Source organism: Podarcis melisellensis (assembly GCF_964234715.1).
Source record: "Podarcis melisellensis genome assembly, chromosome: 8".
Lineage (NCBI taxonomy): Eukaryota > Metazoa > Chordata > Lepidosauria > Squamata > Lacertidae > Podarcis > Podarcis melisellensis.
In genome coordinates, this window is record NC_138540.1 from 11,242,829 (window position 1) to 11,312,731 (window position 69,903).

The window sequence follows — 69,903 nt, forward strand, 5'->3', positions numbered from 1 at the left end:
AACGAGTATATTTTGCAAAATTGACAGAGAACACGTCTGTTTGCATTTGATTTCCTTCTCAAATTCCTCCTTTTTCTTCCAGTGCAGTTTTTCCTGTGCACATTCAGCAAGCGTAGCCCATTGAGACACTCCCCCATCATTCTTGACCAGGTCTTTACTCTCCACAAGTACTGAAGGACCGCTCTACTGTTGCTGTATGGCTGAGCAAGAGAAATGAGAGGAGCCTTTTTGTTGGTATGGTAAAATATTTTTTCTCTCTTTTACTAGGTCTGCTGCGTTCAGCTCCTTCAACTGCTCTTTGTGAGCATTTCAGTTTTAAATATTCTGATTATTTCTACTTTTAGTTAAGTATTTTTATTTACTGGTATTTCTTGATTGCTAGGGGGGTGGACAGCAGCTGACCCCCTGGCTACACCCATGCCTCTCGCCCTGCTCCCTTTTTCATGGAGGGCAAAGCTACCAATGGGTCTCTGTCTCTCTCTCCTCTGTCAGACGCCTCATGCCTCCTAGAATCACAGGAGCGGGCAAAGTGTTGTGACACCTGTGTTTATCTGAGTGCTGGGCCAGGTGGGCTACTGGCCTAATCCAGCTGCAGGCTGTCCTTATGCATCCCTACTTCCTCTCTGTGCAAGGGGTGCCTCCTCAGCCAGGGCCAGCTCAAGGTATTCTTCTGCCTGAAGCACTTGAGAGGCAGGATTCCCACCCCATTCCCTGTACAGGATCTGGCTCAGCTGGTTGTTGAATCTCAGGCAATAGGACAAGGTGGCGGCAGCAGCAGCTTAGGAGACTCCTGGCAGATGCCTCGCTCTCTGCCTAATGATAGGGCAGTCCTTTCTGAGGCTTCCTCCAGGAAGGAATAATGGAGAAGGGATGTTTCTGAGCATGTGCAGAGTACTCCAGCCTCTATGTTACTGGAGAATGTAGTTAGGGTGGAAACCACTAAGCTTGAGCTTCTAACACCCTTCTTCCGAATTTTCCCCCAAAACATGTTCTGGGATCACACTGCACACACACTGCTTTTCTGCCTGCCATTTCCTGGGGCTTCGTGCCATGTGCAGTCTCTCCCCTATATCCTCGTAGTCACCACTTGCTCTGTCTTGCTTTGCAGAAATATCAAGAAAGTGAATATGATTGTCCCCCCAGGATCTGTCGTCGTCACAGATTGGCACAAGACTCCAGAGGGCAAGGAATACTTCGCCACTCTCTTGCGCCAGAAAAAGCGCAGGCTGTTTGGTGAGTAGGGGAGTGACAAGAGCCTTTTGGCACGCAAACAGGAGTGCAGACTTCTCTGGCAAGGAGAAGGCGCTCTGCACGTGCTCAGAGGCACTGTCGGTTTACTGCCATAACTCTGACACGTTTCCACATTTTGTGAGCTGGGAACGTGTGCTTTCACTTTGGGTTGCTTGAGGCTGCAGCGGCCAACTCACAGGGCTTGCTGTTCCTTTGCAGGGCTGACTGAAAGGCCAGTGCTGCCCCCACAAGTGGGTGCTGATATTGCAAGCTACAAGGTCTTCGTGTCGGGGAAGAGCGGCGTGGGCAAGACTGCACTGGTGGCCAAGCTGGCTGGTCTGGAGGTGCCGTTGGTCCACCACGAGACAACAGGTGATGCTGGCAAGGGAAGGAGGCAGTCGCGGTTTTCTCCCTCTCCAAGGAAATATTTCTCCTTTTGCAAAACTGAGCTCATTGCCTCCATCTTAAACCCCACGACAGGGTGAGCTCCCGTTGCTTGGTCCCTGCTCCTGCCAACCTAGCAGTTCAAAAGCACGCAGTGCAAGTAGATAAATAGGTACCACTCTGGCGGGAAGGTAAACGGTGTTTCCGTGCGCTGCTCTGGTTTGCCAGAAGCGGCTTAGTCATGCTGGCCACATGACCTGGAAGCTGTACGCCGGCTCCCTCGGCCAATAAAGCAAGATAAGCGCTGCAACCCAAGAGTCGGCCACGACTGGACCTAATGGTCAGGGGTCCCTTTACCTTTATAGGCCTCATGCTGCCAGAGTTATATTTGTAATCATGAAGTTCAACAGGCAGAAGTTGCTTTGTGGGTCCCAATGGACAAAGGAGATAAAAGCAGTCTTGTTGGAATGACTTCAATGAGTGCAGGACTGTGCAACTTTCTGAATTTCATGACATATTTGCTTAGGAAAAAGTGTCTGATGAAGAGTTCTGTGAAATCCAGAAGCCTGGTGATGTGGCCCAAATTACCGTATCACTTTGCCTAAAATAGCATTTCTCTGAAATGCTGTCAGGCTCTGGGGACTTGGCTTCCTCCCCCCGCTTTGGCTGTAGATAAGCAGGACAAAGTGAAAAGAGTCTCTTACCATTTAAGTGTTTAATGATCACAGCAAAAGAACAAAGCATTCTCAGAATAAAAGGTAAAGGACCCCTGACAGTTAAGTTCAGTCGTGAACGACTCTGGGGTTGCGACGCTCATCTCGCTTTACTGGCAGAGGGAGCCGGCATTTGTCCGCAGACAATTTCCAGGTCATGTGGCCAGCATGACTAAGCTGCTTCTGGTAGCACACGGAAACATCGTTTACCTTCCCGCAAGTGCTTTCGAACTGCTAGGTTGGCAGGAGCAGGGACCAAGCAACGGGAGCTCACCCCGTCGTGAGGATTCAAACTGCCGACTTTCTGATTGGCAAGCCCAAGAGGCTCAGTAGTTTACACCACAGCGCCACCCGTATCTCAGAATAAAGGTGTTCCCAATTAAGGATTCCCCCCACTTCCCCCCTAGTCACTTCTGTCTTGCAACCTGATCTTGCAACCACTGTGCTTTTTGTATAGCCACCTTATCCACTCTACGCGACCTTGGACTGATATGCTGAATACCTTCCAGCAAGACAGAGTCTGTTAGCTCTCTCTCTTCCTGGTCTTCATTTCGCTGTTCACCCCCTGGTTCGTCCCAACTTTTGTCTTCAGAACTATGCCCCTCTGCAAACCACTGTTCCAAATCTATACTGCTCCACTGCTCCTGGGCAGCTTCAGGATCCTGATCATGAGCAGGGGGACATGGTTCTGGACAGCCAAGAGTTAACACTCCAGGAGCGTTCTGATTCACTGGGTGCATTGCCCACATGACCCAGGCATTTTCCTTTGATCTGTGCTCTGTGGGGACTGAGCTCTCTCTGGAGAGCAGTCTGTCTGAGAATGTGAGCAAGCTAGTTTTGTTTTTGTTAGAGACAGAACTGTGCGAACATGCAGCTAGATTCTGTAGGTTTTCTTTTCTGTTTGTTATGCTTCTAAATACAAGAGTGTTAGATTAGAAGCACTGGTGTCGAGCTGAGTTATTGAAGACACCACGTCGACACAGACAAGCCATTTTACGCTGCGTGTGAACTCTGCTAACGTCCGACAACTGAGAAGAGTGGCAGTGCGCGAGTGGAAGCGTGTGGGCACCATTGAAGTTTGTCAGCAAGTCCTAGGCTCTGTGGTTTAACCCACAGCGCCACCCACATCCCTAGGGTTGCTGTTTTTTTAAGTTGAAAGCCGAGACACCCGTGATTCTGTTCTAGCTGAAGCTGTTGTGTTGCAGGGATCCAGACCACAACTGTGTATTGGCCAGCCAAGCTCAGAGAGAGTGGGAAAGCCATCTTCTTCAAGTTCTCCTTCTGGGACTGTGGCGAAGCCGTCCTTAAGAAGTTTGATCACGTCTTGCCGGTGAGTGTGCTTGCAGAAGGAGGTTCAGGCCTCTTCACAGAGGTGAGCTGCATCCTGACTTTCAGAGAAACACCTGCTGTTGGGATCAGGTCAGGCGCACCATTGCGAATTCCCTTCCAAGAGAGATCAGGCAGGTCCCACATCTCTATATGTTGTACAGCAGGCCCTGTTCTTTGCTGCTTTTTCAGAACGGTATGTATTTGTTTGTTTCCTTAATTCAAAAAAAATTAAATAAAATTTTCAGTTTTTACAAATTGTAAGTAATATAGCTTCTCTATAAGGGAGTAAAAGAAGACTCTGAAAAGGTGGATGGGAAGTGAACGGATATGAGAGATTTGTTTTGACTGTATTTTAAAAGAATATGTAAAATTTCAGAACGGTTTTAATTGGGCTCCTAACATTTGCATTGCTTTTATAAAAAAAAAACCCTCTCATCATATTGTGATTTTAAGTTTTGCTGATCATTCTTTCAACGTACAATTTCATTAATTGCTTTTAAATTTTGCTTAACATATTGCTGGCTGTATGTTTGCTTATTTGTCCTTGTTTCCTTGTGGGAAAATGCTTCTGAAAAACAGGATATACCATTTGTTAAATAAATGATGAAACAAGGGAAGACAAAAGTGGGCTGATTTCTGCTTCTCCTCTCCCCATGCCCCAACAGGCTTGCACAGAGAAAGTGGACGGTCTCCTGCTCCTCTTTTCGTTCACAGATCGGGCATCCTTTGACGACTTGCCAAACCAAATCTCTCGGGTGGCTGATGGGGCCAATAATGCCATCAAAATGGTGGTTGGCACCAAGTATCCTTCCAGCTCTTTGGTGTGTGTGTGCACACTCTGTCATTAAAACTCACAACTTGTTGCAAGGTGCTTGAAGGGGAAGGCAACTCTGCACGTGCTCAGGTGCATTTTACCCTTAGGATCTCTTTCTTTAAGTGAAAAGTTTGCACAGGAGGAAGACACTGCACATGCTCAGAGGTACTCATGACTGCTTGTTTGTTTTCACCTTCTTTATCCTGCCTTTCCAAGATAAAAGTCACACCAAAGGAGACTTGCAGGTAAAAATGTAGTGTAGCAGTGCTATTTTTCTAGAAAAAGAGGTGCTGGATCTCACCATAGACACCTCCCTCGTTCTCTTAGAATGGCAATGGCACCCACCTGAGAGGTGCTGGAACTGAGTTGTCCCCAGAAAAAAAGCCCTGGGTGTAGGTTTTAAAAAAACAAAAACCATCATGTTAAAAAGCCAGCTTAGCAAATTCAGATGAAAAACATTGTCACCAGATGCTCTGTGTAATAAAATATACCAGTCTAAAGAGCCCATTTAAAAGCAAGTAAAGAGGGTGACAGATGGAGAAAATGGATCTCTGAACAAATTTTTGTCTTTTGGAAATGGAAGGTGTCAAGAAAATAAAATAGACACATTGTTGTTTCATTTTATTTTCTGGGTCTTCTAGGGTGTGTGTGGGGGGGGGGTCCCCATCACCATGATTTTGAGCTGCTTTGATTATAGTTGTAGAAAAGTTAGGAAAGAATAAAACATTGAAAGCAAAATAATTAAGTAGTAGAACTTTGTGTGATGATAAATGCACTGAATTAAAAGCAGGCTAAAGCTGGCCACTTTTCTGTTGAGGAAAAGGCTGCTGCAGGGGCCTGATCCAGACTTTTGTAGGAGCAAGTCCTGGACTGGGCAGTTTTTGCTTCAGAATAAAAGCGGCCAGTTTAACCACACTGTTAAAAAAGGTATGTTCCTCCCCAAAGGGAGCTCATCCCTCAGGCCGGGGTCTTCAGAGAGGAGCTGCTACACCTTTGTTGTGGTCTGTGTGGAGATTTGCCAGGCCCACATTGACCTTGATGGGGGGGGGGGCTGAGTGTCTGGCTATCCACTTCCTTGACCGGCTCTCTCCAGGTTTGACCAGTTCGCCCACACCGACGTCACGGACCGGGACGTGACTGCCTTCCGCCATACTTGGGGCTTGCCGGTCTTGCGGGCCAAGAGCGTCAACGCGCCACGGTTGGCCGATGGACAGACCCTGGACGGCCGTGCTGGACTCTCGGATGTGGCCCACCTCCTGAACGGGCTGGCAGAGCATCTCTGGCGGCAGGACCAACTGGTGGCCGGCCTCATTGCTCCCTCCATGACTCCTGGGCCCCTGGAAGAGCAAAATCCCTAGTAAAAGTATCCTGGGGTGGCCCATCTTTTTTCATAACTTTTTTTCCCCCGCAGAAGAGCCATTGGGTGGCACTCAAGACCTGTGAGTAAAAAGGCTTCTGCCAAGCCTGGGCCTGGAGGACCGCTAGGCCGAAGCCATCGCTGCCATGGCAACCATGGTGGCAGGAACACATTATAGCCATGCTTAGGAAAGAACAGGTTTGGCTGATGGAGAAGACAGCCTCCTCAAGGCCAGGTGGCCCTCTGAGAGTCTCTTCCCCCGCTACCTCCACAAAGCCCACAGCACCCTTATTGTTTGCGCAGATTAATCCGGAGTCTGTTAACACTGAATTTCGGCTCTGGGCTTCGACTTGGTAGGAAGAAGAGTGAGGAATACTTCTGCCTTCTCCTTAGCCACGAGCAGAAGGTGTCCCAAAAGGAAATCAACCTCTCTGTGGTGGAGTCGAATCGTGCCCACAGGGAGTGGGAAAAGTGTACCCAGCCCCCTCCTCTGTAATTTGGTGTTGCTTTCACGCCAATAAATCTAGTAAATGGCTTTCATTTATCAGGGAGCTTGTGTGGCATGTGCTTCATTCTGCTAAAGGCTCAGTAGCAGCATCCCAACCACCGCTCCCCCCCAGTCCAGTTTGGGCTCCTGCTGAGGTCAAAACAGCAGCACCCCCTGCTTCTTTCCCCATGGATCTCCCCTCACCCGGCAAATTCTGGGTCTAGAAAGACTCGGCAGGTCTGGAGATGCTGTTCGGCTGGAAGACCCAACTGCTTAGCAGTGAACATTGCCCAAACGGCAGGCAGCAGATGGTCCAAAGTGTCTTGGGACTTGCCATACGTGATATCTGCCAGGCTTACTTGGGGGCAGGAGGGAGACGCAGGCGCTGTCTCCACAGAACGTTTCCATGGATCCCTTCCACGGCTTTTGCGGCTGCTGGCTGCTTTCCCCTCAGCTCAGTGCAAACTGGTCCTTTCTTTCCCTTCCGATGATAAACTTTGGTTAGAGGTTTCCTGACACAACCCCACTGGAAGGTTCTGGGGGGTGGGCAGGAAACTGCAGGACCCCCAGGCAGAAAACAGGAATATAGAAAAATGGTTGCACTTTTCAGATCCTTGCCCACCACTGCCTCCCTGCTGAACCTGCCAGCGTGGTGTAGTGGTTAAGAGCAGCGGACTCGTAATCTGGTGAACCGGGTTCGATTCCCTGCTCCTCCACATGCAGCTGCTGGGTGACCTTGGGCTAGTCACACTTCTCTGAAGTCTCTCAGCCCCACTCGCCTCACAGAGTGTTTGTTGTGGGGGAGGAAGGGAAAGGAGATTGTTAGCCGCTTTGAGACTCCTTAGGGTAGTGATAAAGCGGGATATCAAATCCAAACTCTTCTTCTTCTGATATCTGAACCTTAAAAGGCTCCTTCCTACGAGGGGAGCCTGATTCAGTGGCTGCAACCCAGGGCTGGCTTCACCTGTGCTTTCATCCCTCCTGCTGACATCACTCTCATGGCATCGGGGAACTCGGTAGAGCATGGGATGCTTAATCTCAGGGTGATGATTGCAGCGGGTTGGACTAGATGACCCTTGTGGTCCCTTCCAACTCTGCAATTCTGTGATGAACGTTAACCCAGTATGCAGAGTTTTAGCATTTGCCTTCACAATCATCCTGCAAGATGGGCCAATGGAGGGTGGAATTGTAACTGGCTGCCTTCCCCAAACTCTGTGCTGTGAGAAATCGTGACTGGAAGGAAAGTCTCTCAGCCAGGGCCTGACTGCGCCCTATGTCCACTTAATCTCTGGCCCCACAGGCGCTGCTTTGCTTTGTGCACCTTAGAGAGGAGGCTAATGGGCCTGGGAGTTTTTCCTACCTCTCCAGAGAAGCGGAGGCAACTTCTCATATGTGATTACCCCAGTATCTTCTTTTTTTAAACGAGGCTTTTTCATAATACAATACAATAAAAAAACTAATCTAAATGAAAACACAAAGAGGAAAACCAAAAAACCCAACAGAAGCAAGAGCAAAGCAAGGAAAGAAGAAGAAAAAGAAGCGGGAAGATAAAAATAATAAAAGAATGAAAAAACACCGAATTGTAGAGTTGGAAGGGACCACAAGGGTCATCTAGTTCAACCCCCTGCAATGTGGGTTTGACTCAAACCCACAACCTTAAGTCTCATGGTCTACCAACAGAGCTATCCTAAAGTATTCGCTCCATCTGCTCGGTGAGATTTTCTCAGACTCAGACATTTCAAGTTCATTCATTTTTCCTTCCACGCAAAAAGTCTAAAAGGGGTTCTCCAATTACTGTATTTTTCTGTGTATAAGACTAGGTTTCCCCCCGTAAAAATAATGTAAAAAATTAGGGGTCTTATACTCTGGGCCATCTCCCCCCATTTTCTTAAATCTGAGTCCCCCAAAATAGGGGGCGTCTTATACATGAGGACATCTTATAGACGGAAAAATATGGCATTATTATCAAAAAATTTCAGCAAAAGTCTCCCTCCAGACCAGCATTACAACTTTACCTCAAATGTTGAGAAGCAATGAATCCTTCATCTTTATTCACAGAGTTTCTTCACTGTAATCACATTAAAACAGTAATCTATAGTTATTCACTTAGTGTATATTCATTAATTCACACCCAGTTCCATATGTTCCATTCCTGATTCTTGCTGGCCATGGTTTTCCAACCTGATTTAGAAAAATAAAATCCGCCTATTTCCTCGTCCTCCAGTCTTCTTCCAGGAGTGTTGCCAGAAGCTTGGTAGCTTTCCCCTCGAAATTCACTCCGAATTGTATACAGAATCCTTTCTTTCTCAGTTCTGTCTCTACCACCTCATAATATTTCTTAATTTCTCCATCCATTGTTTCATCCCACTACCCTAGCATCATAACTCCACAACATGACAGTTTCACTCCTCCAGGCACCTGTGTGAAGGTCTTTTCCATTTCGTCATCTACTGCCTCAATCTTTACCATTCCAATCTTCTGTTCTGACAGTCCTCCATCAATAGTATTCTCCAAAGGTTCTGGGTCTTCTTTAGCCTCATCTTTCTCTGGTTCATTTTCATTCACCACTTTATCCATCTCAGTTCTGATCTCTTTTGGTTGCTCATCCAATAATTGTTGCATGATGCCAACAATGGCATCATGGGGTGTCCAACAGTGTTTTTACCGTTACTGAGTGCTCTTGGGCCTTTCTTGAAGATCTTACAGTCTCTGCTTTGAGTCTGAGTCCCCTTGATTTTTATCAAACCACATTTTCCGCATTTCTTTCCTCACAGTAGCATAATTATGCTAGTTAGTTTCATTTTGCAACCAGCACTTTATCCAGAAGGATAGAGTGTTAAAAATAAAAGACAGCAAAGATTTCTAATAGTTGGAACACCTCTTAGCGGTTTAAAATATTTTGGGGCTACAATTAAAGCATGCTTTTCATTTTGCTTTCAACCTTTTGATTTTCGTCTCTCTTTTTAAGCCAGCAATTGGGTTGCATTCTAGATTTATATTTCAACTGGCAGACAGAAAACCTCAGTCATAATTTATAATAGTCTCACAAATAAATAAAGGGAGGTTTAGCTGACTTTATGTCCCTTGGGACTATTACGTGGTGTTTGGGCAGAGCAGTGGAAAACAGCCTTTCAGAGCCTCGGAGCTTAATCTCGGTTCTCTCGTTTTCCCAGGGATTATGTGATAACCGAGATTTATAGCTCGGCTATCATTAACCATCACATAATTATCTCCATGGACAGGGTGTCTGTCAACAAGAGCTATGTAGTCCACCATCTTTCCTTCCTGGACGTTGCCCCATAAGAGCAGTCAATTTGTGTTTGTTCCTGACACTGAAGATCCTGACCCAGGCTCCATTTTGCCAAGGCCACCACTTCCTGAAAACATTACTGAAGAGTTCAAACAGCTCTTTTCTTGCCTGCCTGCCTGGAGCCAGAGTAAATATTTAATGCAGCTCGAGGGAGCTGAAGGAAGGATGTTTCTGGAATTGGAGACTGCGGTGATTCTCCTAATAGCGTGGGCTCCTCAAATTCATCTCACGCCGGGCTGGGCTAGGCTGGAAGGAAGCTGAAGAGCTGAAGATTCGTTGCAACCTTGTAGGCAGCAGCTTCAGTTTCATCAAAGGTTTCCCTACAGTCATAGAACCGTAGAATTTAAAGGGACCCACGGGTCATCTAGCTCAACACCCTGCATTGCCAGGCCTGCAGGTACTTTAAAACCAGCGGGTCTTACAAAGGAAGAACATTTATAAAGTTCTTCCTGAGGACCAAAAATGATGCCCACCCCAGAAGCTCATCAATGGCAGCTCCCAGAAACCAGCCTTGGGTTCTCCATGGGCCGGTCTAGTTTGCCTCTTCCCCTGAACTCTTTGGAGGCTGAGAGGGCAACCCGGCTCCTGCTACCTGCTAAAATCACACCCCTCTTTCCTCTTTCTCCAGCGCTGTTTATCCCCAATCTCTGGCTTCCCTCTTGGAAACTGCAGTGGTAGTCAGTGCTCCCTTGCTGACAATTCCCTTCCATAGCACCGTAATAGGAATTTTGAGGTCTTAGATATATGGTAATGTTCATAAGCGTACCATCCAAGCAGGTACATAGATCAGCACAGGAAGACCAACCTGGAACCATTTTGATTCCTAAACTGAGCAAATGTTTTCTCTGCAGGGTCAAAGTGGGAAACCTCCCCATTGTCTCTTTCCTCACAAATCCTGTCTTAAGGGCACATTTAAGATATGAATAGGGGGTGAGCCTGTGACATGGCCTAGTATTTATCATTACAAAAGACTGGCCAGGCTCCCCAGGCAATCCAGTAAACATTAGCAGGTGACTTGCCAGACAGGAGGGAAACAACCCACTCAGATTTCTGCTTTAGCCCACCCTTTCTGTGATGTAGGTGTGAGGTTTCTGGGGGTGGTCTTGGACTCCAAGGCGGGCAATTTAAAATGTCTATATAAGGGCGGACACACCTTGGTTCTGGGTCGTCCTCCTTCTCCTTTGTGTGAAGGGGGCACCCTGTTGCAACAGTTCAATAAAGATCAAGCTGCTTTGCTTCTCAATATTCTCTGGTTAGCCTCTGTTTTTTCCTCCGACCGATGGAGAACCTACAAAGGACTCTATAAAGGCTCTTGTGTCCCCCATAAGGGGATAAGGGCAGATTTTTTGTTTATTACAATAGATAATTTATTACGGTCAAAGACCAGCTCACGTAACATAACACAATAAAAACAGTGTTCATAAAGATAAAATATACAACCGGAACAGATTGCAGCAATAGCTCATGAGTTAAAATTGAGATATATACATACACCCGTACAACTGAGATTTGGGCTACCATAAAAAATTGACCCTGAGGCACCCCAAAGGGCAACTTCAGCATTTCCCTAATAAGCTATTTTATTCTAGAGGATGATCTGTGCCTACAAATCTGGGCGCAGAATCTGGCTACCAGCCAGGTAGTTCAGTGGTAGAACAGCTGCTTGGCATGCAGAAGACCCCAGGTTCAATCCATGATGGCAGCATCGCCTGGTAGGAACAGACCCTCTGCCTGAACGCCCCCCCCCCAGAGAGCCACTGCTGCCAGCCAGTGCAGACAATGTTGGGGCTGGTTGAAAGAACGTTGACAGCCCAGGGTTAGTTAGAATTGCAAGGTGGCAGCCTCTTCTTGTGGCCACTACGGAAGTACTATCCCCCCTCCCAAATCTACAGAGCAGATGTGTTTTGGATAAGGAAAGGGGGAGTGGGGGGGCAGGACTGGTGGATTGTGCCCCTCCTTAATTTGAGGACCCTCTTCCAGGCAGGAGGCTGTTGCAAGGAGAGAGACACCATCTGCCTGCTGGAATGTCAGCCTGCCTCCGACTCTGTTTCTCTTTCACAAAGACAGGATGCTCAAATGGCAGGTGAAGATGATGGACTATATGGAACTTGCCAAACTGACTGGGAGACTCCCGAAACCAGAGAGAAGAGACGGTGGAAAAAGACTGGAAGAAGTTTAAAGAATATTTGAAAAAATATGTTAATATATAAATCTTAGAATAGTTTTGGAAGTGGATATAGGCTGCAGGGTTAGAAGTAGAAGGTAAAGGTAAAGGGACCCCTGACCATTAGGTCCAGTCATGGCCGACTCTGGGGTTGCGGTGCTCATCTCACTTTATTGGCCGAGGGAGCCGGCGTACAGCTTCCGGGTCATGTGGCCAGCATGACTAAGCCGCTTCTGGCAAACCAGAACAGCGCACGGAAATGCTGTTTACCTTCCCACCAAAGTGGTACCTATTTATCTACGTGCACTTTGTGTTGCGGGGATTCGAACCACCGAGCTTCTGATCAGCAAGTCCTAGGCTCTGTGGTTTAACCCACAGCACCACCCGTAGAAGATAGTGTATTTTAAAATAGTATTCTTTGTAAGTGATAAAGTGTGAAGATCTTTATGGTAAATGTAGGTGCGATAAAGAAATGGTTAAAAATTATGATATATGAAACTGCTAAAGATGAGGTAAAATGAAAATCAGGCTTGGGGAAGCTCACCTAACAATGTTTAGAAATAATAAGGATAAGACAAGAATTTGTTTGCATTTCTGTTTGTATTGTTTATTTGCGTTATAAAATGAATAATTAAAAAAAAAAACACAAAGAGAGGATGCTCTGATGTCTCCCTGACCACCCACCTCTTTCCCCTCCTCCCACCTTTGCACAATCCCTTTTTGCCACCCACCCACCCCTCCGTGCCCCCACCACCAGGCTGACAGGCAACAAGAGATTGTGCCGGGAAGCCTCCTCTGCTTCTGCTGCTCCTCCTCCTCCTCCATCCCATAGCTGCTCAGCAACAGCAGAGCAGGGGCCTGCCAGTGCGTGGGGGTGGGGGGGGGCAGCGGGCTGGCATGGCTCCCAGCGCCCCTCCTTTCCCAAGCTATAAGCACTGCCTCTCCTCCTGCTGCTGCTGCTCTGACATCACTGCTCCATCTCCTTTGCAGGACCAGAAGATGTTGCCCAGCCCAGCAGGAGGATGGAGGTCCCCAGGCCACGGATGAGGAGCTAGGGGAGGGCAGGGAGACTCTCTGGCTTTGAAGCGGCCCCCACCCACCCAAATGAGCTTCTCTCCTGCATCCCACCTCCCTCTGGAAGGACTGAAGCGGTGATGGAAGCTGCAGCCTGAGTCTCCTTCCCCGACAACGCCCCCCACCAAGCCCACCATGATCCGCAAGAAGGTCTCTGGGTCGGATGCCCAGGACACCGGCCTGCTCATCGGCCTGGGGAAGAGCCCGTCGGGCCTCTATGAGGATTCCAGTATTCTCCCCAACGGGGGCGCTGGAAGGGACACCTTCGTAAGTACACAGGAAAAGCAGGGCAAGGAATCCCAGTAGGGTTTTTTTTCCAGAACCAGAGGGTGTTGGGATCAACGCCTTTCGTGCCTCCCGCACGGGGAGGTTTTTCCTTGGGCCCCTGAGGGTGTTTGGAGCCTAGTTGCGATTGCTGAGTGGCAAGGGGGAGGCGCTCTGTGTGTGCTCAGGGACTACACTCCCCCGCCAGCTTTATTTAGAACCAAGTCCTGGGAGTGTCTCAAGAAAGAAAGAAAAGGAGGAAAGGGGTTCAGATCTGCAGGTGTAAGACCCCCGTACCCCTAACAGCATCACTTTGTGGGGTCTCTCCTTCAAATCCAGCCCTGGGAGGAGGGAGGAGGCGCAATTCTGCTGTCAGACCCACAAAGAAAAGCAACAGAACTTTAAAAATGCAATTGTGGGGTTCAGCTGCCCACTGCTACTGTACACAAATAGTGTGGGGGTGGAGCCAGTGGGCAAAGCCTTTCTGTGCCCCTTGGGTCTTTTTACTGCAAACTGTGAGCCCCCCAAAGTTGCATGAAGGCTGAGCTGCTAATTGAGAACTGGCAGGTGGGAGGACGCCAATTCTGGGCCAGGCCAGGCCAGGCCAGTTAATCCCAGATTTAAAAAACCAAAACAATAAGAGCAGGTCCTATTAACGGGAAGGAGGGGGGGCTCTTTGTGGTCCCCAATCTAGGACAGGCTGGCCCACTTTGCAAGGCTGCAGCCTCAGGCACCCACCAGACTCTACAGGGGCTTCCACCTTCCATCCCAGATGCAGAATAGTCCCCCAAATGTGGACCCATCCTGATTTTGTTTTCAGGATGTGGACGACGACGACGACCCCATCTACATTTATGGCGATGAAACTTATGGCTACCCCAGCAGTGCCAGCGGGAATTACTTCCGAGATGGGAAGACGAAGATAGGCAAGTATAACCCCTTCTTCCTCGCCCCAGTGTTTTGCCCAAGTTGCAGTTTTGCAACCGCAGAGCAAAGGGGGCTTCAGCTTCTGCGAACTCCGAGCCGCAGGCAGCGCGAAAATGAACCCATGTTGCTCTGGCCACATGCCTTGTGGGGGGTGGGCTGCACTTCGGTTGTGGAACAGGGCAGCCCCCAGGGCGCCCGCAATTCCCTTGCCATCTCCTTCTCTGCCTGCAGATTTTGTCCTGGTCTGGGAGGAGAAGCTGCGTCCCTCAAAGAAGAGGCGCAACAAACAGCCCCACACGGAAGGCGAGAGGGCAGCGGGCCAGAGGGCCGGGTGGGAGGCGGCCCGCGGGCGTCACGAGAGGTGGAGGCAGAAGTTCCTCAAGAACCTGCGCACTGCCGGCCTCTTGATGGAGAAGGTGAGGGGGGGCTTTGCTGGCAGGGGTCTCCTGGAGGGCTTTGGGCAAAGTTGTACCAAGGCTTCCTTGTGCCCTTGGCAAGGAGCTGAACTGGCAGCACTGAAGCTGGGATAGACCAGGGAGCAGAAACTCAAAAAGTTCGCTTTCTGTCTGCCAGCCTGCCTGCCTTCTTTTCCCCTGCTGGGTGCTCCACTCATTTAATTTAATTTAATTTCACTTTTCCATATTACCATTCGCAATGCGGTTTACAGCAACAAAATATACAACAAAGAACCCACACCTTAGAACAGGCACAGGGAAACTCGGCCCTCCAGATGTTTTGGGACTACAATTCCCATCACCCCTAGCTAACAGGACCAGTGGTCAGGGATGATGGGAATTGTAGTCCCAAAACATATGGAGGGCCGAGTTTGCCTATGCCTGCCTTAGGATAATGTGATCAAATACGGAAAGTCATAATAAAATCCAACTTTAAAATGGGACGGCTTATATTGGACTTATATCCAATAAAGTACAGTCATAGCTCATGTTACTTCCGCTTCATGTTACGTTCTTTCAGGTTACGTCCCGCGGCGACTTCTGGGTTTTGCCACTCGCGCATGCACAGAAATGCAAAATGACGTCACACACATGCGCAGACGTGAATCGCAATCCGTGCATGTGCAGACGCGCCGCTGTGGGTTGCATTTTTTTCATGTTGCGAACGGGCCTCCGGAACGGATCCTGTTCGCAACCAGATTTACCACTGTACAGTCAAACCTTGGTTGTCCAACATAATCCGTTCCGGAAGTCCATTCAGCTTCCGAAACGTTCAGCAACTGAGGCGCGGCTTCCGATTGGTTGCAAGAGCTTCCTGCACTCAAGCGTAAGCTGCCATGGCCGTTTAGCTTCTGAAAAACGTTCAAAAATGGAGCTGCTCAGGAGCCGAGGTTTGACTGTAGTATCCAATAATCTTTGGGAACATAATAGTACACAACTAACTCTCAAAACATCGGCAAATAATAGAGACCAGGGAGAAGAGTCGGTGGAAGAAGATTGGAAGAAATTTAAAGATTATTTACAGAAACATTGTAAAATTAATGAATGTTAGAAGGATGTTGGAATGAAGTTATGTGGCTTTAGCAGAAATGTTATAAAGGATTAAGTAAAAATAGTTTGTTAATTGGTGAAAGGAAGAAAAGTAAAGTTAGATTATATCAAGATAAATTATAGGACAAAAACTGGGAAAGATGGAAAGGATTTGCTGAAATAGCTAACCGAACTAGAATACGAAAAAGGGAGGTGTGAGGTCAAGGAAACAAGCAAATGAAAGATAAGTTATGGGAATATTTGTTGTGTTTTTAATTGTTTCTATTTTTCTGTTTGTTTTTTTTCCCTTATTGTGATGTGTTGTTTTCTTTTTGTTTAATTTAGTGTTCTCTCTTTTTTCTTTCTGTAACCCTTAAAACTTTAATAAATGCTACTTTAAAACAAAACAAAACAAAACATCGGCAAATAATAATTAAACAGAAATTCACTCTTAGCATATACAATAAATTATTACTAAACTGTGCTCCTTAAAAACAAAAAGATAGATGCAAGTCGCAAGGCATAAAATACCACAATACGTACAAAACCATGTAAAAGGATCAAGTGGAGAAACCAAGACGCATGATGGTTTATTTTTAAGAAATCCCAAACTCCTCCACTCATGCTTCCCAGCCTCCCCAACTGGGGAGGGGGCCTGGGCTTCCGGTTCGTGTTTTCTTGGGGGCCACAGTCTTTGTGCTGCACTCCATGTGGAAGAGAGCTCCCCCCCACCCTTCTCAGCAACCTGTCTCCTTCTCAGGAGGAGACTCTGAGCGACCGCAAGGGAATTCACTACATGAAACTGAGCGCGCCCTGGGAAGTGCTGGTTTACTACGCGGAGGAGCTGTGCATGCGGGCCCCTCTCCAGGTGAGTGTCGGCGCATGCAGGTGTGGTGGGGGCCCCGTTTGGCTTCCTGGTGGGCTGCCTCCTTGCCAGCGGTCTACCTCCTAGCCCCTCCGTCTCCTCTCGTGCCCCCATCACAGGCCCACCCCAACCCGGACCGCAACAGCTCTGACGACCTGCTTCAGAAACTGCACCTGCCAAACATCATGGCCCAGCAGGTGCCCAAGAAGCCCGTCGACTACTACACCTGTGCCTTCCGAAAGTCCAAGCTGGACAAGTGAGTGAGGGCAGGTGTGGGGAACCACCAAAGGGGGGGGGACCTCCAAGGGGTGAACCCCAGGTGGCCCTCAGGCCTTTCTGTGTGGCCCATAGCTGTCAACGTACAGATTTGAAAATAAGGGACCAGCAGCCTCAAAAATAAGGGATCAGCAGCCAAAATAAGAGATTTTGCGGACACAAATATGTTCAACTTATGAGCCCCTCCGAGCCAAAGGCAGAAAACCCAGCCAGCAGCCAAACGAAGCCTCAAGCGGTGGTTCCCACAGCGCAGCAACCTGGCAAAGGGGATGCAGCAAGGAAAACCACGTCACCTCTCCGCTGGGAAGCGCTGAGCAAGGGCAAGTTCCCAGGCAATGCGGCCGATTTGATTGGCACAAGGCATGCAAGCTCCACCCCCCAGTCATTCTTAGACTCCTTATTGGGTGAGCAACGCAGCCAAGCAGCACAGTTGGAGCCTCCCTCCTCCCTGGCCGGCAGGAAAGGAGGGACAGGAGCTGCTTCCTTTGAAACCCGGGAAATTTAAGGGATATCATCAATAAGGGATAGCACCGGGACATGGCGCTGAGATAAGGGACTTTCCCGCCAAATAAGGGACAGCTGACAGCTATGGTGTGGCCCCCAGGACACTTCTCAGACCACACCCACCTTCTCGGTCTCCAAAGGAAGCCTTTCAGCAGTTGTGCCGTGTTTGGGCCTGGCTGGGAAGTTTCTGAGGATGCTTGCAAGGTCTTTTGTCCAACTGGAGAAGGGCTGCGGTGCTGGGGGGGAGGGAAGACCTGCGGCTTTTGTGTGGCTGGAAGATACCAAGAGAACAGTCACTTCCAGTGCCCCACCCAATTTTTGCCTCTGGCCCTGCCCACCATTGCCACACAGCCCTCAAGGACCACCTCTTTCCATATGAACCTACCCAGACCCTGCAGTCATCATCCGAGGCCCTTCTTCGTCTGTAGTGTACCAGCATGAGAACGGGGCCTTTTCGGCGGTGGCTCCCCATTTGTGGAATGCTCTCCCCAGGGAGGCTCCCCTGGCGCCTTCATTATACACCTTTAGGCGCCAGGCGAAACGTTCCTCTTTAACCAGGTCTTTGGCTGACTGACATCCATGCCCTTTTAAAGCGTGGGTGGGTGGGTGCATTTCTTGGGTTGTTCTTGTTTTCATTGTGCATTTTGTGCTTTTATATTGTGATTTTACATTGTAACTGCCTTGAGACTTGCGGGTATAGGGCAGTATACAAATATAAAATAATAATAATAATAATAATAATAATAATAATAATAATAATAATAATAGCAGCCTAGTGGGGGGGGGGTCTGACAGGCCAGATAGAGAAGCCTGAGGGTCGTAGCTGTGCCTACAATTACCCTGTTCCGTTCCCAAAACTGCTTTGGCCAGAGGCGACACAAAAGCTGCCCAGGTTGAGGCCTTGGGGAAGATGCCCAGTGCTTCCATCCCAGCCTGTGTCCAGCTCTCCTTCTTTCTCTCTCTCTCTCTCTCCCCTCACCTGTTTCAGGTTCCTGGGCAGCGAGCAGCACGATTCGTACTTCACCAACACGCAGAGGCATCGCATTGTGAGCCCTTGGGGTGGGGAATGGGGCATGCCTGGTGGGTTGGGGGCAGCCTGGCAGCAAGGAGGAGGAGGAGGAGAGGGAGGAGACAATTTTGACCACCTCTCTTGTCAATGCCCTTTCCTTTTCCTCCCACCTGGCTGAATCCCCCCTGAGCGCCACCCCTCTCTCTCCCAGGTGTATGAGATCTTAGCCCGGACCATCTATGGGAAGAGGAAGCATGCAGAGATGGGCATCGACCGGCTACTGAACGAAGGGGTCTACTCCGCAGCCTTCCCACTGCATGAGGTAAGAGAGACGCTGGGGGGTTGGAATAATAATAATAATAATAATAATAATAATAATAATAATAATTTATTTATATCCCGCCCTCCCCAGCCGGAGCTGGCCTCAGAGCGGCTAACAACAGTAAAATAACACATCATTCTAAAATCAGTTTAAATCAAATTAATGGCAACCATTGGGGTATGAATGAATGAATGAATAAATTTATTACGGTCATAGACCAGAAAAAACATAAAAAAACAACAATAGTTTACAAAGGGAATAATGGTGTCAATTAAAAATTGTGAAATTATACATAAAAGCAATACACATATGCACACACACCCACACACACACGCATATATACGCATATATGCACTACAGTGTATGTATAGACTTAAAAAAAGGGGGGGCTTGTCCAGGGGTCAAGTCTTTTACTTTTTTACAGCTAATGCCCTCCGCTTGATCGCAGCCGCAGAAAATTTGGCCACTTTCAGTGTTACTTCTGGGTTTTTATCTCCTAGTAGGATTTTCAGCCGCTGAGATTCAGATCGACCTGGAAATTTCTGAACGATAGGGGAGATAAACAGTGACCTAATATCCCCGTAAAGGTCGCAGTGTAACAACACATGTGAAGCCGTTTCCACCTCTTTCAGACCACATGGGCAAACTCGTTCAGCATAGGGTGTGCCCCCGTATCTGCCCTTTAGTAAGGCAGATGGCAGTACATCAAATCTGGTAAGGGTAAACGCCCGCCTGTATTTTGCGATTTGTAGATTCAGCAAATATGGTGTTAGATTAAACCCTTTTCCATAATCTTGGATAGCTGGATATTTATCTATCTTGCTCATATGGTCCTGAAGCTCTACATCTCCTATTCGCTGGCTCACCATCCTTTTAGCCTTTTCAAAACCTGAGGCTATAAGTTCTTGTGGGGAAAGCCCCAGGCCCTTCAATTTTTCATAAAGCGACAATCTCCATTTAGACTGGAACGGGTCTATTAGAGTCAATGGAGCCACTCCCACTGGGAAAAATATGAGTTTTAGCCAGAAGTGAATCTTCAGGATCCATATCCTGGCATTAATAGGGAGTTGACCTACCTCCAGCCTGATGGCTGTGTTGGAGACACAGGTAGGTAACCCTAGTAGGGAGCGGTAAAATTTGGTTTGTACAGATTCCAGGGACTTGAGTTTTTGACAATTAAATATCTGGGTGCCATACATCAATTGTGGAAGTATTTTTGCAACAAAGACCTGGGAGGCAGCAGGAACATATTGACCTCCTTTTCTGTAAAAGAATCTTATGATAGCTCTGAAAGATCTTTGCGCATTTACAATGGAATTCTTAATCTGATGGCACCAAGATCCAGTTTAGGGCTCCCCTAATGCATGAAAGGGGGCCGAGACTCCCTGCTCCTTGACTCCAGGTCTATACGGGTGCTGGCTGCAGTTCCTTAGCGCTGGGTTGGGTGTGGTTTGGCAGAGGAACAGCTGCTCTGCACGCAGAAGGTCCCAAGTTCACCCCCTGGTGTCTCCAGCAAGGAATGGGAGAGACCCCATCTCTGGGACCCTGCAGAGCTGCTGCGGCTGCCGGTCAGTGTGGGCAGCACTACGCTGTATGGATGCACTGATCTGCTCTTGGTGTATGTTCCCAGGGGGGAGGGCACTTTGTTTTTTAAATAATTTTTCTTAAATTTCATATTGCCAAATTAAACACACCAAACCAATTAATCCAAATTATAACGATACATATCATGTAATCCAATTGTTATCCAAATTATAAATTATTTTTGTGGGGGCTACCCATGCTTCTTGATTGACAGGAGTCCAATCCTCAACTGTTTTCTGCTGCTTTCATATTAAGAATGATATTTCCAGTCCCCTCTTCTCAATCCTTGTTGTTACACATTTTCCTTTTCCTTCACCTCCAAATTGCTCCGCAAGTGGGTTGAAAAAAACAGTCTTATTTGTAGTTCTATGTGGACTTCTTATTTGTAGTTCTATGTGGACTGCTCTCTCGTAAATTCCAATAGAACAGGCATTTCCGCTCGAGCAAGCAATCGCCATCTTGTCATTCCGATGAAATACAGTCTCAAAGCTCGCTCTTTAGCTTTCCCGACCTGTTGCCTCGTAAATTAGTCTTTTCCCAGGAGGGCTGCCCCTTCCAGTTCGCAATCTCATCGAAAGTAATAAATCTTCAGCTCGCCCTCCCTCAAGACCAAACCTCCTGCAACACAGGTCTCTTATCCAATCTCTATTCCATCTGCGTCACAAAGAGAGCCCTTCTTCATCCAAATCCTTTACGGAGTAAAAACCTTAAAATAAAAACACAGCTCATTTTTAGTCCCATTTGCCAATTAGTTGCTGTGACGGATCCTCTAGAGGGGGGACTATTAGTTAATCACATAGAGCAAAAAAAAGATAAAAAGTCATTCCCCCCCCCCCCTTTCAGTTCCGGGGGGAGGGCACTTTGCATGTGCCCCAAGGCACCTTTTTCCTCTGCTTATGGTCATGGCTGTTTCACTTGTACTGTTCCACTTGGGCAGAGCTCATCCAAGGTGGAAGTATCGTTAGAATAAAATTTAAAACTCAAAACGAAGAAGCAGCCAGTCTGCAATGTGGTTCCCCAGCCACCTTAGCCCTCCCAGGCCCGGGGCCAGGGTACCTGGCCACTGCGTGGACTTCCTTGCCTCTCACACAAATGATAAATCCTGACGTGGAAAATATTGCATGTAGATTATGTCTGATTAAAAAAAGGCAAGCAGTGAGTGCAAAGAACAGCGCATAATATTTCGCAGGATGTTACTGGTTGTTTAGGCTGTGTTCTTCTTTTTCTTGGTAACTGTCTTTTCATCTTTCCGTTTTCCCAACTGAAATTAAAATCCTGCTATTTTTCGTGAGGCTGTACACCTTGGCCTCTACACCTCTGTCCCTTGGGAGTCTGGGATCCTCCCCAAGGATGTCTGTGCTACCTTCTGACATCATTTCCTGTGGGTGATGATGTGACTTCCTGTGGGTGATGATGTCACACGTCCACTTAACCTCTTCCCTTCTGGCTCCTCTTCCCACAGGGCCCCTTCGAGCTGCCTGAGTACGAGGTCCTGGGCGAAGAGCTGAACCCCCGGCAGATCCTGTACCGCTTCTGGGCCCAGTGGCGCTGCTGGTACAAATACCAGCCTTTGGACCACATCCGGGAATACTTTGGGGAGAAGGTGGCCATTTATTTCGCCTGGCTGGGTGAGGCGCCCTCTTTTGTCTCCTCCTTGGCTGTGGCAAGACGCTGCTCAGAAGTCCGGAAAAGGGAAGCAAGGAAGGTGCAGAGGCAGGCGGGGGCCAAAAACCACTCTGCGGTTGCTCAGAGGCCATGTGCACACCAAGCCTTTGAAGCACACCCCCAAAGAATCCTGGGAATTGTAGTTTGTTCAGGTTGCTGGGAAATAAACTACAGTTCCCAGGAACCTTGAGGGGTGGGGTATCTGTATGCTTCGAATTGTGTGAGTGTGAGCTGCCAGAGGTCTCCCTCTTCTTGACATTCCCGTATACCGTATTTTTCGCTCTATAAGACACACTTCCCCCCTCCTAAAAAGTAAGGGGAAATGTGTGTGCGTCTTATGGAGTGAATGCAGGCTGCGCAGCTATCCCAGAAGCCAGGAGAGCGAGAGGGATTGGTGCACACCGAACCCTCTCGCTCTCCTGGCTTCAGGGATAGCCACACAAAGCCTCCGGAGCGCAGCAGGTGGAACACTCCCCCTGCCCTGAAGAGGCTTGACACAGCTATCCCAGAAGCCAGAACAGCAAGGGGGATCGCTAATTTCACTGCGCAGCGATCCCTCTTGCTGTTCTGACTTTGCTTCGCTGGAGAGGCGCTGTGCAGAGAGGGAGAGAATCTTTTTTTTCTTGTTATCCTCCTCTAAAACTAGGTGCGTCTTATGGTCAGGTGCGTCTTATAGAGCGAAAAATATGGTGGCTTATTTCACTTCTGTTATTGTGTGTGCTCCCGTTTGAGCCTTGCACTTTCTACGTGCTCAGAGATAACTTTTGAAGCGGCTTTGGGTCTCACCTGGTGGTGAGTTCAGCCCCTGCTCTGCATCTGGGTCCTGAGCAGGGAGACTGGGGTGGGGTGGGGAAATCTGGACTTGAGGAAGGCAGAGCCGAGCCCATAAGCTCCGGCCTGGAAAGGGCTCAGGGTGTGGGGCAGCAGGGCAATGTTGGGTGCCCTCTGCTCACGGTCTCCGCCTCACCTGTCTCCCCTGCAGGCTTCTACACGGCTTGGCTCCTCCCAGCGGCCACTGTCGGCACTTTGGTCTTCCTTGCCGGCCTCTTCACCATGGGGACAAACACACCAGCGTGAGTGGGGCAGGGGTTGTGGGGAGGAGAAGGGCAGTCAGCTTGTGGGAGAGCCTGCATGTCTCAGGGCATGACCCCCGCCCCCCAAGCATCCCTTTCCAAACCCTCATCCTGCATCTTCGGCCCCATGGGGTGGGAAGCTCCATCTCCTTTATGGCTGTGCATCAGGCAGAAGTTCAACTGGTGAAGCATTTCCTAGGCTGCATCTGCATGGGCAGGAGGGGACAGGCCACACATTGGGCCTTCAGTGCTGCCTTGGTGGGTGGGTGACCCAGAAGCATAGCTGTCAACTTACAGATTTGAAAATAAGGGACCAGCAGCCAAAATAAGGGATTTTAGTCAACCAGTTAAAAGGGACCAGGTAATTTTGGAGAGCAGCGCCGGTTTTTAGCCCTTCGTTTCCAGAGGTTGCTGCTCAAGACACCAGCCGATGAAACACTGCAATTAAATAACTACAAGCAGCAACCACTTTTCGCGCAAAACGAAGTTCAAGCTATGAAGATGCTGCTGCGGTTCTGTATCTTTTCTCTCGCGCTCCATCTGCAGCTCTCAGTTCCATCAGGGAGGAGGGGGGGGGGGGGAAGTGCCTGAAGTCAACCCACAGATCAGACCATCTATGCTAGTCTACCACTACAAATCTATGGGATAAGCGCTTGTGATCCTTCCCTTGTAGCCCTTGGAACACCTGCCCGCGCCTCTGCCTCCTCCTCTTCCTCCTCTCTCTGAACTGCTTTCTCTATGGTTGCCCTCGCTCTCCTCTCAAGGCTCCTCAGCAATTCATAGGCCATGTCAGGCTGCCCATCTCATCCGGGTCTTTCGGCGGCACAACCGCAGTACGGCCTAGCAGGAGTGGGAGCGGCGGTGACAGGCAGAGGGGAGGCCCCAGGCAGAGACGCTCAGTTCGGCAGCCGCGAGGAGGATGGCGGCAGAAGGGCCCGAGGCTCCCGCCAGTCCTGGTGGGGAGGGGCTCCCGGGGGCCGTGGCTGGTGAGAGGAGGCCGTAGGGGGGCGGGCCGGGCAGCCAAGCAACACAGTTGGAGCCTTCCTCCTCCTTGGCTGGCAGGGAGGGAGGGAGAGGAGCTGCATCCTTTGAAACCTGAGAAATTAAAGGGACATCCATCAATAAGGGACAGCAGCGGGACATGGCGCTGGGATAAGGGACTGTCCCTCAAAATAAGGAACACTTGACAGCTATGCCCAGAAGCACCTGGCTGTTGGAAACAGACCACCTTGGAAAAACAGCTGAAAGGAGTGTCCAAGTCCTGAGATTTCTGAAGGCTGAGTAACAAGGAGTAAGAGATAAATAACCTCCTCGGTGCAAGCACCTAGTCACCGAAGAAAACACAATGCAGAGCTCTCTTTTTTCAAAATAATTATATCAAGAGGAATAAACGCAGGTTCCTTTATCCTCTGTCCGTCATGCTCCGTCACACAGAGCACGATGGGTTGCCTCGCCCTGAACCTGCCGTTTCAGCTGCAAATGCCCGGTGCTGGAGTTATGCAGCAGTGGAGAGGACTTGGCGCACTGCTTCTGGGTTTCTGGCTGCCCCCCTGTCGGAAGCAGGATACTGGGTTGGGTTAGATCAGGGAGTGGATTCTTCCTTGTCTGCCTTTTCTCATTCCTGGTCCTCTCTAGCCTCAGAGAGGTGATTGTGCCAACTGTGGGCAAAGGAAAGGGCATCTCCAGATGCCTAGAGGTGCTCTCTTTCGATTGCTTCATGCACAAAGAAGTTATTTCCAGTTATTTTAAGAAAAACACCACTTCCTGAGTCAGATTTAAGCTGAAGGGGACCCAGCTGGCGTTGAGTGTAGTGATCAGGTGGGATTGCTATGAGGAATTATAAAAAATATGGAGCAAGCTATTTGTGTCAGCAATGAAAACATTGTGTTGACTAGGTTTGAGCCATTATGATATGATTTCTGATCAATCCATGCCTCTGCATCTATGTCCTATTTCTCTGCCTGACAGGCACGTATAAGCATTCTAAACACAGGCCAGTTGCTTCATCAGGCATCCTGAGTCATAAATATAGTAGGTAACTTTGATGTAGATTTGTTAATCTTTAGATAGATCTTAAGGGCCCAGAAGACAGTTCATAAGGAGATGGTAAATACTGCCGTCTTTCTTCTCTTGTTTATGACCTCCGGGGTTTGCTGAATGCATTCCTCCTTTTAGTCCTATTTTACTTACTCTGAACTACATATGCATGCTCAAATTAGCTCTTTGTAGTTTTAACTTTGTCCCCACGTGGGGATTTTTGAAATGCTCAGAGGAAATCTGATTGGTTCTTATGAACACTGCAAAAAGTACTTTTGTGAATAAAACGACCTCGGCAAAGGGGTGGGCAGGATTATTATTATTTGCACTGCCTCCCAGTGTCTTGCTGGTCAAGTCTCGTGTGTATTCTATTAATCAGAGTCCAATCCTTCCTTGCTTTGGGAACGCTACAGTTGAGCATCATGAAACACACCTGGGGTGAGCCCCCCGTCCCGCCCCCCCCAACCCTGAGTGACATCCTCCACTGACCTTCACCCTCTTCTCTTCCCCAGGCAAGAGATCTGCAGCAGTGGGGGCCAGTTCCTCATGTGCCCCCTGTGCGACACCTGCAGCAACTGGAACCTCTCTGAGATCTGCCCCATGGCAAAGGTGAGGGGACTTCCTGGCTGCTGGGCCTTCAGGGGATTGTTCTTGGAGGGGGGAAGAATGGGAGGTAGGGCATGTGGTGACGTCACAGTGAGCCAAGGAGCTCTCTTCGTGGGGCGTGGGAATGCAACGGATTGCCTGCCCACTCCCAAAGTGGAGCTCCCAAAGTCTCTCTTTAAAAGATTAAAAAATAAAAATAAAACTGGTTTTTCAAATTACAGTTTTACAATCACATATCCAACATACAACATAAAAACAAGATTCCAAAGAATCTTCTGGACTTCCCTCCTCCCCTTTTGTGGGTTCTATTGTTAGTCATTTCCTCCTGCATCGTTTATGATAATCCAAAGCTTTTACATCTCCGTTATGTTCAAAATTCACCATTAAACTTCAAGTGTTCTCCCCCATCCTTTATGAAAATTTTGGTCTTCCTGATTTCTGATTCTTCCCATCATTTTTGCCATTTCGGCATAGTCCATCAACTTGATCTGCCATTCTGGTCTGGACTTTATGTTCTTTGCATCTCTGAGCCATGGTCGCAGGGGCGCCGACTTATAAAAAATATTGGGGGGGCCCATACGGGGGTCTGCGCGCGAAATTGGGGGGGGGGTCCGTGCGCGAAAAGGGGGTTCAGAGTGGGACGGGAGCGGTGGAGTCAGGAGACTGGCAGAGGGTTAAGAAAAGGAGCAAGCTGAGACCCCACGTGGAAGTCGATCTGCAGCTGCTGCAAAAGGAACTGGCGTCTGCTCCCTTTGCTGCTAGGTGCGCGCGCCCACCCTCTCCCGCGGCGATCGGGGATTCTTGGTGCTGCCGTCGTCTGCGCGCTTCTCCTGGGAGAGACTCGGGGAGGCTGGCTTCCCAGCCTTGCGCAGAGAGCCATGGAGGCGCGGCGCGGGGTAGGGACAGCTCGGATTTGGGCTGGCCACGCGGCAGATGCGCGCGGGCGGGGGGGGTCTGCTTCTGAGTCAGGCGTCCCCTCCTCCCACTGAGACTCTTAGCAGAAACCCCCTCCTCCTGCTGCTGCTGCTGCTGCCGTACCAGCCTGTCTGGGCGTCTCCTGCGCAGGCATCGTCCGGCGCGCCCAGTCAGCGGGTTGGGGTGGAGCCGGCGGCGGGCGAGCGAGCGGGAGGAGGCGCGCTCGGGCCGGATCAGCTCGTCTGCTGCTCGCCTCTCGTTCGCGATGGCCACCGACGAGCTGGCCAACAAGCTCCAGTCCTTTTGATGTCACTGCGGCCGCAGCGCTGGCCCGCCAGACTTTACACGAAGTAATAATTTTCTTAAATTATTGGGGGGGCAGAGCCCCCCCAAACGAATTTTTGAGGGGGCTCGGGCCCCCTCAGGCCCCATGGAGTCGGCGCCTATGCATGGTCGCATACATAAATAGTCTTTTCTGCTGCATTGGGATTTCGGCACCTAAAATTCCTAAAAGAAAGGCTTCAGGGTTGTTGTTGTTTTGGGAAAGGGTATTTTAATTTTTTTAACAGGTTCTCTCCCTGTCTCATCAGTTCAGGCAAGCCAGCCTTTGGTGACCTCAGTTCCCCCATCTGCAGAATGGGAACCATAGTGATCTATAAAGGATATTTGTTTTGTTTTGAAAAACGTTCGTTCGCCATGCATCTATTCAGTCCCGGCAGCCTTGCACCCAGCGTGGCTCAGGAATGCTAAGAACCCTCCAAATCAGTGCAGTTTTCAAAGGCGCAGGCCACAACCTTCATTCAATCAGTCAGTTTTATTGCACGTAGCCAAAGGCTGCCGCAATGTACAATCTTGATTCGAAATGGCACACGGCTGTATCCAAATATCAGCCCAAACCTGCTCCTTTCTCTCAAGCCAATTTGGTTAGGATCTCTTTAAGAGGTGCCTAATACATGGAGCAAGGGACGCGGGTGGCATTGTGGGTTAAACCACAGAGCCTAGGACTTGCCGATCGGAATGTCGGCGGTTCGAATCCCCGCGACAGGGTGAGCTCCCGTTGCTTGGTCCCTGCTTCTATCAACCTAGCAGTCCGAAAACACATCAGGTGCAAGTAGATAAATAGGTACCACTCCGGCGGGAAGGTAAACGGCGTTTCCGTGCGCTGCTCTGGTTCGCCAGAAGCGGCTTAGTCATGCTGGCCACATGACCCGGAAGCTGTATGCAGGATCCCTCGGCCAGTAAAGCGAGATGAGCGCTGCAACCCCAGAATCGGCCACAACTGGACCTAATGGTCAGGGGTCCCTTTACCTTTACCTTTAATACATGGAGCACAAAACCTTTTCCCCAAAACGGGCATGGGCACGGCGTAGCTACCACTGAGTGGATCTGAATCCATTGGAGTGTCTGTATGGCAGCCGTTCCTAGACGTCTTCTCCCCCCCTCTCCTGTTCTGACCACAGGTGGGCTACCTCTTTGACCACCCAGGGACTGTCTTCTTCAGCATCTTCATGTCCTTCTGGGCCGTGACCTTCCTGGAGTACTGGAAGCGGAAAAACGCCACGTTGGCCCACCACTGGGACTGCATGGACTTCCAGGAGGACGAGGCAAGTGGGAGGCAGATTGGGGCCTGCCAGGCCTCCTTCAACCCACCTTTTAGCTGGGGAGGCGGGCGGTGAACTTAGGCAGTGTTCCCTCCGGCAGCAAAAGGAAAAAGCAGAAGCAGTTTTGCTGCACTAGCCACTTTAAAGCCCTAAATGGCCTTTGTCCAGTATACCTGAAGGAGCATCTCCACCCCCATCGTTCTGCCCGGATACTAAGGTCCAGCGCCGAGGGCCTTCTGGCGGTTCCCTTACTGTGAGAAGCCAAGTTACAGGGAACCAGGCAGAGGGCCTTCTCGGTAGTGGCACCCGCCCTGTGGAACGCCCTCCCATCAGATGTCAAAAAAATAAACAACAATCAGACTTTTAGAAGACATCTGAAGGCAGCCATCTTTAGGGAAGTTTTTAATGTTTAACAGACCACTGTATTTTAGTACTTTGTTGGAAGCCGCCCAGAGTGGCTGGGGAAATTCAGCCAGATGGGCGGGGTATAAATAATAAACTGTTATTATTATACTGAACGGTTTAGTTTATGTAAACTACGCTGGGATCTATGGCATGCAAACTGAACCATGGGAAGAGAGGAAAGGAAGTCACTGATATTTTAACATTGTTTAAATGAATATTCTAAAATGTAAAATAGAAAAAACTTTTAAAATATTCAAAAAAAAAAAAAAGGAACAAAGATATTAATGTACTAAGGTAGTGCACAGCAACGGAACACCCTAAACACATCACAAAATGGTCATTTTAATGACCTCGTGGTCCGTTCCAGCTCTGCGATTCTGTGAAGCACAAGGCTTGTAATATAATCCTAGACATCTCCACACAGTGTTAAAGGCCATTTGTGTCCAAAGGGCTTTCTCCTTTGTTTAGGAATTCGAGAGCTCTGTGTTCCCCAACCCCACTTTGTCCCCAGATGCCGTTGCATAGAATTTTGTAGAGGTGGAAGGGACTCCCAAGGTTCATCTAGCCATCCCCGTACGATGCAGGAATAGCAGCTAAAGAATCCCTGGCAGATGGCTGCCCAAGCGCTGCTTTAAAATCCTCCAAGGAAGGGAGAGCCCAACACCTTCCAACCTTTGTCTCTCCATCTCAACCTCTCTCTGTCTCTCCTTCCCCCAGGAGCGTCCTCGGCCAGAGTTTGCCGCCCTGGCCCCCCGCATGGAGCAGAATCCCGTCACGGGGGTGAAGGAGCCGTACTTCCCTGAACGTGACCGTCTCTCCCGCATCCTGACGGGATCCATGGCCATCATCATCATGGTGAGGGGAGTCCCCTGCCCCCAGCACATGCCAGGCAGAGGCCTGGGCTGAGGGGCTGGGCTGAGCTGAGAGGCTTCTGGTCTCAGCGCTGATCCTGAACGCTTTGCTTCTCCCGTCAGCTCTGTGTGGTGATGATCTTCCTCGTGTCGGTGATCATGTACCGAGGAATTGTCAGCACCATGATGTACCACACAGGGAACACGATCTTGATGACCCAGGTGAGAGCAGAGGGGCCGTGAGGCCTGGTCCATCCATCCCACCCCTCTTAGGGACATTGAACCCTGAATGTTAACCGATGGATTTTTTAGGGAAATGGTTTAGTGCAAAGCGTACGGTGTGTTTCCCCCTGCACTGCCGAATTCTGGGAACTGTAGCTGACCCCTCATAGAGCTACAATTCCCAACATCGTTAAAATCGTTATTAGGATTGGAGTTTCACTTGTAGTTTAAGGGTGAATTCTGGACGCAATGGAGATATAAAAGATTTGGATCATCATAAAAGATGCAGGAGGAAATGATTAATAACAGAACCCACAAAGGGGAGGAGGGAAGTCCAGGAGATTCCTTGGAATCTTGTTTTTATGATTCATGTTTGATATATCTCTGTAAAATTTTAATTTGAACAACCAAATAATTAAAAAAAAACACAACCACAATCCGCAGCATCATTAAAACTACAGTTCCCGGAATTTGGGTGTGTATGCTCCTCTCTAAATGTGCTAAATGTGTATGCAATCAAAGTCTATCTCTCTTTCTGCCTCTCTTTCTCTCCCTCTTTCTGTTTTGCATTCTCTGGATATGCATATAAAAAGTCCAGGCAGAATTCTCCTGCAGTTAGGGTTGCATTTTAGATTGTAAGCCCCTTGGTGGCAGAGACCTGCTCCTCCTGTCCTCTGCCAAGCACACTGGGCATTCAGAGATGCAGTGAGGGCTCCTCCACACGTCCCTTGCCCTGCTGCTCTTTCGTGCTCAGTTGGAACAAACAGCAATTTGGGTTTTCTGAGGATTGACCTTTGCTCCAATTTAGCACTAAAGAGAGGATTTTCCTTGTGTGTCGAGTTTGAGCCCAGGGGGTCTCTGTGGTCTAGGCTATTGGGTTCCCCTTCCTCTCTGTGTGTTTTAAGGAGGGAGAGAATTCGCTGGTCTTTGGAGATGACTGGGGTGGCGACGTTCTGTCTTTTCCCTGCAGGCGGGGAACATTGCTAATATCAGCAGCTGCATGGTGAACCTGGCACTCATCCTCCTCATGAGTCAGGTCTACACCTCTCTGGCTGAGAAGCTCACCAGGTGGGGTGAGTCTGATATGCCAACCCCCCACCCCACCTCAATTTCCCAGCAAGCCCAGACTCTGCCCCTAATCTGTCCCTGCATTGCCACTGCCAACTGTCTGAGCTCAGTTCATGAGGCTCCCTTTGTGCATGATGGGACAGTGGCCTGCAAAATGTCCCTTGGGGATTTCTGGAGCACAAGCAGCTCCGCCATGGGGCTGGCTGCCCCCCATCTCCCCTTCTCCTGCTCCTCCTCCTTCCTCTCTGGCCAACATGCCTCCCGGCCACCCTATACTGGGCTGTCCCCTTTTGCAGAAATGCACCGGACTCAGACACAGCATGAAGACGCCTTCACCTTCAAGGTCTTCATTTTCCAGTTTGTCAACTTCTACTCCTCCCCGTTCTACGTGGCCTTCTTCAAGGGCAGGTGAGGCTGCTGGTCTCTAGACCCCTTGCACAGGGGCAGGGAAACAACTCCAGTCGGCAGGGAGGGAGGGACTTCCTAGCCACGGAGTGTGAGCCCTGCTTCGCCATGGCTGTGGCTACAAAGAGGCATGTCGTGGGGCTCCACCACTTGGGCTGGGCACCCCCAACTCCCCACTTCCTCTATGGCTTTGCCTTCTCCCCATGGGGCTCTCAGCCTCCCCTGGGCTCTCCCAGGACAGAGCTGAGAGCTGCCATTTTGAGTGCTCCCCCATTGCGGGAGTGAGGCTTCCAAACCCCAGGCAGACCCTTCCCTTTGTCCCAGCAGGTTTGTGGGGTACCCCGGCCAATATGGAAAACTCCTGGGCATGAGGAACGAAGACGTAAGTACCAGGGCAGGGGGCAAGTCTTCTCTCTGGTCTCGGTCTGGGCACTGCCCACCTGGCGGGCTCTGCATCCAGATGCTGGAGCCAGGCAGGTCCTTCTCCAAAGAGTTTGCTGCAGGGGTGTGTGTGTGTGCGAGCACGCACACACAGACACACACACACGTTTGGGTTTCTCCTGCTGTCACCCCAGATCAAACCGTGTCTTTTTCTCTTTTTCTTTCTTTCTTTATCTGCAAGGTTCAACTTTAATTGGAGGGTTGTGATTTAAGAGCTCACTTGTTTATGTTTGTTTTAGATTATTTTGGTTCTGGTTTCTGTTTTAGGTATTGGCATACATACATACAGTGGTACCTCGGGTTAAGTACTTAATTTGTTCCGGAGGTCCATTCTTAACCTGAAACTGTTCTTAACCTGAAGCACCACTTTAGCTAATGGGTCCTCCTGCTGCCACCGCGCCACCACTGCACGATTTCTGTTCTCATCCTGAAGCAAAGTTCTTAACCCGAGGTACTATTTTTGGGTTAGCGGAGTCTGTAACCTGAAGCGTATGTAACCCGAGGTACCACTGTACATACATAATTTTTTTTTGCATGCCCCCTTTCCTTAGTTCAAACCATGCTCAAGGCAGCTTGCAGCATGAAAAAAAATACATAACTACAACGTGACAAAAGTAGTCATAAACAATAAACAGAGCATTAAAAACACAAAAACAAACTGAACTATTTCCACATAAAACACAAAAAATAGAGATACAAAAAAACCAGCATCAGCAACCCCCACAACAAAAGGTCCCAAACGACACTCCAGCCCAAGAGTGACAAACAAAGCATTAAAGATTTTTCAAAACACCCAAGGTCCTGCCACGCCTGTTTGGCTAAAGGCAGAATTGGGATTTCTTCTTTCCAGGGGGAAATGGTCCCTTTCATCATCATCATCATCCTTTTTATTCGACCGTCAGTCAGAAAAAGTACATTTGTCAATACACAGTTTAGAGCTTAGCCAACACTAAAATGGGCTAAACAGATAGCCCCATATCAATACAGTTAATTATAGTCTTGCGACGCTTAAAAGCTAAAAAAAGAAATTTGGCCACCAAGGAAGGTATAGCTCTAGTGACATTATTCAGCAAGTGTAAAACCTGGTTTTCTCCGGGTAGGAAGCTAAATTGACATAGGAGTGGATCTATAAATTTTTGTCTAAGCTCTGCATAAGAAGGGCAAGTCAAGAGAATGTGTTCGGTGGACTCAGCCACACCCATGGCACAATGGTCCCTCTGGAGCTGTTTCCTTGGGGCACAGGGTTTCCAGACTCGCTCCCTAGAGCTCTGCTGACATCATCGCCTCCCCTTCTCCCTGCAGTGCGGTCCTGGCGGGTGCCTGATTGAGCTGGCGCAGCAGCTGTTCATCATCATGGTGGGGAAGCAGTTTGTCAGCAACATCCAGGAGTTTCTGATTCCGTGAGTTGCCAGCTGCAGGGAGGAGAAGGAAGACCTGGCAGGTCCAGAGATAGACCGGCAGGTCCAGGGGGGCGGGCTGCTCACTAACACTCTATGCAATTGCAGCCATGGAAACAGAGCACCCCACAAAACCTAATGTTGTTGGGGGTCCCTTTCAACTGGAGCCCCTCTCCCCTGCTCCGATGCCTCTCTTGTCCATTTCTTCCCCTGCAGGAAGCTGAAATCCTGGCGCCAGAAGAGGAAGCTGGCCCGGGTGCGAGGGGGTCAGATCTGCCAGGAGCCCAAGCGCTGGGAGGAGGATTATGAACTGATTGAGTGCGAAGGCCTCTTTGAGGAGTACCTGGAGATGGGTAAGCAGGAGGGAGGGCCGAGCCAGTTCGGGTTATTACCCCGCACAAGCCAGTCCATTTTCTGATCACTTTCACTTTTGCAAAACGTCCTGTTTTTTGTGGGGTGGCAGGTTCGTTGCACGAGAACTCCCAGGCCACTATAATGGCCCAGTTGCTGGGATGCGACTGGATCCCAGGCAGAAAGAAGGCTGGGAGGTGTTGCGTTCTGAAGGCAAAGGAAAGGTGTGCTGGTCCTGGGGGGTTACCGTGCGGCATGGTCCGAGTCCAGTCCAAGGTCGAGGGTGTGGTATGGAGGCTGTCCATTAAGGCTGAAGCAGGGTCCAAGACAAGGAGTCGGGGGAGGTCAGGAACTCTGGCAGAAGAGCAGGACAGGGTGCAGGCAGGAACAGGCTACCAACAATGTTGCTCCCGCAACCTGGGACTGGGCTGGCTGGCTTTTATCTCCTCTGAGGCATAGGGCAGCCCCCGTCCACAGGTGACTCGCCTCTCCTGGCCTGGAGGCAAGCACTCCTCCTGCGAGAACTTAGTTCCTTCCGCCTCTCTGCACTAAACCTCTGCAGCTCAGGAGAGGCTGGAGGGTGACCGGACCCAGAGGCAACCTCACCTTCCCCTGACGGGGCTGAGAGTGGAGCACCTGCAGGCAATGGGTCCTCCATCACCTCCGGAGCCAGAGCAGATTCAGCTGGTGTCTGCTCCTGAGGATCTGGCACAGGTGAGGGCCCTTCAGGTTCAAGCCCCAGCCCCGGCTCAGCTGGTCCTGGAGGCGGGGACTCCTGTGCAGGCTGGGATTCCTCAGGTTCAGCCTCTGAATCCGATTCCCAGGCCATCACAAAAGGACTGGACCCTGATTAATAAAATAGACGCGAGGCTTGGCCAGCAAGACTCTGGGAGGCAGTGCGAATACTAATAATAATCTTGTCTACCCCCTGGCCCAGGTCGTTTTATTCACAAAAGAACTTTTTATGCAGCATTCGTAAGAACCAATCAGATTTCCTCTGAGCATTTCAAAAAACTCCACGTGGGGACAAAACCAGATCAGAGGAAGCCTCTTAACTGCAAAGAACTACTTGTGCATGCATACATGTTTTAGGGTAAATAAAACAGGAATCAAGGAGGAATGCATTTAGCAAACCCCGGAGGTCATAAACAGGCAGTAAACAGGAAAGAGAAAGATAGGCATTTACCACTTCCAGGAACTTTCCTCCTGGCCTAAGGATTAACAAAAGCTACATCAAAGCTACCGTCTATCTTTATGGCCCAGGATGCCTGGTGAACAAATGGTCTGTGTAGAATGCTCTACAGGTGACTGTCAGGCAGAGAGAAAATGGGCAGAGGTGCAGAGGCTTGTGGGAATGAATGTCAAATGACCCAAGCCCAGTCAAAGCAATGCTTTCATTGCTGACACAATAGCTTGCTTCATTTTTTTAATAATAATAATAATAATAATAATAATAATAATAATAATAATAATAATTTATTCTTTGTACCCCGCCCATCTGGCTGGGCCTCCCCAGCCATTCTGGGCAGCTTCCAACAAAGACAAAAAATACACTAAAATGTCACACATTAAAAACTTCCCTGAACAGGGCTGCCTTCACATGTTTTCTGAATGTCAGGTAGTTGTTTATCTCTTTGACATCTGATGGGAGGGCATTCCACAGGGTGGGTGCCATTACTGAGAAGGCCCTCTGTCTGGTTCCCTGTAACCTCACTTCTCGCAATGAGGGAACCGCCAGAAGGCCCTCGGGGCTGGACCTCAGCATCTGGGCAGAACGATGGGAGTGGAGATGCTCCTTCAGGTATACTGAACCAAGGCCATTTAGGGCTTTAAAGGTCAACACCAACACTTTGAATTGTGCCCGGAAACATACTGGGAGCCAGTGTAGGTCTTTCAAGACCGGGGTTATGTGGTCTCAGTTGCCGCCCCCTCATAGCAATCCCACCTGACCACCACAGGAAAGTGGAGATCGCTCCGTTCTCCTTCTGCCACCCCAGTTCCAGCTCAGAGCTGTATGTCAGGGTCCGGCAATGCCAGCCTCTATCCTGCCCCTTTCCTTTGGGGTTGTCGCTCTGATGACAAACCCTGATGAGCTTCCCTGCTCTCCCTCAGTGCTCCAGTTTGGCTTCATCACCATTTTCGTGGCTGCCTTCCCGCTGGCTCCGCTCTTCGCCCTGCTCAACAACTGGGTCGAGATCCGCCTGGACGCCCAGAAGTTCGCCTGCGAGTATCGGCGCCCCGTGGCCGAGCGCGCCCAAGACATCAGCGTCTGGTTCTTCATCCTGGATGTCCTGGCCCAGATCTCCGTCATCGTCAATGTAAGTCCGGAAGGAACTCAATACCCCACCCTACCCATGAACCCACAAAGCTCAGAGCTTGGGGCAGGGGGCTTCTCCAACCAGCAGCCCCACCCCCCCAAGGCAGCTGGACCCCAAGCCGAGTCCAAGACAAGTGGCTGTGGTGGGGGCTGCAGAAGCCCAAGAGGGAAAGCATTTCATCATAGAAGCATAGAATAGCAGAGTTGGAAGCAGAGTTATTCAATTTTTTTGACTTCCATCAATCATATCTGAACATTTTCCAATCTTTTCCACTTAATTTTGCATTTCTTACTTTCACTATTACATTTAAATATCATAACTAATATCTCTCTTCTTTTTCTTCTTTGCAATATTTCATTTATTCCTCCTTACAAAACTTCTTGTAGTCCTACTAATGTAATTTGTTGATTACAGTTGCTCTTCAAATAATTCCTATATTTCTTCCAATCTTCTGTGAATCTCTGGTCCCGCATGTATCGAATCCTTCCTGTCATTTTGTCCAATTCTGCGTAGTCCATTAATTTCGTCTTGCATTCTTCTTTTGTCGGTATTTCTTCTTGCTTCCATTCCTGATTTCCATTTTTTTTTGTCGCTGTTGTTGCGTATAAAAACAGTTTAATGTCCTGTCTATTAATGTCCTCACTTATAATACCAAGTAAAAAATGCTTCTGGTCTTTTTAAAAATGTATATTTCAACATCTTTTTCATCTTGCTATATATCATTTCCCAGAAGTTTTTTACTTTCTTACATTCCCACCACATATGATAAAATGATCCTTCTTTTTCTTTACATTTCCAACATTTATTACTTGTCACATACATTTTAGCTAATTTCACAGGTGTAATATACCATCTATACATCATTTTCATCATATTCTCTTTCAAAACAATACATGCTGTAAATTTTATTCTTTCTTTCCACAACCTCTCCCATTCTTTTAGCTGTATATTATATCCAAAATCTTTTGTCCAGTGTATCATAACTGATTTCACGGCTCTAAATTTTATTCTGGCTGACAGTGGTGGGGAGAGTGGTGCTGAGCGAATATCTTCATGTTACCCAAGTCCTGATCAGGCCGGGGGATGATTTGCATGGCAGGAAGTTGAGTCTGTGTCTGGTTTTCTATGAAAACTCTCTTACTTCTATGGGACCTGGGCAGCCAGGCTGCAAGAGTAAGAGCTCAGGATCTGTGAGTTGTTCCCAGCATCCGCAGGGTCCTAGCTGCACCTTGAGGTGTGACAGGGCCCCTAGATCTGTAGCGTTCCCAAAGCAAGGAAGGATTGGACTCTGATTAATAAAATACACACGAGACTTGACCAGCAAGACTCTGGAAGGAGTGCCAACAATAATACTGTCCACTGCTCGGCCCAGGTCATTTTATTCACAAAAGAACTTTTTACACAGTGTTCGTAAGAACCAATCAGATTTCCTCTGAATATTTCAAAAAACCCCATGTGGGACAAAGTCAAAGTTAAAACTACAAAGAGCTAATTTCCTACTTGAGCATGCATACATAGTTCAGAGTAAATAAAACAGGACTAGAGGAATGCATTCAGCAAAACCCTGGAGGTCATAAACAGGCAGGAAAGGAAGGATGGCAAGGAAAGAGTATTTGCCATCTCCTTGTGAATTCTCTTCCTGGCCCTTAAGGTAAAGGTAAAGGACCCCTGACCATTAGGTCCAGTTGTGGCTGACTCTAGGGTTGCAGTGCTCATCTCGCTTTATTTGCCGAGGGAGCCGGTGTATGGCTTCCGGGTCATGTGGCCAGCATGACTAAGCTGCTTGTGGCGAACCAGAGCAGCGCACGGAAACGCTGTTTACCTTCCCGCTGGAGCGGTACCTATTTATCTACTTGCACTTTGACGTGCTTTCGAACTGCTAGGTTGGCAGGAGCAGGGACCGAGCAACGGGAGCTCACCCCATCGCGGGGATTCGAACCGCCGACCTTCTGATCGGCAAGTCCTAGGCTCTGTGGTTTAACCCACAGTGCCAAGATCTATCTAAAGATTAACAAACTACATCAAAGTAACCTACTATCTTTATGTACTGAGGATGCCTGGTGAAGCAACTGGCCTGTATTTAGAATGCTTATATGTGCCTGTCAGGTGCAGAGGCTTGTGGGATTCGATCAGAAACTTGTCAATGAATCAAACCCAGTCAATGCAATGCTTTCATTGCTGACACAAATGGCTTGCTCCATCTTTCATAATTCCTTATAGCAATCCCACCTGACCCCCACACTCTGGTTATTTGCACCCCTACATAGATCACGCATCCCCCCCCCCCATATGAGTCTCCTTGTCTCCCCACAGGCCTTCCTCATTGCCTTCACGTCGGACTTCCTCCCTCGCCTCCTGTACCAATACGAGTATGACAGCCACCTGCGCGGCTACGTGAACTTCACCCTGGCCTACGCCCCGCCCAGTTTCGTGGACGGCAACCACACCATGTGCCGGTGAGAGCAGAGACCTCACCCCCCCCCCGCACAGCCCCAGGGAATGCATCCTGGCACATACATGCACGTCCAGCCCCGTTGACCCACGGAAATGGCATCTCCCCTCCCAGGTACAAGGCCTTCCGCGACCCCCATGGGAGCCAAACTCTCTTCTACTGGAAGCTGCTGGCGATCCGCCTGGGCTTCATCATTGCCTTCGAGGTGAGCATCTTGAGGGGGTTGTAGCTTAGTGGTAGGGCAGCCGCCCTGCATGCAGAGGGTCGCAGGTTTGATCCCCGCCGGCAGCATTTCCAGGTCGGGCTGGGGGGAAACTTGCCTGCCTGAAATCCCGGAGAGATTTCCCAGTGCGTGTAGGCAGCACAGAGGCAGGTGGATCCAAGGGTTTGACTCAGTAGGGGGCTGAGGGGACATAAGCACATGGTAGGGCTAGTGGAAGGGCAGCTGGCCCTGACAAGTGGGGGGAAATGTAGTTGGTGTCCTGCCTGGTGCAAGTGGCTGTATTTATGACTATTTACACGGGTGGCGCTGTGGGTTAAACCACAGAGCCTAGGACTTGCCAATCAGAAGGTCGGCGGTTCGAATCCCTGCGTCGGGGTGAGCTCCCATTGCTCGGTCCCTGCTCCTGCCAACCTAGCAGTTCGAAAGCACGTCAAAGTGCAAGTAGATAAATAGGTACCGCTCTGGCAGGAGTTCCATCTTAAATTGGCCTGAGTGGCATTCCCTTTCGAACCAAGCCTCAGTTTTCCCATCTGTGGCATGGGGAGAATAACGCACACCGGCTTGTGGCTGAGCGTCACAAAGAGACTTTCCTCCCGGCTCCCAGCATGTGGTCTTCTTCTGCCTGCGCCTCATCGACTGGCTGGTCCCAGACATCCCCGAGTCCCTGGAGGTGAAGATCAAGCGGGAACGCTACCTGGCCAAGCAGGCTCTGGCTGACAACCAGGATGTGCTGCTGACGGTGAGTGGCGACTCCTCCCCCTCACCAGGTCAGTTTGCAAAAGAAGCACCTACCTGTCCGTGCTGTCTTCTTGTTGCAAGACCAGAAACCCAGGAGCAGGAGCAGAGCGCAGAGGTGGGGTCTGCAAGAGGGGATTCTTCCACACAAACCCAGCCTGCTCCACTCACTCCCGAACATGTTGCCTTGTGAGGAGGCGAGGTCCGCTCTTGGTCCTTGCTCCCCATTCATTATAATTATAATAAAAATAAATTTTATTTATACCCCCCCTCCCCAGCCAAGGCCGGGCTCAGGGTGGCTAACAACCAATAATAAAAACAAGTTGAATGAATACAACTTAAAAACAAAATTAAAATACAACATTAAAACATTAAAATGCAGCCTCATCACAGATGGAGAAAGGGAAAAGGATAGAGGGGGAGGGGATCAAGTTGATTCCAAGCCAAAGGCCTGGCGGAACAACTCTGTCTTACAGGCCCTGCGGAAAGAAATCAGATCCTGCAGGGCCCTGGTCTCATGAGGCAGAGCGTTCCACCAGTCCAGAGCCAGTGTTGAAAAGGCCCTGGCTCTGGTTGAGGCTAATCTGACTTTCTTAGGGCCCGGGACCACTAGGGTGTTGCTATTTATGGACCTTAAGGTCCTCCGTGGGGCATACCGGGAGAGGTAGGTACGTGGGTCCTAGGCCGTGAAGGGCTTTAAAGGTCAAAAGCAGCACCTTAAATCTGACCCTGTACTCCACCGGGAGCCAGTGCAGCTGGAAAAACACTGGGTGAATATGCTCCCAAGGCAGAGAGCCCGTGAGGAGCCTCGCTGCAGCATTCTGCACCCACTGGAGTTTCTGGGACAGCTTCAAGGGCAGCCCCGCGTAGAGCAAATTACAGTAGTCAAGCCTGGAAGTGACCATTGCATGGATCACTGTGGCCAGGGCGGGGCGGGAAAGGTAAGGGACCAACTGCTTGATGCGGCAAAGGTGGAAAAATGTCCACCCATTACGGATGGGTGGAGGCTTGGTAGGATGTCTACAGAGAAGAGCACCTCTGGGCATAGGCAGAGTGCATTGCCTTTGCTCTCGGCACATCCAGGGCAAGGGGCTGGGGTGTCTCCACCGGGAGGTGCGGCCGACAAAACCAGAACTTCTTTCTGCGTATTTGCTACACTCCCACAGTTGTGGAAGAGTTTGAGACTCTTTGGGCCTGAGAGAAAAGAGAGAGAGAGGTTGGATGGGGCAAGGAGCCCCTTTCCCCCGCACTCCCCTCCTGTGCCTTCCTGACAAATTCTCACTCCTCCTCGTTGCTTGAGAGGCAGCAAGGAATCAGAACTTCATCCTGCCTGGACAAGGCTGAGGAGCACCTGGGAGGCCACGTGCTGGAGTCTCAGGGCCCTCTGGGGACTGGCATAGCCACGAATCCGCTGCCCACGGAATCCTCTTGCATCGCTGCAAGAGAATCCTCTCCGTGCCTGGGCAGGGTGGGGTGGGGCCTGCAGTTGGCAGTCGGCAATCCCTGTTTCCCTTTCTGAAACTAAGCCCTGCCCCTGTTACTGGGTAGCTGTGCGCCATCTGTGTTGTCGTGCTGTGGTGTGTCCGGTATTGTGTTCCAGGCCGTCCCACAAATTGTTTCTTCTCCGTGGCAGCGTGGTCATCCATTCCCAGTCACGACTGTCTCGCACAGCCCAGTGACCTTGTGCTGGGCGTGGGCATGTTCCGTGTCACACGGAACCGCCGTGCCTCAGTGGCACTTGGTCCATGAGACACCGTCCTCCATTTGCAACCCAGCCACATCTCAGGGTCACTGCCCCCTTACTCCCTGCTGCCAAACCATCACTCTTTTGCAGTTGTGATTTCTTGGTATGGCAACAAATTTAGGTTGTTCAATTCAAGTGGATCTGGCCCTCTTGTGTGAGGATCCCCTTTCCCCTCGGAGGCTGGTCTTCACTTAAGCAGAGTCTGAGAGTGCTGGGCCCCAGGACCTATTTCTTGATGCCAAGGCTGAGCCCTGGGTGACGAGCTAAGCAGGAACCAGGGTGAGGAGGGTTTTGTCCAACGGAAATAAGAGCCACAGAACCCACAGGCAGCCAAAATGGCACCCTCCAGGTGAGGCTGGACTCCCAGTTCCTGTCAGTCCCCTCAACCAGCATGGCCAATGCTCAGGGACGCAGCTTGCAGTCGTAGTTGCAACATTTGGAAGCTGCCCTGGGCCTCTGTGCTTTGGGGCGGATCTACACTCACTGTTTTTAACATTAAGGAAGGGTTAAGGAATTGCTTTGATAACATATATGGACACATTACACCCTACTTTTAACACTCGTAATGCGTTATTAAAATGTGACACCAGAGCAGCCAGCAGGAGTGAGACAGTGTTTTGACGGGGGGGGGGGGGGAACCAAGGCAAAAAATGCTCCAATTCACAAGTATGTCCTGTGACATTTTAGAATGATAGATCTAATATCGTTCTAATAATGTTAAACAGGTCAGTGTAGATCCAGCCTTGGAACGGCTTCTGGCAGAAACCTGAAAGCGCCCCATCCCAATTGGTCAGAAAACGAAAAAGAAACTTTCCTCTTTGTCCCCTGACCGCCGCTCTTGGTTCCCACAAACCTCTGAGCCTGCTGCCCTGGTATTACATATTTGTGGTTGCTGTTATTATTACCTCTTCCTCCTTTTCCTCCTCCCAATACAGCAAGCAGCCTTTTACCCAGCAGCGTGAACTAGCGCCCCCCGCAGGTGCAGCCACTTCTGACCACACACATCGGCCCTGTTGAAGAGGAGGCTCAGCCAAAGCAATGGAGGAAGGATTCCTAGAGGGCACCATCACTGGCACAAACTCAGCCAAGAGTCTCGTGGCCCCTTCAAGGACCAGGAAGGTGGGCAAGAGAGGCTGGACTTGTGGAATGAGGAGGGCTGCATGCCGTTTGCACCCCCGCCACTGCTACAATGAGGTCCACTTTGCTTCCGTGGCTGTCCTGAGGCCCTCCTGCCTAGCCTCTCTTGGCCTTCCCCTCTTGGCCTTTTTCCTGCTCCTCAGAGATGGACCGCAGGGACTGTGGAAATGGCATTGCCAACAATTTCTTCACCCGAGTTCCTTTCCAACCCAAAGGGAAGGGCTGATCCTTCTTCTGACGGCTTTGAGGACAGGCTGGCTTGCGTGGCCCCCTCCTTCCCAGGGCCATTGTCTCCCAGAAGCCTTTGCTTCACTTGAGGACAGGAGCGGGTGTTTCGGCAGCAGCGTCTCCTGGGCCAAGGAAAGAGGAGGCCGGGGTTGCACTTTTGCAGACAAGGTCCTCTGCGGAGGATTTCTACCACAGATCCCTGATAAGAGGGATTGCGTCTGCAATATCAGTCCAGTGTCTTTGTGGACCAGCCATTCCCGCCGCCACGGGCTGCTTCGAGAACTCACGCTTTCCGTGTTAAGATGTGTGGAAACGCCGTCCCTGCTGCAAAACCGAGCTAATGTGCTGTTTTGCTCACCTGCCTGCACTTCCCTTCTCAGGGGTTTGTGGAAGCGATGCCCTTAACTTGCAGGAACGGTGTTCTCCTGGGAGCATTGAGGGCCATACCCATGCATGCAGAAATCCTCGAGGTGCAGCAGAGCTTCAGAGTGCGCACAGCTGAATATTGTTCATGTTTTGATCCTGCCCAAGGGGAAGCGAGGAAGTGCAAGGAGGTTGGAAGCAGGGCCCCTCCTCAAACAGAAACACTGGGCACCTTCCACAAGAGCATCATCATTCGACTCACTTTTTACGGTGCATCCACACAACGTGGCTGTTGAATTGTTGCGTTCCTGTGTCTTCTTTGCTCGCGTCCCCACAAACACCTGGCCTTTCTGGACGGCAAAGTGCAAGTGAGGCTTGGAAGAGGGGCTCCTTTGCCTTGAGTTAGAAGCTTCCTGCTGTTTGTGGTTTCCTGCTCTGGTTTCTGTTCAGCCTCTCGGTGCCACATCCGGGGCTGTGCGGAACTACCATCTCAATCCCACGCCCTCCTGCTTGTGGAAAAGCAACGCCTCAAGCGTGCCGAAGGACCCTCAAGCGGAGGACCCTCTGCGAGCATCGTGGCTAAGCAGGGAATTTGAAGCCGAGCATTCTGTGTCCACTGATCCTGTGGTTGGGCTGGTCCGGAAGGACTCTGGAAGTCAGGCTGACCATTGAGTGTCACCCAGGCCTTCCCAGGCAGCTGGAGCAGCAGGCAAGGGACATTTTCATCAGAGGAGCAGAGGGACTGAGAAGGGCAGCCCTGGCAGCAGCTGGCACAGGAGGGCCAAAAAGGAAACCTCGAAACTTCAGGCGAGGAAGGGAGCCACAGCCAGCCTGCCCTGGCACTGGAGATTGTTGGTTCACTGGCTGGCGGGTTTTATGTGAACTCAAAGCCACACCTTCCTCTTCCCTCCCCTCCCTCTCCTCTGGCAGGTTGCAGAAAAGCAGGAGGGGAATGGAGATGAACCCTCCATTGTTGTTCTTGCCTTGCAAATGAGCTGGGCTTAGGTTCCTGGAACAGCCCCTTTCCTGCCACAAAACCCCCTTTCAGCTCCAAGTCGGGAGCCTGTGAGATATGGGGCTGCAGATTGTAGGAGGGGAGGGGTGTGCCCTTGCTGATGATGAGGGAGGGTGGGGCATGCTGCATGCCGTGCACGATTATTGCTGCCCAGTGTGAACCCCCCCCCTTCCTGCATGCTCTCTCTCTCTCTCTCTCTCCCACCCTCCAGCGGCAGCCAGAATTGCCCCACGTTCTGTATATCACACAGGAGAATGAATAAAATGTGGAGTAACCACGTGCATTCTTGGTGGGGCAGGGAAAGCAGGGGCAGAGCTTCTCCCCAGGCATTTTTGTACCTGAGGGGGTCAAGTTTCCCTTCCAAGGGGAGTCTTACCCTGGAGGGGCTCAGAAAAAAGGGGAGGGGTCCACTTCGGTCTCTCATTCATCACCATCACCCTACTCTGTGAGCCTCCAAGGGAGGGAAGTTTTGAAGACAAGCCAACAAGCAGCCTTGGCCCAGTCAAATAGCTCGGAGGAGGATGCAGGGAAGTGTTCGGTGTAGACACGGGACAGCTGTGCCCCTCCAGATCTTGCCGGACTCCAGCTGGGCTTGTGGTCAGGGATGACGACGCAGTTGAGATTCAGTGACTTCCCCCGTCGCTGTGTCAAGGTGAGCCAAGTCTGGTTTGAAACAGATGAAGAATTGGCGACAACTGAGCATGTGCAGAGTTGCTTTGGCGCGGCTGCTTCATCAAATAGGAAGGTGCCTTGTGCCAGTTCAGACAGTTGGTCCTTCTAGCTCAGCCTTGGCAGCACTAAATGGCGGCAATGACTCTCCAGGGCAGGCATAGGCAAACTCAGCCTCCAAATGTTTTGAGACTACAACTCCCATCCTCCCTAGCTAACAGGACCAGCAGTCAGGGATGTTGGGAATTGTAGTCTCAAAAAATATTTGGAGGGCCGAGTTTGCCAATGCCTGCTTCAGGGTTCCAGGCAGGGAACATTCCCCATCCTACCTGTGGGTGGTGATGGGGGTCAAACCGGAGACCTTCTGCATGCAGAGCAGTAGCTCTCCTGCTGAGCCACAGTGGACACAGAGATGCCCGCAGGGAACCAGGCATCAGATAGGGGGTTGGTAGTGGTTCTCCAGCTGTTACAGGAACTGGGGACAGGTAGAGCTGTCCTCTCCAGGGGCACAAAACAGGTAATGGTGGGTTTGCAAAAGGGATTGCGGTGGCAGGGAGGTGGGGAGTGGAATCTCAGCTGGCAAAAGCTTGGAGCTGTGGCTTCTCTCTCTAGTACTGGAGAAATCCTCCCCACCGCATCCTCTTCTGAAAACCGGTACAGATCAGTGAACACGGAAACAAATGAATGTGCCAGCAAATCTGAGCCTCTGGAATCCAATGCCCGAAACAGCCAACGGGGAGGGGGAGAGGCCCCTCCTGTTCTCCCCCATCCCATAATTTATTGGGTGGATTTTTGTAAGTAGGAGAGTATTTATTTATTTATTTTTTATATTATTATTATTATTATTATTATTATTATTATTATTATTATTATTATTATGCCACCCCTCTGACTGGGTTACCCCAGCCGCTCTGGGCGGCTTACAACAAATTAAAACACAATATGGCATCAAACATTAAAAACATAATTGATTAAACAATTTATTTCTCCAGTCTCAGGTGAGTGAACTTTAAAGCTTTAGCCTTTTCAGAGTTAAATTATTACCATCCCAATAAAGGTTACAGGCCCAGTCAGGGACCTTTCTTTAAAAATAAAATAAAAATTATTGCAAGATTTTCATGGATAACAAAGGTACATTTCTGAGCAATTATTGTGTTGTTTTTCCTCTCTCTTTCCGAAGGAATTTAAACGGATTTGGGGGTGGTGGAGCCAGAGGTGTGCTTTTTGTCCATTGTTTAAATTCACCAGTGTTTTGAATTTGGGGGCACTAGATGGCACTGTTGCTCAACAAACTCTTTTCCCCACAGTGAAGCAATCAGGCAGTTTTCTCTTTTTCCCTTTTTAGAGGCAATTTTTGTTTTCAATTTTGATCTTTTCAAAGATGGACAGGAGAAAAATAGTTGAGGAAGAATGCTCCAGCCTACCTAATTTAGCTCTAACTCAGAGATAGATATTCAAAGTCTGCCTAAGCATCCTTGTTAGGGTTGCCACATTTCAAAAAGTAAAAACCAGGACACCCCAAAAGCGGTTGAGCTTGTTTTAGAAAATTACGCAGCCTTGTCTAAAAGCTTCTAGAGTTAACCTGTGCACAGGTGGGTGATTTTCTCTGCTGGAATAGATATTTGCCTTCCCACACAAGTGAAAAGAGGAAGAATAATTAATAAAATACCATCTCCTACTCATCTAAATCCATCCAAAAGGAGGGAGTGGAGCAGAGGACATCAGGCCACAGACGGAAGGGCAAAGCTCCAAGGGGTCTCCTGAGTGCATCAAGAGTGCACCCACTTACCCCGTGCCAGCTCCATGCCAGTTGCTTCCAACACCTGCTCTGCACCTCTGGGTGGGGAAAGGACACTGACTGGGGGCGGGTGATCAAAAGATGAAAGGGCGAGTTGCCCTTTCTAGGGAGCAATTCAAAAATGCGCAGATTAGGGGAAAGGGTGCAGAAATCTGCAGATATTGGGGAAACTAACATAGAAACGTTCATTATATTATGGAAATTTCCTTGCAGAAAGAGAGAACACAAAAATGCTGATGAGTTCAAATTACTACGAAAGGCACAAGAGCAGACCTGGCTGTTTTCCTTGGTCACGTGGCAATCCCACTCACTCTCCGGTCTCCCTTGCCCCGCCCCCTGTATAATAATAATAATAATAATTTTTAAAAAATTTATTTATACCCCGCCCTGAGCTAGGCTCAGGGCAGCTAACACCAGTAAAATTACAGTAAAAACATAATGGGGGGGGCAATTTAAAATACAGGTTAAAATGCAATTTAAAATGTAGCCTCATTTTAAAAGTAGCCCACAGATCAAAACCAAAAGGGGAGGGAAACATAAGGGTCAGATTGAGTCCAAACCAAAAGCCAGGCAGAACAGCTCTGTCTTGCAGGCCCTGCAGAAAGATGTCAAATCCCGGAAGGCCCTAGTCTCTTGTGACAGAGCATTCCACCAAGTCGGGGCCAGTACTGAAAAGGCCCTGGCCCTAGTTGAGACCAATCTAACCACCTTGCGACCTGGGACCTCCAAAATGATGTCATTTGTTGACCTTAAGGTCCTCCGCGGGGCATACCAGGAGAGGCGGTCCTGTAGGTATGTGGGTCCTAGGCCGCATAGGGCTTTAAAGGTCAAATGCCTGGGAGCACACACCCCAATGAAAAAGCAGTCGGAGATTCTGCACCTTTAATTGTAGTGTAACTGAAGGGAGTTCAGCAGAGCTGTAGCACTTAGAGGTGCAGGAGAACACACTCCCACCCCAGACCCTACAAGGAGGCCTGACGAAAAGCTCTCTGTGGGAGCACAAAGACACCCTCTCCTTTCTCTCTTTGCATGTTGCCAGCATTTTTAGAGACAGCAGCTCCTGCAACTTTAACTGCTGTTTGGCAGGTAGAATTTCATGTGGTCTGGCTTCCCTCCCCGCCCCACGCAGCTTCACCTGTTGATGTCTCCCCATTGCTGTTAAAGGCAGAGAGCACCCCCCCCCAGTAGAAAAAGGAGGCACTTCTGGTTCAAGTTGAGCCACTCTGGCTGCAGCCCCTTTAATCTTAAAAGGGTGCTGCTAACGATACACTGAGAAAGTTATTTCTCTGCAGGTGGGCAGGGCCCCTCCCTAGTTTTCTCTCTGTGCACCCCTCTTTCTTTGATGTCCTTATGGTCCTAGTTTGCTCCAGCTGGAAACTTCTGGTTTAGTTTGGGGGGGGGCTGCTTAACAGGGGTGGGGGTGGGGGCAAAACCTGATACTTCCCCAGGAAAAAAATTGAATGGTTTCCCCTGCTTCTGGCTTTATTGGCTTCTCTTAGAAGAGAAGACTCCCTGGAAAAGACCCTGATGTTGGGAAAGATTGAGAGCACAAGGAGAAGGGCACGACAGAGGACGAGATGGTTGGGCAGTGTTGTCAAAGTTACCAGCATGAGTTTGACCAAACTGCGGGAGGTAGTGGAAGACAGGAGTGCCTGGTGTGCTCTGGTCCATGGGGTCACAAAGAGTCGGACATGACTAAACAACAACAACAAAAGGTAAAGGGACCCCTGACCATTAGGTCCAGTCGTAGACGACTCTGGGGTTGCGGTGCTCATCTTGCTTTATTGGCCAAGGGAGCTGGCGTACAGCTTCCAGGTCATGTGGCCAGCACGACTAAGCCGCTTCTGGCGAACCAGAGCAGTGCACAGAAACGCCGTTTACCTTCCCGCCGGAGCGGTATCTATTTATCTACTTGCACTTTGATGTGCTTTCGAACTGCTAGGTTGGCAGGAGCAGAGCTGAGCAACAGGAGCTTCGAACTGCCAACCTTCTGATCGGCAAGCCCTAGGCTCTGTGGTTTAACCCACAGCGCCACCCGAGTCCATTGGCTTCTCTTAGCCCCCCCCCCAATCCTCTTGGCCAGCCTAGCCAAACCTTTCTTGAGGTCTAGTAAATTGTTCTCTCCTGACTGAATGTGAGTGTCCTTCCCCATGAATTGGGCCCTTAGTTTGGTGGGGTGGGCAGGTAGAAGGGAGGAGGAAAGAAAGGTCAGCAGGTATCCTGGGAGCCCCATTCTAGGGTATTTCCCCAAGCACCCCTAAATATACGGGGGGTGGGGGGGTGGATTTGTGTGGATACTTGGTTATCAACCTGAGATCTGGAATGCATATTTTGAAACTTAGACATTCAAGCTGCAGCTGAAACAAATTCCAGGGGTTATGGAAAGGTTTAATGAGTGTTTCTGTAGTGGATAATACGGTAGATGGTTCTGCGAAAAAGTACTCCGAAAAAAGGACGTTTTAGGAAAATGTAGTATTAAGAAAAGGTGGAGAGGCTGGGGGGAAGGTGAGTTTAATTTAAAGCAGATAAATGCAGCCAAGCTATTAGCTAGATTGTTTTTCCTTAAGTGCTGTCTATGCTGCCTGCATTCATCAAATGTGGCCTGAAAGATTAGCTGCCGCTGTTTCAAAAAGGAGTCAATTTGTGCTGGTTTGTCAAAATCCTAGTACCGAGTGATGGGAATGGATAAAGCCATAAACTGGGGCTGATGGGAGTCGGAGCCTGAAATGCCAGGCTGCTGTGAGCTCACTAGGCAACTTGCCAGGGCTAGTGGCATGTGATCTATTCAGCCTTCCTTTGGCCTTGAAGAATTGCAGCTGCCTGTGGAGTCTGCATTAGGGAGCCCTGCCAGCAACATCCATACAAAATCAGCAGTCAACATGTGGTGGCAGAAGCGGGATGAGCAGTGGAAGATTTCGGGATTGGGTAATGCTGTGGAGGAGGAGCTGGTGCTTTTCCTAGACAGAAAAGGAGTCTCCATTAAACACTAAGTTGTTGTTGTTTAGTCGTTTAGTCGTGTCCGACTCTTCATGACCCCATGGACCAGAGCACGCCAGACACTCCTGTATTCCACTGTATTCTTTCCCAACATCAGGGTCTTTTCCAGGGAGTCTTCTCTTCTCATGAGGTGGCCAAAGTATTGGAGTCTCAGCTTCAGGATCTGTCCTTCCAGTGAGCACTCAGGGCTGATTTCCTTCAAAATGGAGAGGTTTGATCTTCTTGCAGTCCATGGGACTCTCAAGAGTCTCCTCCAGCACCACAATTCAAAAGCATCAATTCTTTGGCGATCAGCCTTTTTTATGGTCCAGCTCTCACTTCCATACATCACTACTGGGAAAACCATAGCTTTAACTAGACGGACCTTTGTTGGCAAGGTGATGTCTCTGCTTTTTAAGATGCTGTCTAGGTTTGTCATTGCTTTTCTCCCAAGAAGCAGGCATCTTTTAATTTCGTGGCTGCTGTCACCATCTGCAGTGATCATGGAGCCCAAGAAAGTAAAATCTCTCACTGCCTCCATTTCTTCCCCTTCTATTTGCCAGGAGGTGATGGGACCAGTGGCCATGATCTTCGTTTTTTGAAGTTGAGCTTCAGACCATATTTTGCGCTCTCCTCTTTCACCCTCATTAAAAGGTTCTTTAATTCCTCCTCACTTTCTGCCATCAATGTTGTGTCATCTGCATATCTGTGGTTGTTGATATTTCTTCCAGCAATCTTAATTCCGGCTAAGGATTCATCCAGCCTGCACTCATTTCACATGCTAGCAAGGTTATGCTTAAACACTAAGAGCCAGCATTAAACACTGGAGCCCATTAAACAGAATTATAGAGTTGGAAGGACACCCACAAAGGGTAATCTAGGACACCCCCTTGCAATGCAAGGATCACAGCTAAAGCATCCCTGACAGATGGCCATTTCATGGAGAGTGTCTATATGGGCACTGGAATGTTTATCAACTTGGTTTAAGCATCTAGGTCAGAGCTTTCCAAACTCTGTGTTGTGACACCTTAGTGTGTCGGCCGCAGTGTGTAGGTGTGTTGTGCAAACTCTCCCCCCCCCCCCCCGCCGGGCTGGAAAGGGGCACGTTTAACCTCTGGTTTGCTAATAAAACTGCATTACCGTTTCGCCAAATGATGCATAACTTAAAATGTGTGTCACCAAGATGAAAAGTTTGGAGCACTCTGTTCTGGGTGCTTAAAGTGCCACAGGAACTACTGAGAGGCAGGAAGCTAATGATCCCAAACGACAGGAGGGCCAAACGGGACCCACTTTCCCCCTTCTGATGGTCACAGCACTGCCTTCAACTGAGTTATGGGAGCCTGTTGCAGGTTGAGGCATCAGCATGGGATCTTCCCGGTGCCCTTTCCTTCCAGCTGTAGGTGGCAGCATCTTGGCATTTGCTTGGGATCCTCAGCTCCCTGGGGTGTGGGGTCCCAGTTTGTCAACACGCTTCTTAAATTGTGGTGCCCAGAATGGGACACAAGACTCCAGGGTTGGTCTGACCAAGGCAGAATAGAGCGGGACTATGACTTCCCTTGATCAAGACACTAGAGTTCTGTTGTTGCAGCCTAGAACAGCGTTAGCTTTTGTGTGTGTGTGCCAAACTGCAAAATACATATCTCCAAGTCACTGCAGAATCAGCTTATAACAGTTTTTCCCCAACTTGGTGCCCTCCTGATGGTTTGAACTACAGTGATGCTGGAGGGCAGCAGATCAAGGAGCAAGAAGTGTGCCAAAAACCCACCACGTGCTCATCTTGTTCTTCCTTTCCTGAGCACCGGAGAGCAGCAGAGTTCTGCTCTGGGACACTTGAGTTTCCTGTTAGGGAATCCCAGCTCCTTCCCACAGAGAGAGTCATCCTTGACTCAAAGGGGAAACCTGCAGTGTCTTTGATGTAGGTTTGAAACCTGCGATCTTAATTTGTCTTAGCAAGAGTCTGAGAATTTCTGCTGCAGAGTTGTCCTTGGAGGGCTTCGATGGTTCTTGTTGGGGGTAGGGATCAGGAGGGTCTCACACTAGCTTTCCTCTAATTATATTTAATTCTGAGTCATCTTTTATTTATTTATTTAAGAAGGCAGGCAGTAAAGGGGAGGCAGGGGCCCCTCTCCTCTCCTCTCCTCCCACTCGGTTGCTGTGTCTGGCTGTGCCAAGAGCACCAAACCCTGTTGCCTGCAGAAGGCAAAGGGGCTCTTTTGGAAAAATGCGAGCAGGTGGCGGAGCAGGGCAGTGACTGGGGAGGGGTCTCTTGGCATGAGGGTGTTGCCTGTTGCAGCCTGCATGTGGTGAATCTCACAGCCTCCTGGGGACGGAAGAGGCTCAAAGCTCCCATTGGAGTGAATCATAATAGCAGGGCTGTGTGGTGCATTTACATAGAAAGGCCAAATCACTAGGCACACAAGTCATCTCGGCAATGGATAGAGGAGCAGGTGCAAGAAAGTGGGCGGAGAGAAAACTTCCTTTCTTTTTTAATACCATGGTACCTCAGGTTAAGTATTTAATTCGTTCCAGAGGTCCGTTCTTAACCTGAAACTGTTCTTAACCTGAAGCACCACTTTAGCTAATGGGGCCTCCAGCTGCCGCCACACCACCGGAGCACGATTTCTGTTCTCAACCTGAAGCACTATTTCTGGGTTAGTGGAGTCTGTAACCTGAAGCGTATGTAACCTGAGGTACCACTGTACTAGAATTCAGGGACATCTCAGGTTGGGAGATTCAGGAGAGACAAAACACAGGGCTTCCTCACACAGTGCAGAGTTCAGTGAAGCGGCTTCCAGTCCCTCTCGCATCAATTATGCTGTGGAAAAAATTAACAGGGCCATGTGCAATACCATGCGGCAAATTGGTGGTTAGACCTCTGGCTCTACGACTTGCGACAAGTCCTTGGGGACTGGATAGACTGCAGGGTTTGATTGGTCCTCAGTTGTGGGACTTGGCAGCGAGGCTCCTTAGGGCCTCGGGTGGCGGTTTTTAGGCCTTGGCAAGGTATCCTTTAGTCTAACATCAAGTCGGGGGGATGCAACCATGCTCCCTCCCCCTGCGGCGGCGCTTGCAGGGCCCGTTAAAGGGCAAAAACCGGGAGTCCCTGGCCCTAGAGCGGCGGCATGTAGGTCAAACTCCTGGGACAAGGTCGGTGGAAGGGCATGCTGTGTAAGTTTGCGCTTTGCAGTCCCCTCTCACTGGACCTCATCTGCCTGCATATCCTCAGCCAGGCGGGCTGAGAGGGTTACCTGCCAAGCCCTGTGCCAAGTTTCCCACTTCTGAAGTTCAATAAAGTTGCGGCCAATTTGAACCCATACTCTGGTCTCTTGTCTCATCATTTGGGGTAAAGGGGGAGGCACCACAGACAGGGTTTAGTGCATGTGCCCGCAAACATAGGGCTTCCTCACACAGTGCAGAGTTCAGTGAAGGAATTTCCTCCCGGATGATGCAGTGATGGCCTGAGAAGGAAAGCACTGTTTCCTTCTCACATTCCTCTGGGCGGCAGCGGAGCCCAGGGGCCTTGCATCTCTCGCATTGAGTCCTGGTTTAGTTCTCCGATCTACACACCTGTCTGTTCTTAGAGTCCTCTCCAAAGGGAGCCGCCACGCTCAGAGGGCAGCACTGCGATGACTCCGCACACAAAGTCGTCTCCTGGCTCCGTGCCACCCTTGAAGGGCATTGGGAGTTAATAATTAGCTGGCTAATGGGCAGAGACTTCGGCAGAATGTGTCTGCTGGTCCACTGCTCCGGGGACCAAAAGGGGTTAGTAACTGGTGACCCCTGGAGAAGACAGAGAGACATGGGGAAGTGGGATTTAGCTCAATGGTAGAACATTTGCTTTGCAAGCAGAAGGTCCTTGATTCTATATCTGCTGCTGTCTTCTCCAGGGAGGGATCACTGCCTTAACTCCTAGGCAGCTGTTGTCAGTCAATGTAGACCCTGGCAGAGGAAACCTGTGGCCCTCCAGCTGTTGTTGAACTCCAACCCCCATCAGTGCCAGCCAACACGGCCAGTGGTTGTTGGGAGTTGTAGTTGAGCAACATCTGGAGTGCCTTTATTTCCAGGTGCAGTCGATGCTGAGCTAGCAGGACCAAAGCTCCGGTTCGGAATAAGGCAGATTCCAACATCGTGTGTCTGCGTTTTGCTTCCCTCTGCAAGATCCGGCTTGGCTCACCCACAAGAGTCATTGGCGACCATTTGCTCACCTCTGCGGGAGGGGAGATCTCCACATGGGATGGGGATAGCCAGTGAAGACAGGCCTGCTTGTTGGCTGGTGAGTTGGGCTGACACCTGCCTGCCCCATCCCTTCCAGATCTCCAAGCCAAGGTCTGCTCACGAGCCACAAACACAGCAGGGGACAATTATTTGCCTGAGCTGCAAAGGGCCCTTTGGGGCAAGACAGCATTTCCAGCTGAGCAAAGATTCCCTGCCTCAAACCCTGAAGAGCTGCTGCCAGTAGATGTTACTGAGACAGGCGCACCAAGAGTCTGAGATAGGGTAGCTTCCTGGGTTCACCAGTTCTCCTTAGGCAAAGCAGCTTTCTCAAAGTCTCCTGGGGTGGGAATAGATCTTTGAGCTCCTCTAGCCGCCTGGCAGCTCTCCAAGGCCTCAGGAAGAGCAACCTCTTTCTCCTCCTTCTGCATGCCCAACAGGTGTCCCCATGGCCCCTCCTGAGCTCCCTGTCGGTGGGTTGAGGGAGCGGATGTTGCGGGAGTTCGAGGAGCCATGGACAATGGATGTTCCTGTGGCTCCTTGCCACGCATATTTTTGCAGCTGAGCAATCATCCCGCCTGTCCCCGTTGGGAATGAAACGTCGTCCGTTGGATGAGCGGCTTCCTTAAGCTTCCCATCCATCTTGGTCGCGTTTCTCTGCGAGATAATTGCAACAGTTGTTCTGGCTGACAAGTGGAAGGAATGTGGCCGACCCACAGCGGTGGGGAGAGGGGAACCTTGACAGATACGCTTTTGATTTCCACCGGGAAGGCAAACAGCCCTGCCTTTGATCTTGAACAAGGAGTTGGCCGCGAGCCAAAGCCCTCAGACTGGTCCTGTGAGAAACGAGGAGCCCAAACAGCCTCTCAGAACCGTTTGTGCTTGTGCCCAGGAGGCAGAGAGCGGGTGAGAGGAGCAGCAAAGGGGCCCTCGCAGGGCAAGTGGTTTTTCAGAGGACTTGTGCAAGCGAGCCAAGCTGCAGGAAGGGTGTGGTTACTGTCCAATATGACCAGGGAAAAAAGAAGAAGATATTCCTCTTGGAACCTTAAACAGACTGATCAGTCTGAGCAAAAACCCGTCCCTAAAACCCACCCTTAAGGAATTGCTTTGTTGATCCATCAAGGTCAGTCTAGCCTAGCATTCTGTCTCCAACAGTGGACCATGATGTTCTCTCTAGGCAGGCCATGTGCAGACTGGGGAGAGGAGATATGCCCTTTCTCTATTAGTTATTATATACTGCCTCTGCACATGGAGGTTCTTCATTCTTGTTTGTTCATGTTGTTTATACTCCGCCTTTCTTCTGTGGAGCACCCGGCAGCACAAAGGAGGTTCTCATCACCCAACTGGGTAAAGGGGGTGGAATCTTCTGCCCTGGACCTCTTTGGCCAATTCATTTTTTATTTTTTATTTTTTAAAAAATATTTATTAAGAGTTTAAGGATTACAAAAAAAGAAAAAGAATTAAACAAAACAAGACAATACAATACAAAAACAAAAACAAAAACACTACATATACATAACAAAACAAAACAAAACATAAACAATTAAAAACACATCAAATACTTTCAAAATTTTATCTTTCGTTAACTTGTTTCAGCGACCTCCTCACACCTCCCTTTTTTGTATTCCACTTCAATTAACTGTTTCAGCAAATCCTTTCCATCTTCCTTAATTTTCTGTCCTATAATTTGTCTTAACACATTCTAACCCTATTTTTCCCTTTAATCCATTAACAATCTATTTGTACTTAATTCTTTATAACATTTCTGCTAAAGCCATATAACTAAAGCCATAGTTTATGCTAAAGCCATAGTTATATGGCCAATTCATTTTTTAAAAGCCCTCCAAGCTTACCAGACATCACCAGGTGTGGTGTCGGTGAGTTCCACAAGAGAACCATGCACTGATTCACACCAGAACTGAGCACATCTCCACTTTGCCCAACATTTGTGCCTCCCCATGCCCCAGGTAGAAGGAGAGGGTGGCTGGAAAACTCTAGGATGCAAGTTGTGGCTGAGCGGCAGAGCAACTGCTTGACATGTAGAAGCTCAGGGCGAGTCTTTGTTGCCTCCAGGTAAAGGTAAAGGGACCCCTGACCATAAGGTCCAGTTGTGGCCGACTCTGGGGTTGCGGTGCTCATCTCACTTTAGCAGTTCAAAAGCACGTCAAAGTGCAAGTAGATAAATAGGTACCACTCTGGCAGGAAGGTAAACGGCGTTTCCGCGCGCTGCTCTCGTTCGCCAGAAGCGGCTTAGTCCTGCTGGCCACATGACCCGGAAGCTGTACGCCGGCTCCCTCGGCCAATAAAGCGAGTTGAGTGCCGCAACCCCAGAGTCGGTCACAACTGGACCTAATGGTCAGGGGTCCCTTTACCTTTTATATAACTTGCAGCATGTAAGGAGTGGCGGGGGGGTGGTGGAAATAGACCCATTGGTAGAAGACCCTTAGCTAGAAGGGGGCAACCTTGTTTAATTTTGTCAAACCTTCCACACTTGCCCCTCTTGCATATTTAAAAATGACATGGAAAAATAAAGCAGTCCCACACTTGGAGGAAAAAATCTGAGTTGGCATAAGGCAGTTTGATTTCTTCCACCTGCCCGTCCTCCACTCTGGCTTGGATTCGTGTCCTGTCAAGGCCTAGAAGGACACAGCAAGAGACTCTCTTCCAGGGGTGCAAGAGCTTATCAGGAAGGGCAGGAAGCCGGTCCTTGTTACCATCGGTGTGTTTCCCACGGGGAGACACGTATTCACAGTGGTATTTCTAGCTCAGAGCCAGCTTGCCACCCACCCTTCTGCAAATAGCTGTTCCCAGCCTGGTCAGTCTCACTCTCTGGGACACACCTGTCCCAACAAAAGGCCCGGAAGAGACATGGATGTGGCAAGAGCTTAATTTCCTTGGGGCTCAGTAGGGTGTGTGTATTTTTTCCCTTCCTTGTGCTAGGAAGCTCAGTCTCTCTCTCTCTCTCTCCCTCACCCCAGCCCCTCTGTTCCCAACTAGGCAGGTAAGTTCTCATCTGTGCAAATATCTACTGAGAAAGACCAGGGGGCTAAGATGATATCTTGACAGGTGACATTTGCAAGCTCCTGGGCCAAAGTTCGGGAAAGAAAAGTGGCCGGGATCTTCAGCCCCACACTTGGAGACCTGCTTTGGCTGTGATTTCTGACTGAGGAGGAAGAGGGGCAAGATCTCTTCCTGACCCCCTCTTTCCTTGTGGGGAAAATATTTTTTGACTGATTTCTTTCTTTCTTTCTGATGCACAGCAAAATCTAAGCACAAATGTATTTGGGTGGGTGCATTAATAATAATAAGGGACACGGATGGGGCTGTGGGTTAAACCACAGAGCCTAGGACTTGCCAATCAGAAGGTCAGTGGTTTGAATCCCCGCGACGGGGTGAGCTCCTGTTGCTCGGTCCCTGCTCCTGCCAACCTAGCAGTTCGAAAGCACATCAAAATGCAAGTAGATAAATAGGTACCGCTCTGGCGGGAAGGTAAACGGCATTTCCGTGCGCTGCTCTGGTTCGCCAGAAGCGGCTTAATCCTGCTGGCCACATGACCCGGAAGCTGTATGCCGGCTCCCTCGGCCAATAAAGCAAGATGAGCGCCGCAACTCCAGAGTCGGTCACGACTGAACCTAATGGTTAGGGGTCCCTTTACCTTTTTATTAGTCATAATCATAAAAAATTATTATTTCTACACCAGCCACTCTGGGCAGCTTCCAACTGAATATTAAAAACAATATACCAGACATTAAAAACTTCCCTAAACAGGGCCACCTTCAGTCGTCTTTTAAAAGTAAAATAGTTGATTATTGCCTTGACATCTGCAGAAGCCACACAGAAAAGGAGAACGGTTGGCTCAAGCACTCTGTTTGGAACTTTAATTTATCGTTCAGTTCATCTCCTGCTCTTCCTGCCAAAGGACTTGCACTGGGTTGCCCGTGTGAGGCAGGAACCAGGGGCAGAGCCTAGCCAAAGACTGGCTACTGGTCCAAAATATCCAGCTACCTAGCACTCCTCTTGTGACTTTAACAGAAATCAGAGAGTGGGGCACCAAGTGAAGATATTTTGCCTGCTGCCACTAGCATCAATGCCAATGCAAAACATTTTGGGGCTTGCAAATGCGCCCTCCCCCCCTCTTTGTGGATGGGCCTGCCTGGTCAAGTTATTTTGGCACCTGACTCAGAAAATCCCACAAACACTTAATTTCCCCACCGTGGGCATTACAAATGTAATGGTAATAAATTAAGTATTTAATGATTGCCTACCTGCTTATGAATCCCACAATGGGTTGCCTGCAGCCACGGGCTCACTCTGTCCATCAGGAGAGCTGACTCTGGGCAGCCAGCTGAGTTGTCTCCCTCCTGGAGGAATATGGTCAGGGCAATTGTGTCCCATAGCAGCAGCTGAGCTCTCCAAGAGTCAGACTAAACGTTATAGCAAGCAACTGTTCAAGGAAAAAAATAGCTGTAAGGGGAGCATTTCTGGAAGCCAAGATCCTAGTTTGAATCGAGTACTCTTTGGTGAGAGAGCTCTGGTAGAGATTTAAAACCACAAAATATACAGCAACGTAAAGCATGGAAATATACGCTGTTAGAACTTTAAGATATGCCCTTGTGAGTTCCTTCAAAAGTTCCCCTCTTTCCTTGGTTTAGAAAAAGAGCACGTTTGGTGAGTTAAAAATGGTTTACTTACAAACTCTCCAAAGGCCAGGTTCATGTGCTTTTCCGTTAAGTTGCACAGGCAGTAAAACTTGGCTTAGTTACAATGGTGAAAGTTCCTAAATGATTGGCATAGGAATTCTAGAGAGGCTTGTGAGAGCCAGGCGGTCTGAGCTTAGAGCAACCAGCTCAGACCTAGGGGTGGATTTAGGGGAGCACGACCAGTTTGGCATTGCAACCATGATGTAGAATGGAACAGTGTTTCCCAACCGGTGTTCCGCGGCACACTAGTGTGCCGCGGAACGTTGCCTTGTGTTCCGTGGGAGGGAGGCGGGCGAGTCGGGCGGCGAGAGGCGGGGCGGCGGCGGCGAGCACACGCGGGGCGGCGAGCGAGCTCCCTCCCACATCCCATCGCCGCTCGCTTCGGCCGGCCTACTGGAGGAAGGCGCGAAAACCTCGCGCATGCGCAGGCCTTCCGCCTGCGACAGCCCAGTAGGCCGGCCGAAGCGAGCGGCGATGGGATGTGGGAGGGAGCTCGCTCGCCGCCCCGCGTGTGCTCGCCGCCCGCCTCGCCCGCCTCCCTCCCACGGCACACCAGCCTACCTCCGTGGGAGGGAGGCGGGCGAGTCGGGCGGCGAGAGGCGGGGCGGCGGCGGCGAGGAGAGGTCGCCCAGCGCGGGGCTCTCGCCGTCTGCCTGCCTGGCTGCCTGCGAGCTCGGCGGGCAGGGCTTCCGCCCGCAGCGCCCGCCTCGCGGCTCTCATTCCCTGCCCCTGCCAAAGCTCACCCAGCCAAGCCGCGCTCTCCTTCCTGCCTCGCTTTGCTGCCTCCTCCCCCCCCACCCCCAAAGCTTGGAGGTTCCCCGGCAGGAAGGAGGGAACTTAATCCTCTCCAAGGGCTGCGGAAAACAGACATGCAAATGGGGGCTTGCCAGCTCTTCAAGCGCCGCCGGCTTTCTTCGGGAATTACCGCCCGCCGAGCCCGGTAACGCTGACAGGCCGAGCCGCTTGGCAGCGCAGCCGGCAGAGTGTGGGAAAGGGAGGCCGCCACGCGCCGGGCAAGGCGAGACTCGACGGGGAGGACACCGGCAGCAGCGCCCCCCCCCCCAGAAACCCGCTCCGGGCAGGTAATTCACAGAGAGTGGACAGAAAGAAGCCTTAAAGGGCTTCAGCCTCCCAGAGTGGCGGGGAATAATAATAATAATGATAATAATAAAATTGACAGGGGGTGTTTTTCTAGGTGAGGGGGTGGGGACTGTAATAACAAAAAAATCAGCTCTATATCAACCGCTGTTTTGCAATGAGGAATTGCAAATAAGGAAGATCAAAAGGAGAATTTTTTGGGGGGGGGGACTCTTTTCCTCTTCCTCCTCCTCCTCTCGTTCTTGCTCCTCTTCCTGGCAAAAGGGCTGCTGAGACCCCTTCTCTCTTGGGTGCCGGTGGGTGCTGTGACGTTGACGCTGCTGTGGCAAGTGCCTTTACTTAGCAGAGTGCATTCCCCTTTACACAGGAGGGGAGGGGAAAAAATTGAAACTTACACTTTCGTGCGTCCCTCCCGGCGCGACGCTGCGCGCTGACGTCACGGGGCTGTAATGGTGGTGTGCCTCGAGATTTTTTTCATCAAACAAGTGTGCCTTTGCCCAAAAAAGGTTGGGAAACACTGGAATGGAAGGCAAGAGAAGGGCGGTGAAATATACTCGGAGTCGAGTGTGGATTTCATGCTCTTTATTCAGCTCATAGTAGCGAGGAATGGAAGTTCCCCCACAATATCTGCTTTATATACATTATTTACACAATGGGCCACACGTGATTGGCTAATTCCGGGATTCTCCTGTAGGCCAATCAGGTTGCAGATTCACTTCCACCTGGAGCTGGATTGGGTGGCTCCTGCGGACCAATCAGACTGCTGCATTGTTCTAGGACCAATCAGACTGCTGCATTCTGAATCCTATTGTTCTAGGACCAATCAGACTGCTGCATTGTTCTAGGACCAATCAGACTGCTGCATTCTGAATCCTATTGTTCTAGGACCAATCAGACTGCTGCATTTTGGATCCTATTGTTCTAGGACCAATCAGACTGCTGCCTTTTGTGTCCTATTCAACTCACTACATAACAGACGGGAGCAAATTTTGGTGTTGCACAAGGCACTGCTGAAATTTGAGTCCCCAAGCTCCACCATTGTTTGATGTTGCATGTTGAGCTTCTCAGATAGGGGGGAACAATAGGCTTGATTACCCATTTCCTCCCAAGGTAAGGGGAAGTGTCCAAGCTAAGCTGGGCAGAACAGCTTACTCTATGGTATTAACCCCTTTGTTAGTTAATTAAACTTTAAGCCTGTTGGTTGTTTGAGGCTGGCTACCCCACAGCAATGACCTCATCAAATTGGTTTGCAAACTGGGCACCTCTCCATCGTGCTTTGGCAAAAGGTGAGTTTCCCAACTGGTTGGTTGCAAAGCAGGGCTGCCTGCTCTACTGGCAGGGTGAAGAGCACGCAGGCTCCCAGAGTGGCCTTGTTCCAAGGGGTGAGAAGGGCAGGCGTGATTGATGGGAGGAAGAGTCACACAGGGGAAATCCAGGAACAGAAGAGGAGGAAGAGCACCTGGGTGTGTAGGCAGGAGAGCAGAGGAATCAAGGCCTTAGGCAGGGCGAACCGCCACTTAGGCAGGGCGAACCGCCACCACTGCCGCCAAACTGGAATTGGGTTTGAGGCACGGAGCAGGGCTGAGTAGCCCTGGAGCTCAGAAGGGTCTAAACTCAGCCCAGCAGCCCAGCCTGGCTCCTCCAGAAGCCCTGGGGAATGGGGCTTCCTTGGCCTTTTCTTCCAAACTGCATCTGCTGAAGAACACACACCCCCCCCCCCCCCGCCGCCCCAATCATGCTTTACATTTTCTACTCAAAATTGGATAATTGCAAATTGGCCGACCAGTTTCCTGAGATTACGGTACTGCTGAGGCAGCTAGTTTTTGTATGGCGGCAATAGCTTTCTGGAGCAGGATCCTGTCTCAATATAAAATTATTAACACCTTACGTTGTGTGTGTTGTTGTTGTTTTTACCATTTTAATATAATTATTTTAAATTTCTCACTGTTTCTTTAATATTTTACGTTGTTTTTAATTCTACATTTTATTGTATACTTAATGTATTATACAGTGATACCTCGGATTAAGTACTTAATTCGTTCCGGAGGTCCGTTCTTAACCTGAAACTGTTCTTAACCTGAAGCACCACTTTAGCTAATGGGGCCTCCTGCTGCCACCATGCTGTCGCTGCTCGATTTCTGTTCTCATCCTGAAGCGAAGTTCTTAACCCGAGGTACTAATTCTCGGTTAGCAGAGTCTGTAACCTGAAGCCTATGTAACCTGAAGCATATGTAACCCGAGGTACCACTGTATTGTGTTTTATGTGCTCTGCTTTCTTCCTATATCTCTACTGGTTATTGACCGAGACACACACACACACACACAAAATATAAAGTGGTACCTTGGTTGTCAAACTTAATCCATTCCAGAAGCAGTATCGGGCGTTCGACTTCCCAAAAAACGCCCGCAAACTGGAACACTTACTTCCGGGTTTGCGACATTCGGGAGCCGATTTGTTCGACAACTAAGCCATTCGGGGACCAAGGTACCACTGTATCTAAACCACACATTGCTTTTGTAAATTTGTGTCTTCCTCCTGGAGCGCAGGAATTTGTGGGTTTGCTTCTCCTGCCTGGAAGCAACCAGCTCCCTAATCCCCGGCCGCTAATTAGGGAGAGGAAGGCTTGCCCAGCCCTTGTCCCTTCAAGATTCAGATGGTAGCAGAGAGATCCCTCTCTTTCTGGAGACGGTGCCTAAGTTGGTGGTGGATCTGTGCAGAAAAGCACATCCCCCATTTGTAGGCCAAAAGCTGTCATGGGGGAGTACGTGATGGACACCCCCTTATTTAAGGCGTTGCTGCTTGGAGCTGCGGAACAGCCTTTTATTAGCAAAATCCAGACCTGGCAACCCGAGATGGCAGGAGCACCAACCACAAGTGCCTTGGCAGCTTCCCAGCTCATCCTTGCCTTTAATCCCTTGCCAGGAGGGAGGGGTGGATTCCAACCTCAAACGCAGCAGGGCAGGGGGGGGGTGTCCTCTCCCTCTTCTGTCTCCCAGGCTGCCCCCCCCCCTTGTCATGGAGAAGCCTTCCTAAACTTGTGGAAACTATGGTGCACAGCCCAGCTGGATGCCTGGACCTCCTTTGTACAGCAGGACTTTCACCGCCACGATTCACGTTAAGCAGTCGTGTCCCTAAGCATGTGCAGAGCGCCGCCTTTCCTTCGCAGAGGTCTGCAGCTGGCCGCCAGCCCTTTGAGAGGCCTTTTCCCTGAAGGGTTGATTCCTAATGGTCTCTTCGGCTTAGAAAGACACATTGCAGGAGGCAAGGGGAGAGAAATCTGGCAAAGTGGTTGGGGGGCAAAATCCAGGGGTCAGTTGTGCCACAGAAGCCTCCCTCTGCGCAGTAGGATTTCCCCTGTTGTAAGGAAGTGCAAAGGTATGCGGGTGGCGCTGTGGGTTAAACCAGAGCCTAGGGCTTGCCGATCAGAAGGTAGGCGGTTCAAATCCCCGTGGCCGGGTGAGCTCCGTTGCTCAGTCCCTGCTCCTGCCAACCTAGCAGTTCGAAAGCACGTCAAAGTGCTAGTAGATAAATAGGTACCGCTCCGGCGGGAAGGTAAATGGCGTTTCCGTGCGCTGCTCTGGTTCGCCACAAGCGGCTTAGTCATGCTGGCCACATGACCTGGAAGCTGTACGCCGGCTCCCTTGGCCTATAGAACGAGATGAGGGCTCAACCCCAGAGTTGTCCGCGACTGGACCTAATGGTCAGGGGTCCCTTTACCTTTAAGGAAGTGCTGGGTGATGGGAGAGAGTCCCTGAGAGGTGGTTCCAGCTGCAGAGACTCTACTCTTCAGAAGGCAAGAGGCGCTTGGCTACTGAATCAGTCCCACCCCCCAGTGGCGCAGTGGGTCAGCACGCCTGGATGTTAAACTGAAGGTTGGTGGTTTGAGCCCATCCAGGGACGGCATCACAGGGAGTTGGGCTAGATGCCCCTCAGGGTCCCTTCTAACTCTCTGGTTCTATAAGCATCTTGGTCCACCGAGCTCAGGGTTGGCCTCTCTCTCTGGCTCCCAGCTGTGGTGGTATTGTGGCTTAGAGCCCTCATATTTACAGGACCGCCTCTCCTGGTATGCCCCGCAGAAGACCTTAAGGTCCATGAATAATCATAGTTTAGAGGTCCCAGGCCCTAAGGAAGACAGATTATCCTCCATCAGAGCCAGCGCCTTCTCAGTGGTGGCTCCAAACTGGTGGAATGCTCTGTCCCATGAGACCAGGGCCCTACAGGATTTAACTTCCTTCTGCAGGGCCTGTAAGACAGAGCTATTCCGCCTGGCTCTCAATTTGAACTTAGCCTGATCTTTTATTCCCCTTCCTTCCCTCCCCCTCCCCTTTTTATGAAGATTACCCGCTCTGGGATCCCACAGCTAATTCTCCCCTGGTCTCCTCGCTGGCCCAAATAGGACTAATTTAGCCAGCTAGCCCTGGTGATCATCTAATGTTTATTGGATGGATTTCCCCCCTAAATTGAATTTATTGTTATTCACGTTTTATACTGTATTTTATGCTGTTTTTTGTTGCATCAATTAAGTGTTTTAAATTGGTTGTTAGCCGCCCTGAGCCTGGTTTTCTGAACCGGGGAGGGCAGGGTATAAATAAAAATGTATTATTATTATTGGAAAGAACACAAGAAGCTGCCTTTAGACCTTCCACTCCACCCAGCTTAGTATTCCCCTGATGGTCAGGACTCCAGGGCTCCCTCTCTCCTGGAGGTGCTGCCTGGGGTCAAACCTGGATCCTTCTGCATGCCGGGCACGTGTTCTGCTCTGAGCCACAGCCCTTTCGAGATCCCTTCTCTGAACAGCCCCTCCCCACCCACCCCATTTGGAGGACAGAGCTCTAGCACTATGACCCTTCTGGCATGTGTCCCCCAGAAGGTTCACCAGGTGGGAATGTGGACCTCGGGGTGATAGAATTAGAACCATAGAATTCTAGAGGGACCCTGAGCACCATCTAGTCCAGCCCCCTGCAATGCACAGAGTATGCCGCTGCCCCATACGGGGATCAAACCTGCAACCTTGGTGTGATCAGCACCACGCTCTGAGCTGGCCCCTATACAGAGGTGTTAGTAAAAATAAGGGTCTTAAATTTAATCAAGTTGATTGTTTAAGAAGCAGGTGTTTAGTCAAATAAAAGCAATACGGCTCTTTTATTTTCTAATAGCAGCACACACACATAAACGCCTTGCCATGTTCAATTGGCAGTGTCTCCTTTTCCTGATGATGGGCAGGTTGGCGTGCCAGCTGCTTTTTTCTTTTTCATGAAACAGCTTTGCCACAGGGCACCCTCGGTTGCGTCTCAGCTGGGCACGCAGCAGCTCCAGTGCCAATGACACCTGCTTGTTAGTCCAGCCCGGAAAGGGGCTCAGCGCCAGCAGCTGCTGTAATCCTGCTCTATCCAGGACTCAGCTGTGCGGGACTTAGTTCCTGGCACCTGCCTGGAAGAGGAATCCCCCAGGCTCTTTTGAGGGATGTGGGAAGTGGGTGGAATAGCACACCTGCGAGACGGAGGCTTTGCCTACCTCAGCCAGGCCAGAACATCGTATCTCTTTGTTGTGGGATCCTTACATGGGGGAGGAGAGAGGCCGGGGGCCCCTAAAGGTGTGGGCTGGGTGCTCGCTCAATCCCCTCACTCCAGTGAGAGCCAGTGTGGTGTAGTGTTTAAGAGCGGTGGACTCATAATCTGGTGAACCGGGTTCGATTCCCAGCTCCTCCACCTGCAGCTGCTGGGTGACCTTGGGCTAGTCACACTTATTTGAAGTCTCTCAGCCTCACTCACCTCACAGAGTGTTTGTTGTAGGGGAGGAAGGGAAAGGAGAATGTTAGCTGCTTTGAGACTCCTTCGGGTAGTGATAAAGCGGGATATCAAATCCAAACTCTTCTTCTTCTTCCAGATGTGCAAGGCCTGGTCGGGGTTACTCAGGACTGAGATAGTCACTCTGTGCATGCCCAGAGGCACTCCCAGCTCTCGTGTTTGTGATAGGAATTTTGAGGTCTTAGATATACGTTAAATGTTCATAAGGTAACCAACCAAGCACGTACATAGATCAGCACAGGAAGACAGCCTTGCACGCCATTGTTCTGGGTTCCTCCTCCCTCCTGCATGTGGTAAGTGAGGTCCCTGTTGCAACAGATCAATAAAGATCAGGCTTACTAGCTGCTTTGCTTCTCAATATTCTCTGGTTATTTTCTCCTACCAATAGGGAACCTACGTAAGGACTCTGTTATGTACTGAGTTGAATAGGATCCAAAAGGCAGCAGTCTGATTTTCCTCCTCACCACTATGAGCTGAATAAAGAGCATGAAATCCACTATCGACTCCGAGTATATTTCAGACTCTATATGGGCTCTTGGATACCCCATAAGGGAAAAAGGGCAGATTTTTGTTTACAACACGTTACAGGTTTCTGACACGCTAAACCCCGGAGGAGGATGAACTGATGAGGAATGACACGGAAGTGGCACTGCGTACAAGCAAGACCTGCTCAGGCATGTTCCAGGCCCTGCATTGAACGCCATTCAGCCTTGGCTGTGCTGCTGCCCTAAAACTGCCTGTGTGGCTGCCAATGCTCTGACTTAGGGGAACGTAGGAATCTGCCTCCTACCCCGTTGGACTCTTGGTGCACGCAGCTCAGGGTTTCGGGCAAGAGGCATTCCTAGCCCTGCCTGGAGATGGAACCTGCCGCCTTCTGCATGCAAAGCAGGTGCTCTGTTGCTATGGCCCTTCTGCTCACAGGAGGATGGTGGTTGTTTTTGACATGCCTGAGGTTGCATTTAAACTGGGCCCGTTTCCTCCCTGACTGGTTCTGTCTGTGAAGGATTTGGCCACTGGCCTGTACACAAGCACACCTGTTTGTTTGTTTGTTTGTTGGTTGGAAGGTTGGTTGGTTGGTTGGTTGGTTGGTTGGTTTGCTTGCTTGCTTGTTTCTTTGTGTTGCACCAGTGGAAAACCTGCTCCTGACTTCTGCTGCTTCCTGACTCTTGAAGCAGCTCCTTCCCAAAAGGTTCTTCTCACTCGTGCCTGGCAAGATCTCAGTGCCAGCCGCTCAGAGGAAGAGGGCATCGTGCTGCCTGATGTTTTGGCCCTCTGCCGGGGCTGAAAGATGGCGCTTGACTAAAACAACCGTTTTTAATGGTAGCTCGTTCTAAATTGGGCCTGTTTTGAAATGCTTTGTATAGCTTTGTTTTATTTCTTATTTTTAAAAACTTTGTTTGTATTGTCATATCCCAGTGTGTAAAGTGATGATGGGCAGACTACCGTATTTACTCGAATGTAACACAAGTTTGGGCCAAATTACGTCATGGAAATTAAGGTGCGCATGAGATTCAATGGTGCATTACATTCACGTAAATAAGGTATTTAGGAGAGGCCTGGGGGCTGGTGCCAACCACCCACGGGACCTCGAATTGGGCAGGGGTTTGGAGAGGGGTCTCCCCTCATGACCACAACAACCAGGTGGGTTGTGGTGGGTCACAACTCTGCTCCATTAGGCAAACGCTTGTAAAACTGAGGACCATGTGGAGCTCTTCAACTCCTTTCACCAGCCCCCAGCGTGCTTTATGCAATAAGGAAAATGTCAGGAAAATGAATGGGAAAGGATGGGATCAGAGGTGGATTTAGGGGAGCGTGACTGGTTCACCTGCACTGGGTGCCAAAGGTCCTATTCCATTATTATTATTATTATTATTATTATTATTATTATTATTATTATTATTATTTTACTATTTATACCCCACCCATCTGATTGGGTTGCCACTCTGTGCGGCTTCCAATATATATAAAAACATAATAAAATATTAAACTTTTTTTCATCTGAAGGGCTGCCTTCAGATGGCTTGGGGGTCGGATAAACTCCATACCCTCCAACATTTCTCCAACACTGACGCATGAGGATGTTCACTGTGGGGCTTGCATTTTATAAATCCTGCAAGCTGCCGGCCGCCTTCCGGAAAAATAGCTGGAGACGAAAGCATATGGGGTTGTGCTGGGAGATAGGGGCTCCGCCCCGAGGCGGGTGCAGGCCAGGGCCTTTCTCAGGAACTGCCTCCATCGGCCGGGACCCTCCGGCCTCCTTCCTTCCTTCCTTCCGTTCCCGGCTGGCTTAGCCCGGAGCCTCGTCCGCCGGCGGGTGTTTTTCAGGCCCTTGACCTCTGAACTTCCTGTTTGTGTTGCTAAGGCCTGTCTCCAGGGCTGGCTGAAAAGGAAGTGCCGAGCTCATCAGGTCCGGCCGATAATGCGGCCAGGCCACTCGCTGCCGGACTTGGCGCAGGGCCACACTGGGAACTGGCTCTCCCATTCAGCCCTAAACCTTCCAGGGCTTTGGGTGCTTTGTCAGCGGGACAAAACACGGGAAGCTGGGCTTAGGGCAGGATTCCCTGGTCCTCCGCATGCCTCGCCTGTGCTCCTCTGACACTTGCTGTCCACTCCGTTCCCTGCCCTGGCCACCGCCATGCAGGAGGGACTTTTAAAAAACCCTGTGCCCCTTTCACACCTTCTGACTTGCTCCTAATTGTAGGAACGCTGCCCAGACTCAGCAGTAGCTTGGAAAGGAAGTGCAGCCAGACAGCTCCCTAAAAAGCAGCTTCCCTGGAGGAAGAGCATTTCGAAACCAGTTTGTTTAGATGTGTACACACACTACAGGGGCAACCCTTGGCACGCCCCCCCCCCGCACCATGTGCTGCATACCCTCCAACATTTCTCCGATAAAAATAGGGACATCCTATTCCATCATCATCATCATTTTATTATTTCTACCCCATGCACTTGACCGGGTTTCCCCAGCCACTTTTAACATACGTATATAAAAACACAATAAAGCATTAAAACTTTTTTTAAAAAAATCCCTGCTTTCAGATGTCTCCTAAAGGTTGTATAATTACTCGTTCCCATGGGTTGGGGGGTCGCATAACCATGCCCTCCAACATTTCTCTGATGAAAAAAGGGATGTCCTAAGGAAATGTGGGGATGCGGGTGGCACTGTGGGTTAAACCACAGAGCCTAGGACCTGCAGATCAGAAGGTCGGCGGTTCGAATCCCCGCAACAGGGTGAGCTCCCGTTGCTCCGTCGCAGCTCCTGCCAACCTAGCAGTTCAAAAGCACGTCAAAGTGCAAGTAGATAAATAGGTACTGCTCCGGCAGGAAGGTAAACGGCATTTCCGTGCGCTGCTCTGTTTTGCCAGAAGCGGCTTAGTCATGCTGGCCACATGACCCGGAATCTGTACACCGGCTCCCTTGGCCAAGAAAGCGAGATGAGCGCCGCAACCCCAGAGTCAGTCACGACTGGACCTAATGGTCAGGGGTCACTTTACCTAAGGAAAAGTGGGACTTTTTGGGATCAAATCAGAAATCAGGACAGCTTCTATAAATCTGGGAGTGTCCCTGGAAAATAGTGATGCTTGGAGGGTCTGCGTGCTGCCTGCACTTGAGTCGCTGTGCACTGGATTTTTGAAGAAGGTCCTCAAAGGCCATATAATCCAACCCCTTCCTGCCCCCCTTCCTGTGGGGGGGGGATTCAATAACAGCCAGTTTGTGTTGCATAGCTAAAGCTGGGGCTCTTGTCCCATGCTCCCCACCCACCCAGGGGGAAACCGCTTTTTAGCGCTCAATCAGAGCAAACAAACTAAAGAGTGGGTTTTCCCTTGGAAAGGGGGTACAAGCTACGGCACAAGTGGAAGTGTGGATGAGCGCTTATTTCGGAGCTCTGGCACACCAAACCCACTTTTCCGAAAGACCGGACTCTGCGATAAGGAAGTTCTCCATGAACTGGGAAGGGCGGGATAATATTAGCTTCCCGCGAGCAAACTGGGTGAATTCCCAACGAACAGCCAACCGTGTTTAACCTCTGCGCTCAAAATTCTTAGCGGCACAAAATTTCAACACCCGGTGCTGCCTCAATACAGCTGTGCGCTTCTGGGCTCCATGAAAACGGCTTCTCCCTGCAAACCAGGAAGTGACCTCTCCAGACAACGGAATGACTTCTCTTTTTTAATCTCTATGCTGCGATCTCCTGGGTGATGTTGATGTAATTAGGCAGTTGAATGCGCATGCATACTCCATCCATTTCTGGCCTTCCATTCCATCCTCTCTGCGCTGCCCCGGGCTCTGACAACCCACGCTAAGCCACTGCACATACTGCAGCTGGCAGTCCCCCTTTTTGACCCCAAGTGTGGGACAAAGGATTGGATAACATCCATCCTTTAACAGTCGTGTCCGACTCTGGGGTTGCAGTGCTCATCTCGCTTTACTGGCCAAGGGAGCCGATGTATAGCTTCCGGGTCATGTGGCCAGCATGACTAAGCCACTTCTGGCGAACCAGAGCAGCACACAGAAACACTGTTTACCTTCCCGCCGGAGCGGTACCTATTTATCTACTTGCACTTTGATGTGTTTTCGAACTGCTAGGTTGGCAGGAGCAGGGAATGAGCAATGGGAGCTCACCCCGTTGCGGGGATACGAACCGCCGACCTTCTGATCGGCAAGCCCTAGGCTCTGTGGTTTAACCCACAGCGCCACCCGCGTCCCTTAGGATGCTTTTAAAAGGAGGGAACTGGAAACTCTGTAAAGGCACCTGGGGTCACACATCCCCAGAGCTCAAAAGCTCCCCAACTTCTGATCCCATGTCTGGAGCTGGGGTGCTTACTGCTAACTTCCGACCTCGAAACCAGTGACAGCCAGACGCGGCAGGCAGAAGAGGCAGAGTCCCACCTCACAGGAGCCTCTCTGGGTTCCCAGCACCCCGACTCTTCGCCAGCACGTGCAGGAGTTGGTCAGGATGCTCTGCATGTGACGGAGAGCCCTTCCCGCTGACTCACCAAGCCCTGTCTGGCTCCCTCACCCCACAACCCACCAGGAGTTTCCCTTCCATAGCAACCGGCTGCCTGTGGCAAACAAAACCGGGGAAGAAGCAGCAGGCGGGAGAGGCAGAGTCCACCTCACTGAGCCCTCTGTACCTGACACGCCTCAGAAAGGAATGTGCGCCGCATTCTTGGCCTGTGTGTACGGGAGGAGGAGGAAGTCAAGCAGGGAGAGAACGACAGCCTCCTCCTTGCCACTTCAGGGTTCTCGCTCCCCCCAGTGCTGCTTTTCTCCACATCAGACACCGGCATAA

At 50.1% G+C, this 69,903-nt stretch overlaps 2 protein-coding genes across 3 annotated transcripts; both read left to right on the forward strand.

Moving 5' to 3' along the window:
* The first annotated feature begins 1,062 nt into the window (after nucleotides 1-1,062).
* Nucleotides 1,063-6,375, forward strand: CPLANE2 (ciliogenesis and planar polarity effector complex subunit 2). Its single transcript, XM_081923155.1, has 5 exons — nucleotides 1,063-1,233; nucleotides 1,450-1,602; nucleotides 3,533-3,657; nucleotides 4,322-4,458; nucleotides 5,564-6,375. Exons 1-5 carry the CDS (start codon nucleotides 1,128-1,130, stop codon nucleotides 5,826-5,828), a joined length of 786 nt encoding a protein of 261 aa, XP_081779281.1. The 5' UTR covers nucleotides 1,063-1,127; the 3' UTR covers nucleotides 5,829-6,375.
* A 6,288-nt stretch (nucleotides 6,376-12,663) lies between these two features.
* Nucleotides 12,664-43,624, forward strand: LOC309376622 (anoctamin-7-like). Of its 2 annotated transcripts, none has more exons than XM_081923128.1 (23): nucleotides 12,664-13,129; nucleotides 13,947-14,052; nucleotides 14,285-14,469; nucleotides 16,298-16,405; nucleotides 16,522-16,658; nucleotides 18,171-18,228; nucleotides 18,403-18,513; nucleotides 21,560-21,725; nucleotides 22,745-22,835; nucleotides 25,385-25,481; nucleotides 27,854-27,997; nucleotides 29,117-29,254; nucleotides 29,374-29,472; nucleotides 30,443-30,545; nucleotides 30,837-30,948; nucleotides 31,273-31,327; nucleotides 32,689-32,786; nucleotides 33,000-33,136; nucleotides 35,247-35,452; nucleotides 37,766-37,908; nucleotides 38,019-38,109; nucleotides 38,732-38,894; nucleotides 41,542-43,624. In XM_081923128.1, exons 1-23 carry the CDS (start codon nucleotides 12,998-13,000, stop codon nucleotides 41,571-41,573), a joined length of 2,712 nt encoding a protein of 903 aa, XP_081779254.1. In that variant the 5' UTR covers nucleotides 12,664-12,997; the 3' UTR covers nucleotides 41,574-43,624. The 2 variants fall into 2 exon arrangements, with proteins under 2 accessions (XP_081779254.1, XP_081779255.1); XM_081923129.1 differs by having other exon boundaries at nucleotides 38,732-38,866.
* The last annotated feature ends 26,279 nt before the right edge of the window (nucleotides 43,625-69,903 follow it).

Coding starts and splice junctions, on each gene's coding strand:
- CPLANE2 (XM_081923155.1), top strand. CDS start 1,128: ATGATTGTCCCCCCAGGATCTGTCGTCGTCACAGATTGGCACAAGACT. Junction 1,234..1,449: donor GAAAAAGCGCAGGCTGTTTG/GTGAGTAGGGGA, acceptor GTTCCTTTGCAG/GGCTGACTGAAAGGCCAGTG. Junction 1,603..3,532: donor GGTCCACCACGAGACAACAG/GTGATGCTGGCA, acceptor GTTGTGTTGCAG/GGATCCAGACCACAACTGTG.
- LOC309376622 (XM_081923128.1), top strand. CDS start 12,998: ATGATCCGCAAGAAGGTCTCTGGGTCGGATGCCCAGGACACCGGCCTG. Junction 16,406..16,521: donor GCATGCGGGCCCCTCTCCAG/GTGAGTGTCGGC, acceptor CCCCCATCACAG/GCCCACCCCAACCCGGACCG. Junction 16,659..18,170: donor CGAAAGTCCAAGCTGGACAA/GTGAGTGAGGGC, acceptor CACCTGTTTCAG/GTTCCTGGGCAGCGAGCAGC.